Source organism: Taudactylus pleione, unplaced genomic scaffold, assembly GCF_031769625.1.
Source record: "Taudactylus pleione unplaced genomic scaffold, aTauple2 ptg000199l, whole genome shotgun sequence".
NCBI classification, from domain to species: Eukaryota; Metazoa; Chordata; class Amphibia; order Anura; family Myobatrachidae; genus Taudactylus; species Taudactylus pleione.
In genome coordinates, this window is record NW_028284601.1 from 8,380,856 (window position 1) to 8,452,944 (window position 72,089).

Here is a 72,089-nt window from a genome sequence, read left to right on the forward strand (position 1 = left end):
TTTTTTAACACCTAAAAATGACAAGTAATTATTAGGCCAATTAAGCTGAAATCTTCCAATTGCCTATATAGTCAATAGGGGGAAGAGGGTGTCCAAGGGGTTCTGCACTGTGTTCTGACATTTTTACCTTAAAATACAAATTTTCCCTTTTACAAATACCTTTTCACACCCTCAGGGGGGTGCGCACAAAAAGACGCGATTTTCTTCTGGAAAAAAAATGCGAGTTTGGAATTGGCTTATACCTACAATTCACAGTGCAAGTTCTCCATTAGAATTGCTTGCACAAGCCAACTTGCACCTAATTGGATTGGACCCTCCGAGTTATTCCAAATTTATAGCCTTGACTACAAACTGCACTTTGATGCATAGCGAGAGGACAAGTCTGACCCACCTCCCCAGGCAGATATCAATGGCCGTCTTTCAGTGTATAACCTGTATTACTGAGAATTCAGCTTCCCTAACATCATGTGGGCATGAGGAGGGAAAGGGAGTGGAAGGGTGACTGGAATACCAGTAACACATGTTTGCATGGATGTGTGATGTTGTAGCTGCAGCGTGTCCTCCCTGACACCTACCTGGCGATGCCCTTGGGTTAAACACCCAGCTGTGGCTCAGGATGTGTGGGGCAGCGTGGACAAACAAAAGGCCATGCAGCTGTGACTGAAGAGGAAACACAGGTTATATGGTTATGTCCTTGAAAAAATAGTATATATTTAATTATACTCTAGTTCAGAGTTTCCCTATCTCCGCCATTACAGTCCAGGTTTTAAGGATTATTATGCGTGAGCACAGGTGATTAATTAGTACCTAAGTCAATTTGATTTAACCATCTTGACTCAAGCATAGTCTATGGGGGGTATTCAATTTGGAGCGAAAAGTCGGTGCTGTACTTTTCGCTCCACATCGGAGGTTCTGCAGTAATAAAGTATCGGGCACGCGCTCGCTTTATCCCCGCATTCAATTAGAAAGCAGCGAAAACGGGACCCGGCAGAAAGGTATGTATCGGGAAAAATAGGGAATTTTCGGGAATTCATCCTAGGACCCCCCTAATGATGTCCTGACATGGGGAATCACTATGGGTACCCCGTTTTCCCTGCAGAAGGTAACTAGGTTTTTCTAAATAGCCACGGCAGGTGTTTTTTCCCGACTTTGAAGAAGTGATGAAGAATAGCACTTAGGTTTTTCTGGGGCAAAAAATAACTATGCCCATCAAATTTGGGGTACATGAAAATGGGTGCAAGCATATTTTTAAGTCCCTAAAGTGCATTTTGAAAATTCTTCAAAAATGCACCTGCCGCTACCACCTGCATTCTTTTAAACACCTGCAGCATACTTGGGAACCCCCCCCTCCCTGAATTAATTTTGTTATTTAAAAACTTGTTCCCCACATTTTTTTTTATTAACCCCAAAATTAAAATTATTTTTTTGGGGTGTCCCATATTTTTTTTTTTACTTTTTTGACTCAGTTCATTTTTAGGTGCTATTCCCAGGGGTGCAGGCTATTTTTTTTAAGCCTGCACCCCTAAACCCCAATTCTGCACTTTTTTTCGCCATGTAAAACATGGTGAAAACTTATCCCCGTTTTTTTTCAGACTTTTCACATCGGCGAAAAGTATTTGAAATTGAATACGGGGATAATTCAAACATGCGAAAATGACATCATTGGCGATAAATTGAATACCTCCCTATATCTCTAATACCTCAACTGTTCTCCATGCTGCAAGTTAAATACAGGTGCCACTGCATCCCTGGCACCATCTACCTTATTGGGTGGAAACAGGTTCGCTTGGCAAAGGAGCTGACACACACACTCACCTTAGGACAGTGACTGTAAAGGTGCGTACACACGTAACGATTTTTTTAACGGTTTAACTATAAGGACGTCGTTATCGTTCAAAAAATAATTCAGTTTCTGAGTTATAACGATGAACGAAAATCGTTCATGCGCGTTCCCATTTGTAATTCATCGTCCATTTCTGACTGACCAACTTAACGATTTTCATTAAAGGAAGGAGAATTTTTCGTTGATTGTTGAAAAAATAGTTAATTAAATCGTTCACTTTTTCAAAGGAAAAACTGAACGAAAATCGTTAACGAAAATCGTTCACTAACAAAATCGTTACTTGTGTATGCAGCTTTACTCTACGTCACTGCTCTCCCTCTGCACCTGGCTGTTCATTCAGCTCCTCATCACTTCGTCCATTACCGGAGCCTGTTACTGTGGTTGGAAAATGACCACACACAGGCCGATAATGGCCATCTTCTGACTCAATTTAGCAACATGTCGCATTTTGTTTGGATTACTATCAGGCCTAGTAGTCGTCTTCAGGCCACACACGCTGTGATTACCCAATGCTGCCTGCAAAGTGTGGACAGCTTAAGTGGAGAATCTGAGAGAGATCAGTGATCAGCTTGGAATAGACTACATTAGCTGTGGTAACATAACCTCCATCCGTGTGTATGTAACGCTGGACGGATGTGGAGTTGCTGCAGTCTCTATACTTTTATATTCAGCCATTTTAGTGTTTTTACTTTACTTTGGATGTGCTATTCTGATGCAAAGTAATATTTTTGTTTATGGCTTTTTTATGGTACTATTGCTATGTTTGACATGTAAATTAATTTTTGTTTTCTTTTTCTTTTTTTACTTTTTTTTTTTAAATATGTCTTGATCAAAAGCAATTGAGTTAGAATATCATAGAAAATAGACATATTGTGAATCCTTGAGATTCTTGGATATATTTACTAACAAGTGGGTTGTCAATGTTGTCAACCATGAGACTGGCTTAGCACTAATTTCTAATGCCATTTTATTATTATTATTATTATTATTATTATTATTACTATCCTTTATTTATATGGCGCCACAAGGGTTCCACAGCGCCTCACAAAGTACATAAACAAATGAGCAAATAAGAAAACAGTGAATTACGGTACAAAACAATGCAGAACAAGGACATGGTTTATAAACATTGCTGCAATAGCGATCATAACACTCAAAAAAGCAGCAGGGTGTCAACTACCAAGTGTTAGGTGCCCTTGTGGGGAAGAAGCACATGAGAGAAGAGGGCCCTGCTCGTGAGAGCTTACATTCTAAAGGGGATGGGCAGACAGACAGGGGTGACACAGATGGGGTAGACAGTGAGGACGGAGCATGGAGCAGCAGGTTAGGATGAGAGCTGGAAGGCTTTTAGTGAGTCTTGAGAGCCTGATTTAAGATTTGTAGAGAGGTGGAGAGTTCCAGAGGTATGGAGCAGCACGGGCAAAAGCTTGGAGGCAGGAATGGGTGGAAATAATCAGTTGGCAAGAGAGTATTGCAGGTCAGCACAGCAAGAGGCGTGGCAGGGACATGATACGGCATTGGGGGAGGAGCGGGGGTGTTATCGTGCGATTGCGTCATAGTGGACCCGCTGTTCACGTTAATCAGGAATCTGCGTTCAGTGCTGAATTAGACCCAGTGTTTTTTTCAATGCACTAACCCTATTTAAGTCCTACTGGGCTCTATAGCAACATTTTAAAGGACCCCTTTAATTAGACTCTCCCCTTTCAAATATCGCAGGTGCAGCAAGGAGGTGCCTGTTTCCTACAGACACCTTCTAGAGCATTAGCAGTTTAGATGGTCAGAATTGCACAGCTGCTTGTTTGCGGCTCTGCAATTCTGTCCATCTCTGAAGCAGGCCCTATGTTCAATGTTAAAAACATTGGTACGAACAATGTGGGTGATTCAGCTTCGGATGGAATTGGAAAGCTGCACGCATGCAATGCAGCTTTGCAATTCCGTCCTTGCTAATATGCAAATACAACAGGAGGTGTACTCCTGTTGCCCCATTATTTTTTTTACAATGCTCCAGCCCTATTTAAGTCCTACTGGGCTCTGTAGCAACATTTTAAAGGACCCCTTTAACTAGACCCTCCCCCTCAAAATAAAAGTTCCCTTAGTCAGCAAGCCTAGAAGTACAAACCACAAAGCATTTTTCTTTTTGTAATTTCATTTGAAGTTAAAAAAAATATGACTTTGAAACACATTATACTGCTCCTACGGTTATGCTTTTCCAGACTTTCTCAGTTTCCTACCATGCACTCCAACAAACCACCCCCACACTTCCAAAATAAGGGTGTTTATAAGTGCCCTGAATCCCCATACTTGCTGTTTAACATATTAAGACTATTGAGCAAAGCTGTTGTACTGCCTCTGTGCAAGGCTGTATGATTTGTAGGCTTTCCAAAGGCAGAATGTGCAAAGGCTTTATGATATATATATATATACAGTATAGAACATGCATATTCGTAACTACAATATGAAGATTTTCTGAAATACATAGTAGTCGTCGACTTTTTAATGGTCCTCTCTATTGGCAGAACCTATGGTACTGGTAGGTGTCAGTGATGAGAGATGAAGGTCAGTCCACACGATGAACAACTTAACCAGGTCTTTATTAACCAGGCAGAATAGGCAGCAGGATAGCACAGGGTTACTATTGGTATGTACAACAGGTACACAATACAGGTATACAATAGATGCAACAGGTTCAGCCAGTAGCGTTTAGATAACGCAGGTGGTGTGCGGGTAATGGGAAGCACACACCTGTACATGCACAAATAGGGGTGGAAGTGAAGTATGCTACCACTTACATTTAGTAGTGGTGACACAGTGGAACATGCAGGTTCTCTGCTGTGTTTAAGTCTATCTGCTAAGACTCTCAGGGGCACGTCTTTCCTCTATTTAGGACTGAGCTGGAGACACGTGGTAAAGGAGATCATGCACAGTAGCACACTAGGTTTGAAGGTCACACAGTGAAGCCCCCTCTGTCACTCTTGGGTCCCGGTAGCCAGGATAGAGGAGATAGTGCAGTGCGCTATCCTTTAACACTCTCCAGGAGAACCCAGAAGGGAGGTCCAGGTTGGAGGCAAGTTCACGTCATCATGGTCCAGTCCTCCACTGTACAATCCAATGCATATTGCTGCAAATTGCACCATCAAGCCCCATGGACCATGCACTTTACTGTGGAACTGTCTAGGATCTGGGTGACTGGTTAACTCCCTGGAAGTGCAGGAGAACTCCCTAAATTCTGGATTATCCTAGACAAGTATGGTGAAAAGCCAAACTGGGACCTCGCGCTCCTGTCAAAATTGTGCTCTTGCCTCTACATAACCCAGCAGTAAATCACACTGTGTGCAGTGCAAACCCGAAATGACAGGTAATCCGGGCACATTGTCATAGATTGCTGATTGGCTGAGAGCGGGCACTGCCATAGCAACCATTCTCCACTCTCCCTATTTGATACCCGCTGTTGACCATCGCTTCAAAACCGATGGTTAGTAAATTTACCCCTAACTATAATTAAAAATTGGTATAAAGTTGCAGATTAAGCACAACAATATGTGGCGCGAGGCATGGTGCGACTCACTAATATCTGACCTCCATCTTTTGCCTTTTTTCACAGGTTTTCCACTAGTTAATCTGAGTCGCACGCAGCAGCTGCACGTAATGTTAGTGCCAGGGTCCAGGATACCCCGTGCATTGTAGGCTTGTCGCATTAGTGATGCAAAAAAGATGCATATTTTGTGAAGTAGTCTATGGCAAGACGCATTGGCGCAGCTTAGTCACAAAGACCATGGTGTGCCAAATGGGGCTTTTTAGTGCAATTTGAAATTAGGTGTATAATTGTAGACAATACTGTCACTTATTGGGGTAGATGTACTAAGCCTTGGAGAGAGATAAAGTACCAACCAGTCAGCTCCTAACTGTAATTTTTCAAACACAGTCGGTAGCATGACAGGAGCTGATTGGTTGGTACTTTATTTTTCTCTACTTTATAACTCTCCAAGAATTAGTACATCTACCCATTGTGTGATTGGGATGTAGTTGGCATCCTGGCACACACAATGCCGACGGTCAGAATCCTGGCGCCAGAATACCAATGGCTGAGGGGGGTGGGGATACGCTGCGGGGAAAGGGGGGGTAGGGTCAGGCTGGGGGGTGGGTTTAGGCTGCAGGAGAGGTGGGTTAGGCTCAGTGGTATGTCATGACGTCTCTCCCATTACCCACTGCGGGAGCAGGAAGGCAGAGCTCATTAGTGAGCTCCAGCCTGGCTCCGGCAGTGGGTGCAGCAGCCAATGAGAGTCTGTCTGACTCTCATTGGCTGCAAAAGCAAACACACCGCTGCCTGTGTTTGTTACTGTGTAGTGCGGACCGCACTCACTGCGGTCCGCACTACACTAACTTTAACGAACCTGTACCACGGTCGACGGCGAGGGGGGCGCCCAGGGCACGAACCCCAGCCGACCCCCTCTGGTTACATTAGACTTACGTTAGACTAAAGCTGGCCACACATCTAAAGATTATCTGTCCAACCAGCCAACTAGTTGATTTGTTGGAATGAAAATCTGGTAAGGTATGAAAGCAAATGACAATCAGCAATTTGCTCCCAAACGTCGGAAAATGGACAAAAACTGTTCTTTGAACAAGTTGTTTAGATCAAACATTTAACAAACTTGTCTGACGACCATTTTCATCTGTTTTCTGGCATTTAGGAGCAAATTGCTGATCATCAGTTACTCCCATACGTTACCAGATTTTCATTTCAACCAATCAACAAGTTGGCTGGTTGGATGTAAGTTGGTCTAGTGTGTGGCCAGCTTTAGGCTGCAGGAAAGGTAGGGTTAGAATACATACCTGCATGCATTGGGATTTCCACAGTTGGGATTACACTGCCGAGATTCTGACCGCCGGAATTGTCAGCACCGGGATTTCATACCCAACCCTTGTGATACTCACCTGCTGTGGTGAGATTAAGAGTAGGCAGGAATGGTGGCCCTGCTATTACAGACTTCCTGGCTATGGGCCATATTTATTAATTGTCGAGTTTTAGACCCGATAATTCTAATTACTTATTGCGTCACTTAGAAATGATGTATCACAGGTATGTAGTGTTAAACACGTCCAGGGACAGAGGCTCCGATAGAACCCCACCCCTGTGATGTAGAAAAGTAAAGTGACCAATATTGCAATCACTTTACTTTCTGATTCGGGGGCCAGCCTCACTACTGTGCATTATCGGTCATCAGACCACACATGTGTGAGCGGCCATTGGCAGGGTGGATCCCAGTCTGCTGGATCTGCTCACTTCTTCGGTGAGGTCACAGGACTCGATGACGTGAATCATGGTGAACCACGTCATTGTGGCCCTTCCCCCTGTTGCCCGATGTTGCAGATCCCAGCGCTGAGCAGTGGTTTGCGGGGCCACAATGACGCGATTACCGTGGCATGCCCCCTGCAAATATGAGCAATTAAACAGTACAGCCAATGGTTACGTAGACCGAGCCAAGTCCTATTTAGCCTAGTAAGATTTATCACTGTATAGGATATGTCGAAACCACACGATTTCTGGCTTTCCACTTACAGATAATGATAAATGTATTTGTAACAAATGCTGAGAGCAGTCTGCAGAGATCGTCCTCAGAATTTGGAACAGACCTACATCAAGCTGATACTGATTTGGTCAAGGATCTGAAAACCGCACTGTATCCTGAAGCAGCAATGGAAAATCCACCTAACTCTAGTAATATGAATCAAAATAAAATCTAATCAAACACAAGTCTAATCTCTGATGTCTTCAAACCAAAAATATAATGTTCCCAGAAGAAGGAATGTTGTAGGACTGATATTCAGGATATATCATTTTCAAGTTGGCACAAACTCAAGCATGACTACATCTGGAAACAATAAACTTGGTCTAGTGACAAATAATGACAGTCACTTCTGCCCTTTTATTTCGCTCAGACCTGTGACATTAGCAGATATTGGGTCTGATTCCGCTTAAAAAGGAGTAGGATTGGCCATCGGCCATTGATGGTTTAGCAACCATCGATGCACAGAGGACGATGGTGAGTGGTTTCATCATCAAAGGCTAGCCACGGTGGTATAATATCGATGGCTGAACAAAAAAATGGAACACAGATGCGTTTTGCAAATGAGTGTGTACCGACTGCGCATGTGCAAAACGTAAACCATAGAAGGCTCACCAACAATGGCTTCTGTCTGATTTAAAACATACTATACATAAATGGGCAGTGAGGGGCATGATGGCAGGATTGCGCCATCGCGGCCCCAGCCCTGTGATACAGTGCCAAGATTGCTGTTCTTGAAAAGACCGTCCACTTCACTTGGGAAGTGGACAGTGCCCGGCAGATGCGGGCAGCTCTGGGAGACTTGAATACTCTTTTGGGTGGCCGGGATTGCCCCCGATATACAGAGAAGAGTAGGCAAGGCTGGTTTATAACAATCGTCGATGGTCAACTTTGAACAGCCTAGGTCTGATTCAGAGATGTACGCAAACCGATAGCAACAGCGTGAAAGGTTTTCCAAAATGGAGGTGCGTCTCCGTTTTGTGCGAGTGCCAGGGCCAGTGTCTGCGTCTTCCAACACAGATTTACTGGTCTCTGCAGAGTGATATCCATGGTCATCCTGAGTAACCTGAGGGTTACAGATGGGCGATGTTCACGCAGACTGATCTTTGGACGTAGCAGCGGATCCAGTAGGAGGCATCTATTGACACAAGACGCCTCCTGTAGCATTACAGCTGCGTACAAAGACACACCCCGCTGTGCTTACTATATCCATCTCTGAATCAGGCTCCATGTTACATAGCAAGGGGTGTAAATACATTTTATTATTCTGCTGCATGCAGGGTAAATACTGGCTGCTTTTGAATGTAGCTCACATAATACAGGACAGCTTTATTCTTACACTGTCATTTATATTTGAGTTTGGACACTCCCCTCCCAAATCCAAATCTCTGTAAATTTCAAATCTGCCCCTGTGGTGTCACATGGTTTTCCAAGGTGTAATGTTACTTGCTCCCAAATCCAAATCAGCCCCATTTTGTTCTGGTCATAAGACAGTGAACGCCATAAAATATATAATGCAGTTGGGGGCATGGAATGGAATATACAAAACTGAAATTAGGCCAGTCCGCATGCAGATTTTTTTTTAATCAGCTCTTAAGGTGCGTACACACTAGACAATATGCTCCCTGAGCGATATCGTGTAGTGTGTCCCCGGCAGGCTGTGCTCAATGTCGTTCATGACATTGAGCACAGCCGCTGAACGATATCATTAACGATATCGTTCAGCGCCGGGCTCTCTCCCCCATTCCCCAACATGCAGCAACCTGACAAGGTCGTCAGGTTGTGCTGCATGTTCAGGCGATGGACAATGTCGGAAACGACCAGCGGGAGTGCGCATCGCTGGTCGTTTCCGACATAACAGTGCACGATTTGTGCACGATTACTGAGCGACTGCACGATTAAGATGTCGTAATCGTGCAGTCGCTCAGTAATATCGCCCAGTGTGTACCCACCATTAAGGTGCGTACACACTAGACTATTTTTCAAACAATATTGCCAATAACTACACATCGTTACGACAATTTTGTTTAATCGTCTAGTATGTACGCACTAGATTGTTCGATGCGCACTCCCGTGGGTCGTTAACAATATCCCCAGTTGTCTGTATTTGCATCACAAACTGGGGATATCGTTAGCAATACCATGTGCATGGCCCCGCTGCCCCCCCCCCCCCTTGCCGTTGTCTGTCGTTGTACTTACCGGTACCGGCAACCCCGCCGGGTCCCGCTGCTGCCGATATCGCTGGGTACACGAATTTAGTGTGTACCCAGCGCTAAACCGGTATTAGTTACTAATGAGGACAGTGGATGTGCCTGTAGTAAGTGTTAACCAATAAGATAACTCCTACAGCTGCGACATGAAAGTGTTTTCAATGCAACCATTTGGGGCACAGTCGATCTTCATGTGAGGGGCCTGTGGTGTGTAATCTGTGTTCTCTAGGTGGTCTGTGACTGTCCAAAAGACTCCCATAAGAACAAAACTCATATGGATCCTGGTGGCATTTTTATTCAGACTTTGGATGAACAGCAGACTGAGCAGCGATGTAGCCAAGGTCATTAACCCAGGCAAGATGGAAACATCTAACAGGCAAATGACAAAATGAATCCTGAGAGTACAGCAAAGAGAAGGATAGTGCCAAAAGATCTGTATATACTTGTTTAGCTCCCTATTCCGAGCAGCCTGTGATTCCCCCTGCTGAGGATCATAAGCAGGGCGGTCGCCCCCATTTGATTAAATAGCATCATCCTTGCAGAAGAAATTAGGGTTGGGGAAGGTGGCGGCGACGACGGGTAAGAGCTATGCCTCTGTAGTGGGACTAATGGTAACTTTATAATGTGTTGTGAAGCCGGGAAATTTGACTAGCTGGAGTGGACAGGACACACCAGGACAGGATTCCGATGGTCAGAAAACAGACAGCAGCATCCCAACAGTGAGAATCCCGACGCCTGAATGTAAGTACCCTAACCCACCTTTCCCGCAGCCTAACCCTCCCCTCCCGCAGCCTAACCCTTACCCTGCCCTTAGTACCTAACCCTAATCCCTTCCTATAAACCTAACCCTCCCCCTAACCCTAATACTTACCGTATAGATGATGGCGGTTGGGATTCTGAAACCGGGACATCTGCTGTCAGGATTCTGGCACTGGTATTCTGAGCTCCGGCATCCCAACCGACGGGATGGTAACTCCATCCCCACCAGGACATATTAATTACTTTCCAATAAGTAGAAATTTCCAGACTGTGCTTAAATCTGTAACCATTTTTACAATTCTTTATCATTATCCAAACCTGCCTCCTTGTCTCTGGGCTGCAACAAATGAATACGATCTAGATCACAGGTGGGCAGAAAGCCCACCCCTAACCCCTAATGTAGATTCTAGTCCAGTGTTGCAATATACTCTCTGTTCCTCTGGAGAAACAGTAGTCTCTGGGGATTTGAAAAGTTTACACACTGTTCCCATCACTCTTACAGCCTGTGTTTTTCATGAGTATCATATGTCATTTCTGTAATTATTAAAGTCTTTAATCATCTGTTATGTGTGTTGAGCTGATGTGTACAGATGTGGAGACAAGGATCAGCAGCCAGAGACACAAGGGGGAGACGAGCGATCAGGGACACAGATATCTGATGAAAACAAGGCAGCCGGTGACACGGATCATGATTGGTGAGTTTTTCCATTATCGCCATATGTAAGAAATGCATTATAATATACTTACATTGTAATTAAAACTAAAAGTAATAATATATAACCGCAGTATCGTCACAAGGGGGGGTGCAAGCCACCGAGGGGTGACACCAAAGTGCCGACTCCCCCTCAGTGACAGGAGCCGGGTGCTGCACTATAGGGTTACATGCAGCGCTCTGCTCCTGACACAGTGAGGGAGCCAGCAGTGCAAATACAGTGGTCCCCAGGGGCAGTCCGCACCTCCGGGACCCCCGCAACGGAGACACTAAAACGCCAGCGAGACACTGTCCACGAGGCCACGCCCCCTTTTTACACTGCTGCGCGCACTACACTCCGCACCGGGTGTCACCAAGTGTAATTCTTACCATAAGGTTAAACCTGACATTTTTTTTTAAAATCAAGTTGCCCCAAGACGATAATTTTGCCATATGCCTAGCACCGCTCTAGGGACCGCACTGCGGCGCTCAACATTTAGGAGAGGTTTTTTTTTGCCAGTGTATAGGAACCTAATTAGGCTTTTGTTCAGCATACCAATTTACAATCCAATGGACAAACCAAAAGAGTTGATGAAGTATTCATGCCTAATCACAGTGACCGGGCGGCCCTGCTTCCCTAGGCCGACTTCACTCGCAATAACCACGTTCATGATGCCACTGATAAAGCTCCTTTATTCCTATTTATTGTACTCACCCTTGCTCTCTAACCATCCTCCTCTTCTAGAGCTCCACCAGTGGATCCCTATCTTAAATCATCTCAAAAACAGGTTATTGGCAGCTGTTCACAAGACTTTTTCCCCTAAAAAGGCTGCCAATAAACACTATAGGAAGTTATCTCTACTAAAACCTGGAGACTGGTTCCATCAAGAACCCTAGAACCTTAACCAATCAAGAGTCTTCCCTAAAATGTGCACCATATAATATTATCCTTCAAATAAAACCAGTTTCTTTCTTACTCAAGTTGTTTTTTCCCTACACATAAACCAAATGGTTTCCCCATTTCCTTGACAGCCATGGTTCCTTCCTTTAGCATCCTAGGAAGACTATTCTAGTGCAGGAATTTAGGATGATATATGTTTGACTCCAATGTTTCTCTTGGAAAATGTCTATCGAACCGTCTGCAAGGGTAGACGATGTACCTGAATCCGGGTATCTGATGTTCATGCTCCCCTTCTCATCAGGTAGCTTGGTGTACCCAGATATGTGATAGGAGAAAAGGAGAAGGGAACAATAGACACAATAAGGGGTGAGACACACAATTAAAATTGGCAACCAACAGGTGTCCCTGAACATGCACGATATATACTGCAAAGTACAGTACATGTAGTGCATTAGGTATAGCAGTGTACACTGTTTACCTTGGGTTGGTAAGGAATGCTGGCACTCGGGATCCCAGTGGTCAGAGTCATTCCGGCAGGGTTAGGATACCTACTCCTGTTGGTAGGTATCATAACCTCCCCATGTCCCTACCCCTAACCCTCCTTCCCCGCTTCCTGAACCTAACTACTACCCCAATACCTAAACCTAACCTCCCCCTCCCCGCACCTTACCTAACCCTCCCCCCTTAGTGCCTAACCCTCCCCCCAACCCCAGTACATACCTTTGGGATCCTGGCAGTCGGGATTCCGGCGTCAGCCTTCTGACCACCGTAATCCCTGCTGTCGGGATATTGACTGCATCCCGTTTACCTTAATAGGTGCGAGGCCATCTCTTTAGGTAAAAATAAGTTAGGTAGATCTTTATTTTAGAGATGAGTATGCACACCAGCATACTTGCAGTCCTATAGATCCTGGCTTCACCACACTCTACTCTCTGCTACACTGGGGTACTGGGGCATAGCACTGGAGAACAAGTGGAGTATGAGCTCGGGGCGCGAGATACACTGTAGGGTGCCAGCAGGATATCACTGAAGCAGTATTATACATACATCTGAGCACATCACATTTCCCATTAAAAATATGGGAAATGCGATTTTATTACTAAAAATGTGCGAATTGATAGGCTTGGAATCGTTTTTTACAAATACAATTGAAACTAAAATAATGTGAAAAGGATGTGACGACAAAAACATAGAATGATAAAAAGGGCTGTAATCAGGGAAAAGGGAAACATTCCCCCAAAGAAAACACAGTAGGTTATTTTAATTGTTCTCAAAGTAATGGTGCATACACACAGTCAGATTTAGTAGGACGATATAAACAATATCGTTATATCGTTACTATGGTCCATTTTTGGGTCCCTTTCACCCCCCAAACGACGGACAATGCGCGGGCACAGCTGGTCGATAACGATAATGACCATCGCCTGTGCATGCAGTCCAACCTGGTTGATATCGACCAGGTTACTATAGGGACCCGCGATCAACGATTAGTGGGTTGGTGCCGTGCTGGATGTTCGATATCGATCATCCAGCACATGCAGGACGATCAGACAACTATCTCTTTATCGTTGTCTGATCTGACCGTGTGTATGCACCATAACACCTCTGTAGCCCTTGATAACAACACTTTGAACACTTTGGATCCTATTTATCACAATCCGCATCTCGGATGGGGATAGGATGTGGTAAATTCACCCAATATCGCAATGTGATATTTATCAGGTATCACATACCGCATGCAGGGGCAGATCTTGCCAGAAAGCTCTGTCAATGCGAATCCTCTTCACACACCTTTCAGGGTATTCTTCTAAAAAAAATACCCTGACAGTGTTTCTGCGCTTTACAGCTGGCTCTCCACCCGCTACCGCTCCTTCCCTTCCACCCCCCACAACACCCCTACTGGTCCCCCACTCAGCTTACACTTACCTCTGTGCAGGTGATCGATGAGCTACTTGGTGACCTCGTCATCTGATGGCTGTGCCTCGGTTATCTAATCCCTGCAGTAAACTGAGGATGCTAGAAGGACTCCTCAGCACCTCAGTATACTGATCAGATGACCGAGGCACAGCGATTAGATAACCGGGTCACCAATCACCTGAACAGAGGTACTGTGAGTGTGTTTTGTTTTTGTTTTTTACATTGTGATCAGCACTACAGTCCATCAGATCTGCAGGCTGATCACAAAAATCCTACTAGGGGCTCTGCTTTCCCTGCCAGCAGGCAGGGAAGTCTGAGTTAGAGTAAGTGAGACGGAGATGGCGTTGTTATCGCAGAGGGCGCTTCTGGTACTTTTTAACAATTTCTTTTAGTAAATTTGAGCAGATCATATTTCCCATTACAAGTATGGAAAATGCGATCTGCTTACTAACAGAATGAGACTTTAAGGCATACTTGCTGACAATTGGCTCCCTCCTACCAGGAGGGAGCTGTATGCAAGCATATAGCAGGGGGCGTGGCCGAGCAATGGGTCTGTTTTGGGGGCGTGGCCACACGATGGCCACACGTCCCTCTCCTCACAATGCTGGAAATAAAGGCATTGTGAAGCAGGGGGCGGAGCCACGATGACATGATTCAGCGTGAATCGCGTCATCGTGCCCCCCGCTGCAGGTGTTTCTAGTAGGTAGTCGGGAGGGCAGGCGGCAGCCGGGAGGCTTGTCTGCCTTTTCGGGGGCTCGGGAGCGGCACCTGATATTCGGGAGGCTCCCGACCAAATCGGGAGGGTAGGCAAGCCTGCTTTAAGGCCTTGGAGTAGTTTTTTTTTTATTTTATTCAAAAGCCATTTGATATATGTAAGTACTAAAATAATGAGAAAAAGGTGTGAAAACACACATTTGCACATTATTTTACTAAAATTAATATTGAAAAATAGGGCCTATAACACAAATTAGTGTTCTCTAATTTTCAATCCCATAGTGCACCTCTCTAGCAACTCTCTAACAAAAATGTTACTAAAGTGAAACCACTGTAAGGCCTGCAGACCTGATCAGGCATAGAAACAAAAAAAAAACACTTGGTAAGTATAACAAGTCTTGATTCCTGGGCTAAACAGACGCGCAGAGATGGTCTGTCATATGGGCGTGTTATGAGAGTGCCGTGGACGAGCCGCTGAAGTTTTTTCGTACACAGACGCGTAATCGTTCACTTTGGAGGCCATACGGGAAAATCTGCGCCTGCCATAGAGCTGATGCAAGTTTCGATGGTGCGACCGATGGTGGAATCTAATGACGCACAAGGCGGTATTACAGCATCTACACACGCTCATAGCGGGTTTTTCAGTCCTTGCACAGTCATACGCACAGACGTACACCAGGAAAGTCGCAGACGGGCGACGGCCAAACGTCGCAGTCACATCTGCGTCATCGCTGAATCAGTCCCCTAGGTCTTTCTGATTCATACAATGTGTATCATCGAATTATCTTCTTGCTGTGCGTCCTCACATACGTTCCTGTCTCGTCCTGTCTTTATAGAGTGTCGCTAACATACTTTCTCCCTGGAGAATGCTTCCCTGCTCTGCAGAATGCAGTGGTTGTGTCAGACTGTATATTCATATTCTGCTGTGGCTGTTTTCTAATAGAACATTATCAGCTTTCAGCTTTTAGCCCTCACCACCACCCCCAGGAGTCAGCAGCAGTTCCTTAAACTACTCTCTGTGTGTCAAACTTAAAAGTACCATCATATCCTGGGTGGAGCCTCAAGTTACAGAAAAAGCATTAAAAAAAAACCCTTGCCAGTTACAGCACACACAGGAGGAAGGAGAGAGAGGGGGGACGGGAGAAGCATGTTCTAGCAAGCTGAGAGACAAGGCCATCAAATTGCAGAGAGTGGGAGCGAGTTATATACAAGGCAAGATATTCTACAAGTTGTCCAACAGGACGTCTAGCAGGACCTATCCCCCAACTGCTTCATGACCATAGGACATCTCAGCTTTTGTACTCTCCCCCTATGCTTAGTAAGTCGTGGTGCTGGTCACTATTACAAATATTTTGAAATGTCTTTGAAGAACATCATCTCATCATTGACTGTAAACTCCTTCACATGGAGGTGGTTTCATTGAGAGTTTTCCAAGCAATGATCTCAAGGCAATTGAATACATCTTAATTGAATTTGGCCTAAGAGGATCAGGTTGGAGTGTTGAGGACAGTTGTAAGGAAATCCTGAAAGCTTGAAGTCAACAAGTTCTTCTCTCTCTAGCTCTCTCTCTCCTGTATTGTGGAATTTACACCATGGGAATCCAATGGATGTGTATGATGCTCATCTTAGTGGACCTTCTCCATGTAGCCATGTCAATGTCTACATGCAAGGCAGTGGATATGGAACAGGTGAAGAAGCGGAGGATAGAGGCCATCAGAGGTCAAATTCTTAGTAAATTGAGGCTCACAGAACCTCCAGAAGTAGAAAGTGAGGAGTTGCCCATTCCTGAAGAAATCCTCTCCATTTACAACAGCACAGTGGACACCATTAAGGAAAAAATTGAGAAAGAAAAACCCATTGTGGAGGAATATTATTCCAAGCAGGTGGAAAGGATTGTGATGACCGCTGAAGGTAAGAGAGGTCTAACCGAAATCCTCTGATCAGCCTGGTGTATGCCATTAACTCACGTTTTACAGATTAGTGAAAATATATATAGATAGATATATAGTCGCTAGTGTGTATATATATATATATATATAGAGAGAGAGAGAGAGAGAGATATATTATTTCTTTAGAACACATTATTACAAAATTATACATAGTACAAAATGTAATATGGGAAGAGATGTACAAGAACACAAGGACATGCACTGAAACTGGAGGGAGGTGGGCTCAGAGGAAAAATTACTTTGCAGAAAGGGTAGTGGATAAGTGGAATAGCCTCCCATCAGATGTGGTTGGAACTAAAACGGTGGAACAATTTAAACACGCTTGGGATAGGCATAAGAGTATCCTTAAGAGAGACGTAAGGAGTAAATAGGGTTGAAGTTGCCTAAAGGATACATGAAAAGGGGCAGACTAGATGGGCAAAGTGGTTCCTATCTGCCGTCAAGGTCTATGTTTCTATGATATATATGCAGGGATTATCATTATAACTGAGAGTGAATGTTCTAGCTGATTATAACCAGATCTATTCCTGCTGCATCTGCCAGTTGCTCTGACATAGACCAGCACGTTCCTCTATCCTGCATGCGTCAGTCCTTGTGAGTGGTGCATTTCTTGATGAACCTCCTATGCTTGGCTGATATGTTATGTATACTAAGCCTGAAAATATATATCCATTTTAGTTTTCCATTTGTGAACAGACGTTAGAATACGAATCACTGAAGAAGAAAGAACAGAAGATTTGATTTTGTTTTTTGTTTTGGTGTTACCAGGAACATTACTTTCATCCCTTCTCACAAAGTACAGATTATATGAAAGGGTTAATGAAAGCATATTGTACATCACATTGCACAAAGTACAGATTACATGAAAGGGTTAATGAAAGCATATTGTACACCGCATTGCACAAAGTACAGATTACATGAAGGGGTTAATGGAAGCATATTGTACACCACATTGCACAAAGTACAGATTACATGAAAGGGTTAATGGAAGCATATTGTATAGCACATTGCACAAAGTACAGATTACATGAAAGGGTTAATGGAAGCATATTGTATATCACATTGCACAAAGTACAGATTACATGAAAGGGTTAATGGAAGCATATTGTACACCGCATTGCACAAAGTACAGATTACATGAAAGGGTTAATGGAAGCATATTGTATAGCACATTGCACAAAGTACAGATTACATGAAAGGGTTAATGGAAGCATATTGTACACCGCATTGCACAAAGTACAGATTACATGAAAGGGTTAATGGAAGCATATTGTATAGCACATTGCACAAAGTACAGATTACATGAAAGGGTTAATGGAAGCATATTGTATAGCACATTGCAACTCTTCCTGTATGTCCTGTTAGCGCTTCCTTATCCATCAGTCCTGCTCCCCTTCCTCTATATAAAGCCTGGCTATTATTCCTACATTGTCGCTGTCCACCCTGCCTTCTAATTCTCCTGGTTACTGTCTCTCTTCCCTCCTTCTGCTCTCTCTCTCTCACAGTTATTATTACTGCCCTCTCCTTATTCCCCCAGCACAGTCCCTGCCATCCCTCCTCATTACCTCACTGCACATCCTTCCCTAGTATCATTCTCTCTCTCACACAGTTATTATTACTGCCCTCTCCTTATTCTCCCAGCACAGTCCCTGCCATCCCTCCTCATTACCTCACTGCACATCCTTCCCTAGTATAATTATCTCTCTCTCACAGTTATTATTACTGCCCTCTCCTTATTCTCCCAGCACAGTCCCTGCCATCCCTCCTCATTACCTCCCTGCACATCCTTCCCTAGTATCATTCTCTCTCTCTCACAGTTATTATTACTGCCCTCTCCTTATTCCCCCAGCACAGTCCCTGCCATCTCTTCTCATTTCCTCACTGCACATCCTTCCCTAGTATCATTCTCTCTCTATCACAGTTATTATTACTGCCCTCTCCTTATTCTCCCAGCACAGTCCCTGCCATCCCTCCTCATTACCTCACTGCACATCCTTCCCTAGTATCACTCTCTCTCTCTCACAGTTATTATTACTGCCCTCTCCTTATTCTCCCAGCACAGTCCCTGCCATCCCTCCTCATTACCTCACTGCACATCCTTCCCTGGTATCATTCTCTCTCTCTCACAGTTATTATTACTGCTCTCTCCTTATTCTCCCAGCACAGTCCCTGCCATCCCTCCTCATTACCTCACTGCACATCCTTCCCTGGTATCATTCTCTCTCTCACACAGTTATTATTACTGCCCTCTCCTTATTCTCCCAGCACAGTCCCTGCCATCCCTCCTCATTACCTCACTGCACATCCTTCCCTAGTATAATTATCTCTCTCTCACAGTTATTATTACTGCCCTCTCCTTATTCTCCCAGCACAGTCCCTGCCATCTCTCCTCATTTCCTCACTGCACATCCTTCCCTAGTATCATTCTCTCTCTATCACAGTTATTATTACTGCCCTCTCCTTATTCCCCCAGCACAGTCCCTGCCATCTCTTCTCATTTCCTCACTGCACATCCTTCCCTAGTATCATTCTCTCTCTATCACAGTTATTATTACTGCCCTCTCCTTATTCTCCCAGCACAGTCCCTGCCATCCCTCCTCATTACCTCACTGCACATCCTTCCCTAGTATCACTCTCTCTCTCTCACAGTTATTATTACTGCCCTCTCCTTATTCTCCCAGCACAGTCCCTGCCATCCCTCCTCATTACCTCACTGCACATCCTTCCCTGGTATCATTCTCTCTCTCTCACAGTTATTATTACTGCTCTCTCCTTATTCTCCCAGCACAGTCCCTGCCATCCCTCCTCATTACCTCACTGCACATCCTTCCCTGGTATCATTCTCTCTCTCACACAGTTATTATTACTGCCCTCTCCTTATTCTCCCAGCACAGTCCCTGCCATCCCTCCTCATTACCTCACTGCACATCCTTCCCTGGTATCATTCTCTCTCTCACACAGTTATTATTACTGCCCTCTCCTTATTCTCCCAGCACAGTCCCTGCCATCCCTCCTCATTACCTCACTGCACATCCTTCCCTAGTATCATTCTCTCTCTCTCACAGTTATTATTACTGCCCTCTCCTTATTCCCCCAGCACAGTCCCTGCCATCCCTCCTCATTACCTCACTGCACATCCTTCCCTAGTATCATTCTCTCTCTCTCACAGTTATTATTACTGCTATCTCCTTATTCTCCCAGCACAGTCCCTGCCATCCCTCCTCATTACCTCACTGCACATCCTTCCCTAGTATCATTCTCTCTCTCTCACAGTTATTATTACTGCCCTCTCCTTATTCTCCCAGCACAGTCCCTGCCATCCCTCCTCATTACCTCACTGCACATCCTTCCCTAGTATCATTCTCTCTCTCTCACAGTTATTATTACTGCCCTCTCCTTATTCTCCCAGCACAGTCCCTGCCATCCCTCCTCATTACCTCACTGCACATCCTTCCCTAGTATCATTCTCTCTCTCTCACAGTTATTATTACTGCCCTCTCCTTATTCTCCCAGCACAGTCCCTGCCATCCCTCCTCATTACCTCACTGCACATCCTTCCCTAGTATCATTCTCTCTCTCTCACAGTTATTATTACTGCCCTCTCCTTATTCTCCCAGCACAGTCCCTGCCATCCCTCCTCATTACCTCACTGCACATCCTTCCCTAGTATCATTCTCTCTCTCTCTTTCTCCTTATTCTGTGTGTTGTTACAACCTCTCTATTTTCACACTCCCTCATTCTCTCACTGCCCCCGTTTGTTTACTTCTTGGTATCCTCATTCCCTCAGTCACTGCTCCCAGTACTCCCTGTTGCTGTCCACTTCTCTTTTCACTGTTGCTGTCACTCTTCTACTCCTTATTCTCATGCTGTCACTGCCTCCTCCTTCTATCCTCTCTGCCTGTGTTGTTGTCCCCCCACTCCTAACTTTCTTACTCTTGCTGGCCCCTCATTCTGTCTTGTCTTGATTTTTTTTCTTCATTCTTTATCACTGTACTACTATATTTATTCTTTGTTGTCCAGTGTTCTCATTCCTCCATATACAATGCTCCCTTTTGTCACCCCTGATCTATTCATGTCTCTTCTCATCATTATCTCTCTCTCTCCACACTAACTCACCCTCTCTGTCACTATGCTGTCTTCTAAAGGCTCATACACACTTAACGATAGGCTCCAAGAGCGAGATCGTTAAGTTTTTCCCCTACACGGCCGGGCTCAATGTTGTTAACGATATCGTTCAGTGACGGCACCCTCCCTCATTCACGAACTTGCAGAACCTGACTATATTGTCAAGTTGCTTTGCAAGTGTGATCTATGAAAGATATCATTAACGATCCACGGAGAGCACATCGTTAATATCTTGCATACACACTGGACAATATTGAATGCGATGAAGGATAACGATATCGTTCAATTTATCGTCTAGTGGTATCTGGCTTAAGTCTCTCTCAGCTGCTGTGCGACTTTGCCTGATTCTCTGTCTGTATCTGCCACCTCTCATCTAGTTCTTACTTTCTAGTCCTTTGCTGCTTCCTTTTCTTCTCACTCTATTTCTATCACTCAACCTCCTTTCCTCTCTCTCTCTCTCTCTCTCTCTGAACCTCCACTACTCACTCTCTCTATCTACTGTATCACTGAACCTTCTCATCTCACTCTCTCTCTCACAACCTCCTCTGCTTACACTCTCTCTCTCTGCTACCAAATCTCTTTTCCTCTCTCTCTCTTGATGAACCTCCTCTACTCACGCTCTCTCTCTCTGTCACTGAACCTCCTTTCTTCATTCTCTCTCTCTGCCAACATTCTCATCTCACTAACTCTCTGAACCTCCTCTAGTCTCTCTCTCACTCTTTGAACCTCCTCTAATCTCATTCTTAACCTCCTCTCTGTCTTTCTGAACCTCCTCTCCTCTCTCTCTCTCACTGCTACCAAATCTCCTTTCCTCTCTCACTCTATCTCTCTATGAACCTCCTCTACTCTCTCTCTCTCTCACTGAACCTCCTCTACTCACACTCTCTCTCTCTTCTACCAAGTCTCTTTTCCTCTCTCTCTCTGAGCCTCCTCTATACTCTCTCTCTCTCTCTCTCTCTCTCTCACTGAACCACCTCTACTCACGCTCTCTCTCTGTCACTGAACCTCCTTTCTTCATTCTCTCTGCCACCAAATCTCTTTTCTTCACTCTCTCTATTTCTCAATGAATCTCCTTTATTCTCTCTCTCTCTGTCACTGAACCTCCTCTACTCACACTCCTTCTGTCACTGAACCTCCTCTACTCACACTCTCTGTCACTGAACCTCCTCTACTCACCCTCCTTCTGTCATTGAACCTCCTCACCTCACCACGGGTATCAGAAGTGGACACAGGTATAGCATGGGGCACAAAGACGCAGTTGCACTGACACTGGCAGCCATGGTCACTCGGACATTCTGCGTCTGCCATAGGCGCAATGTTCAATGGTGCACTGCTACTGCTAATCCTGTCATGGCTGCGTCTTTGTACCCACGGTACTGAGAATTTATGCCAATGCTGCAGCTATAGTAATTTGCATCACTAATCTGGCTGCATCTCTAATCCGCTGTTTGCGCACAGAGACACACCACCGGTCACACATCACACTTCTGTGACCGCTGGAGTACAGAATCTGCTTTGGAAGTACACACACACACACACAAACACACACGCACACTGAGCCTCCTTTCCCCACTCTCTCACACTGAACCTCCTCTCCCCACTCTCTCTCTCTCACTGAACCTCCTCCCCCCCTCTCTCTCTCAATTAACCTCCTCTTCCCATACTCTCTCACTGAACCTCCTCTCCCCACTCACTCACTCTCTGAACCTCTCTCTCTCTCTCTCTCTCTCTCTCTCTCTCTCTCTCTCTCTCTCGTTGAACCTCCTCTCCTTTCTCACTATTAATTGAATCTCCTCCACTCACTCTCTGATACAGAACCGTCTCTCCTCTCTGTCTTGGTCACTGAACCTGCTCTCTACACTTAACCTCCTCACCGACCCTGCTGTCCTACCTCTCTCTCTACTATGCTGTCACTGACCCTGCTGTCCTCCCTCTCTCTCTCTCTACCGTGCTGTCACTGACCCTGCTGTCCTCCCTCTCTCTCTCTCTATCATGCTGTCACTGACCCTGCTGTCCTCCCTCTCTCTCTCTACCATGCTGTCACTGACTCTGCTGTCCTCCCTCTCTCTATCTCTACCGTGCTGTCACTGACCCTGCTGTCCTCCCTCTCTCTCTCTATCATGCTGTCACTGACCCTGCTGTCCTCCCTCTCTCTCTCTACCATGCTGTCACTGACCCTGCTGTCCTCCCTCTCTCTCTCTACCATGCTGTCACTGACCCTGCTGTCCTCCCTCTCTCCCTCTACCATGCTGTCACTGACCCTGCTGTCCTCTCTCTCTCTACCATGCTGTCACTGACCCTGCTGTCCTCCCTCTCTCTCTCTACTATGCTGTCACTGACCCTGCTGTCCTCCCTCTCTCTCCTTCTATCGTGCTGTCACTGACCCTGCTGTCCTGCCTCTCTCTCTCTCTACCATGCTGTCACTGACCCTGCTGTGCTCCCTCTCTCTCTACCATGCTGTCACTGACCCTGCTGTCCTCTCTCTCTCTCTACCATGCTGTCACTGACCCTGCTGTGCTCCCTCTCTCTCTACCATGCTGTCACTGACCCTGCTGTCCTCTCTCTCTCTACCATGCTGTCACTGACCCTGCTGCCATCCCTCTCTCTCTCTACTATGCTGTCACTGACCCTGCTGTGCTCCCCCTCTCTCTCAACCATGCTGTCACTGACCCTGCTGTCCTTCCTCTCTCTCTACCATGCTGTCACTGACCCTGCTGTCCTCCCTCTCTCTCTCTACCATGCTGTCAGTGACCCTGCTGTCCTCCCTCTCTCTCTCTACCATGCTGTCACTGACCTGCTGTCCCCTCTCTCTCTCTCTACCATGCTGTCAGTGACCCTGCTGTCCCCCCTCTCTCTCTCTCTACCATGCTGTCAGTGACCCTGCTGTCCTCCCTCTCTCTCTCTACCATGCTGTCACTGACCTGCTGTCCCCCCTCTCTCTCTACCATGCTGTCACTGAACTACCTCTCATCACTCTCTCTTCCTTTCTGTCACTGAGCCTCCTCCTCTTCTCATTCTTTATTGTGCTCTCTTTCCTCTCATTATTCTTTATATGTAGCCCTTTCCTTATCATTTCTGTCGCTGTACCATGTGTTTCATTCTGTCTCTGCCCATTCACTTTTTTTATAACTATTTACTCTCCTTTCTAGTTTTTTACCTATTCTGTCATTTTCTCCTCATCCTCTGTCTCATACCCTCTGACTTTCTCTCCCCGTCCTCTGTCTCTGATCCTCTCCTCATTCTGTTTCTGTCCCCCTCTCTCCTCATCCTCTGTCTCATACCCTTTCATCTCTCTCCCCATTCTCCATCCATCTCTCCTCATTCTCTGTCTCTGCCCCTCTCTGTGCTCTTTTCTCCTCATCCTCTCTGTGCCCATCTTTCCTCATCCTCTGACTCTGTTCTTTTCTCCTCGTCATCGATCTCTGCTCCTCTCTCCTGGCCCTGTGTCTCTGCCCCTCTCTCCTGGCCCTGTGTCTCTGCCCCTCTCTCCTGGCCCTGTGTCTCGGCTCCTCTCTCCTGGCCCTGTGTCTCTTCCCCTCTCCCCTGGCTCTGTGTCTCTGCCCCTCTCTCCTGGCCCTGTGTCTCTGCTCCTCTCTCCTGGCCCTGTGTCTCTGCCCCTCTCTCCTGGCCCTGTGTCTCTGCTCCTCTCTCCTGGCCCTGTGTCTCTGCCCCTCTCCCTTGGCCCTGTGTCTCTGCCCCTCATCCTCATTTCCTCATCCTCTCTCTGCCCTTTTTTCCTCATCCTCTCTCTGCCCTTTTTTCCTCATCCTCTCTTGGCCATCTTTCCTGATTCTGTCTCAAATCCTCTGATCCTCTCTCCCCGTCCTCTGTCTCTGACCCTCTCTCCTGGTGCTGTGTCTCTGCCCCTCTCTCCTGGCCCTGTGTCTCTGCTACTCTCCCCTGGTCCTGTGTCTCTGCCCCTCTCTCCTGGTCCTGTGTCTCTGCCCCTCTCTCCTGGCCCTGTGTCTCTGCTACTCTCTCCTTATCCTCTAGTCTCTGCCCTTTTTTCCTCATCCTCTCTGTGATTCTTCATTCTGTCTCTGTTCTTCTCTAATCATTATCTGCATTTGCCCCTTTCTCCTCATCCTCTCTCTGCCCTTTTTTCCTCATCCTCTCTTTGCCATCGTTCCTCATTCTCTGTCTCAAATCCTATGAACCTCTCTCCCTGTCCTCTGTCTCTGATCCTCTCTCCCCGTCCTCTGTCTCTGACGCTCTCTTCCCATCCTCTCTCTGATGCTCTCTACCTTAATCTGTCTCTGATCCTCTCTTCATTCTGTTTCTGACCCTCTCACCTCAGTCTCTTCTCTCTCCTCGTTCTCTGTCCCTCTCTACTCATCTTCTCTGTGTTCATCTATCTTCATTCTCTGTCTGCGCTCTTCTCCTTGCCATCTGCATTGCACCCTCACCTGGTCCCTGTGTCTCTGCCCCCTCTCCTCATCCTCTGTTTCTGCTCTTCTCTTCTCATCATCTGGATTTGCCCCTCCCCTCATCCTTGGTCTCTGTCCCTCTCTCCTCATCCTCTGTGTCTGCCCTTATTTCCTCATCTTCTCTGTGCCCATCTCTCCTCATCTTCAGTATTTGCCCCTCTCTCTCGCTCTCTGCCCCTCTCTCCTCATCCTCGCTCTCTGCCCCTCTCTCATCCTCGGTCTCTGCCCCTCTCTCCTCGTCCTCGCTCTCTGCCCCTCTCTCCTCATCCTCGCTCTCTGCCCCTCTCTCCTCGTCCTCGGTCTCTGCCCCTCTCTCCTCATCCTCGGTCTCTGCCCCTCTCTCCTCATCCTCGGTCTCTGCCCCTCTCTCCTCGTCCTCGGTCTCTGCCCCTCTCTCCTCATCCTCGCTCTCTGCCCCTCTCTCCTCGTCCTCGGTCTCTGCCCCTCTCTCCTCGTCCTCGGTCTCTGCCCCTCTCTCCTCATCCTCGGTCTCTGCCCCTCTCTCCTCGTCCTCGGTCTCTGCCCCTCTCTCCTCGTCCTCGGTCTCTGCCCCTCTCTCCTCGCCCTCTGCCCCTCTCTCCTCCTCCTGTGCATCTCTTTCCTCGTCTCGGTCTTTGCCCCTCTTTCCTTATCCTTTATTTGTTTCTGCCCCACCCCACCGCTTATTCTTGATCTCTAACCATTTGTTCATAGTATTTACTCATTCTCTGTGTCTCTCTACCGATTCCCTCATACAATCCACTTATCTTATCTTATGATGAGCTGCCAGGACAAATTTCCTCGTAAGCCAATGGCACAGGACCTGGAACTGCGTAGCTGGAGCTCCCACTATGACACAATGTTACATGTTACATCGTGAGTGAGGAGTATTACTAGCCCTCAGTCAGATCTATAATCTGAGTCATAGACAAACATCCAATACATTCTGTGATGTATTTTCTTACTCTTCACCTAAACAAGATCCAATTCTAGCTACACAGCGAAAGTAGCAGCAATTATTTTTAAAACTCACAGCAAAGATTTATAGGTAAAGCGCCTCGAAATAAAGGCAGCAAGATGGTTGTAATAAATGAAATGAGATTTACATGTACAGTAAGGGCCTGATTCAGAGATGTATGCAAACCCGATGGTTGGCATACATCTCCGGTGGTGGGGGGACTGCACATGCGCATGACCCTTTCTGCGCATGTGCGGAACAGGTCATGTGTCATCGCACACAGTGCCCTCTGAACGCAGCCCGATCGACAGGCTGCAGCCTTTTTTAGGTGGTGAGGGGGCGGCGCTGCCTGCATTTCCAGGAAACATGGGCGTGTGGTCTCAGTTTGTGGGAGTGCCGAGGTCAGATTTACTGACCTCGCAAGGGGGCAGGAGGTAGCCATTGTGAATTGGCATCGGATCTGAGATGCCGGGAAGAGGTGACGCCTCCTGCAGACTTTAGCATATTTATGCACAGTGTCTGTCTCTGAAACAGGCCCTAGATTCATAATAAATCAAAATACAGTCTGTTACTGGTAACTTCATCACTAATGAACTATCACTGAACAACTACAGAATTTTTCTTTAAGACAAATCCTAGATACATAAAATACACAAAAACTTGATATTCGCATAAACCTAACATAGGGCCTGATTAGGCAAGGATTGCAATTGCAGGGTTGCATGCAGGCATATACTGTAGTGTGTAGTGCACGCAGGCAGCTCTGCAATTACATCCTTGCTATTATGCAAATGCAGCAGGAGGTGTATGACGCCCACTGTATGACACCCCCTGCTGCATTTGCGATCCCAACACTGCGACAGAGGTGGCAGGCTGGGATCACCATTGCGACCATCGGTGGTCAATGGTCACGATGGTGGATGGCGCCGGGCTGCCTGCCAGCTGAGTAAGCCTTAGCTTACTTAGGCTGGCCAGCTTGCGAGCCTTGGGCTTGCGTTGATCCCGGAAAGCTGGGTGTACACGCCCCCGTTTCCAAGGAACAGCTGCCGCCCCCGCACCGCTCCTTAAATGGTTCTGCCTGTCAATCAGGTAGAGGTATTGAAGGGTCTGTGTGCGCAGGGGCGCCAAGAGGGGGGGGGAAGCGGGTACAAATTATCTGAGCCCGGGCTTGCTGGAGGGGCCCGGGTCCAGTACCGCTCCCCCCCTCTTTCATCACAGCAGCCCAGCACACGCTGCTGTGTGCTGGGCTGCACTGGGAGACTGCTCGCGGCTGCTATGAAGCAGCCACAGCAGTCTCCTATGCCTGTGGGGGGAGTGATCAAGATGATCGCGCCCCCTGGTTATGCGCTCAGAGCGCCCCCGTCGCCAGTTGGTTTTTTTTCTTGAAGGGGCGTGGCCAGGCTTAGTGCGATTAGGCCATACCCCCTTTACCCGGGCCCGCTGCAGCTCTCGGCGGGCATGTGTGCGCGACTACGCAGGACCCATTATGCACACTAGCAGAATGGTCCTTAGCAGGCGCAGATTCCCTATAATGAGGCCTATAATATGCATTCTGCTGGCACTCTTTAAATGTCCCACGTGATAAGCCAGAAACCAGCATCGCAACCCTAGTTAGTGGGATTTTTGTGCGCACCGCAGGAGGGTGCGAGCAGAAATCCTCTGGTCGGGGGTTACCAGAGCCGCTAATTGATTAGCTTCAGGAACTAATTCAGAGCGCTATTCCACATCACACTGAATTGAATGGCCCTTATGCCTGTTCCACAGCAATGGAAGCTTATGGGCATATAAATGGTTTTATTTCATCAATGTAGATTACAGAGTCAAGATGCTACTTCCCCTCCAATAGGTATGTATGTACAGTTCTCGCTTTAGCAGGACTCTCTAAGTGGAACCACAAGTCTCAGCCAGTCTGCTTGTTGCAGTCTCTCCCTCTCAGCTGCTTCTCTTTATCGACTTCACTCTGCTCAATGGTGTCATCCAGCTCTAGTCTCTCACCGGCTGCAACTGCTCTATATTTTAAAATAAACTTGATTTAAAATGACACTGGCCTCTATGCCCTTTTCCAAAATGGCCTAATTCAGTAAGATCTCGCTACCCACAAAATGGCTGTAAATGGCCTGAAATCAGTAGGTCCGCACTAACCACAAAATGGTTGTCATCAGAATCGCCTGTAAAGTAATGGTTTGTGACCATAGCATTTCATCTATGGGTGGGACAGGTCTTTAAGTGGTACCTCGCAACTGCAGCGTATCGCAATAAATTTACTAAAATATTAAAAAAAATCCACAATACTTTGGTTCCCCATGTGATGAAGAAATTGTACATTAATGTCAGTAGTATTAAATGACTGAATGCACCTCAGTTTAAGGTGGAATTAAAATGAAAGAAGGTAAAATCATACGCAGGTGACACAACATGAATTAACTTAAAGGTCATGTGATTTGTACATAGGTAACCCACCTTCCACCTGATTGCCTTTCTCAGTCTAAAAGGCCCCCATACATCAGTGACTGATAGTCGCAATGCAGTTGGATTTCACTGATTGCCTATCACGATCAAAGTATGAGCTGTGATTTGCAACATGTATAATTTCACCGATCCTCCGACAGATCGGTGAACATCCATGGCCGCCTGTTGGCATTTCCGACCGGTGGATCTGTATTTCCGATCCGATTATTAATCTTTATTAATATGGCACCACAAGGGTTCCGCATCGCCTTACAATGTACATAAACAAATTAGCACACAAGAAAACAGTTATTAACATTACAAACACATGATTAATACATTGCTGCATAACACTTAAATAAGCAGCATGGTGTCAACAACCAAGGCTTGGGTGCTGTTGTAAATTAAAGTATAATTAAGTGAAGGAGAAGCACATGAGGGAAGAGGGACCTGCTCGTGAGAGCTTACATTCTAAAGGGGAGGGGGCAGACAGACAGGGGTGACACAGATGGGCTGGATACAAGGGTTACAGTAATATAACATTTATGGAAAGGTTAGTTCAAACTTAAGAGGAAAAGAGACAGTCTGTCGTTAGATGTGTGGGGCCCTTTACTTTACACTGGCTGTCTAATTTTCTGTTTAAAGCATAATGCTCTGTAGTACATTACATAATTAAAGGCATGTCTACTCAATAAATTGAATGGAACCATCAGTTATCTTGCCTGCATGCTTGCAAGGTTTTATTGTAGTGGATAGAGATGGCTGGGGGTGTGAGTTCAGGCTGGTCTCACTTTAAACATAATTGATACATGCTGTCTAGCTAAATAGATGTTAACAAAAAACAAAACAAAAACAGTTTAGTCTTATTTTTCCACTAGAACGTTGTGGAAAAAATAACAGCTAAGAATTGCACATGGTGTTATTATGAGAAGCTAAAAATAGTGGCACTCCTGTTTTTTTAAAGACGGTTACAAGGTTCCAGTAGCAGATGTGACACCCCAGAGCATCACTTATCATGCATAAGCGTGGATGCTACCGAAATGAGTCAATGGGTGATGGGATTATCTTTAAAGACTACTGGTTCCAGCGCCGGGGCCTTCTATAATCTGTGGAACTTAATTTCGAGGAAAATCAGTCAACAGGCAGTTGTGTAGTGAAGTGCTTTCAATGGCTTACTCAAGGAGGTGGAGCTGGGAATAGTAAACTATTTATTTGACTGTCTGTCTGAGCCCCCATGCTCCTGTATTCCGTAGGGCTTCTAACTATGAGGCCATTGTTACAGAGACTTCCCAAACTGCCCTCACTATAAACAACCAGGAGCTAGCCGTCTGATCCACACCTAAGGCATGAGCCCATCTGGAGCACATCTGCAGAGCGGACCATTATACTGACGTTTTTGTCCATTCATTTTCAACCTCAACGTAGACCTGGAAAGATCACAGTGCGCCAAATGGAATGCTGCCTCCTGGGAGAACAGGTTCTCGGGAAAGCCCCAAATGTGTTGCTTACTGCAGAGTGCAGAGCATACAAATAATAACAATAACTCTAGATTACATGCATGAGAAATTGCAGGTACAATTATATTTTTTGTTATTTACACCTCAGGCGATTGCATTTGTGGTGGTTAAAGTCTCAAACCAGCCATCAGGGTCTGCAACTAATGCAGCCTCATGGACTGCAGCCTATTGCCTGTGCATATATGCCCACCAGACAAATATATAGGGGCACACTCACTTTCCACTTTTTGGAAGTAAGTCTATGCAGGGGTGGGATTGGGGACTGGCAGGGAAAAGTGAATACTTAACTCTTTCAACTTTTTTTAATTTTCAAGTCTTGCCTTCAATCACTTTTGGACCACCCCGTAATTACAAATTAGGGCCCGAATCTGTGTCTGCACCTCTTGCTGCAGTTACAAGTGCGATTTTAGGCAAATGCCCTTCCCTGGTGTACATCCGTGCGTCCAAATGTGCAAGGACCGAGACGCCCACCGCCAGCGCCTTTAGAAGCTGTAAAACCGCCTGGTGCATCGGTCGCTTCATTGAAGTTTGCACAAGCCCTATGGCAGGTGCAGATTATGCATCTGCGTCTCTGTACACAACCACACCCGCGGCACAAGCTGTGCATCGACATTGGTACTTGCAAGTTGCGACTCTGTACAAACAATATCAGGACGCACATCGCACCTCTGCATCCAACATTGCCGCTGCTTCCGACTCAGAATCAGGGCCTAAAGCCGGGTACACGTCAGAAAGATGTGTATCTCGGCCGACGACATAATCTGAACGATATAGTGCACGATCACGCAATTTATCGTTCATGGACGCATTCCGCTGTATGCTGTCGGCTGTTGGGTCGTCCAACACAGCAAATGGGATGACCCCAATGTCAGCAAGGTACACATCAGACGATGTGTATGATATGTTACTCCAATCCGCGGCATCAGATGACATATCGTCTGATGTGTAGCAATCCTAATTCTCTATTCTTCTGAAATACTGCTCGATAGAGCTTTATTTATGTCTTTACAGTCATGACAGCCCACAGCGGGAATTCCAGACCTGCCCAGTGCCTTCCATCAGCAAGATCCAAAAGTCAAAGTCTAACTGATGCACCAAATCATGTGCTTGGGTTTCCTGTTAAAGTTAATAATAATAAAATAATATTATTATTCTGAATGTAACATGTAAAATGGTGATAGCGATGAATTGATTGCAGTGGTACATGTACGGCCACAATAGTTCTTAAATAGGTGAATGGTTTCTTCAACCATTGTATATATAGGGAGAATTAAAAACATACCTCCCAACATCGGCCGAGGCCATTTTGTGATGGGAGGGAACATGGCTAGGGAACGCAGGTTAACAGGCATGACCACACAAGCACACACCCCAGCCACAACCTGCATTTACTTTTTAAAGTAGGGATGGCCATCGGTAGGTTGCCCATCAATTTTTGCCATTGATGGTACCATTGGTGGATGACACCCATGGTATAAAACCATCGGCTGTGAGCCATCGATGGTTTCATACACCAATGGCCTGTCTTAATACTGGCCGAGCAGCGGGCTAATCAGGGAGTGGGGGGCAGGGCCTCGTGGTTCGTGTCAGGGCGGCGGAGCTAAGGCCCTGATTCAGAGCCGCTCGCTATTTGCGAGCGCTCACTCTGAATCAGGGCAGGCCATTTTTTTTTTAATCCCGGCCTCCAGGTCGCTCGCTAAGCTGTGGGTGACCACCCACAGCTTTAGTGGGCGGCCTGGCGATTATCGCGACCATCGGGCTTGCAACGAGACCCTTGTGGTAGGGTCTCGTCCATTGCAAGCCCCAGTGAACTTCCTGCTCTAATAGCGCAGGAAGTTCACTACTGACATCATGTGCGGCAGGCATTCCTAAGGGAACGCCTCAGTTTGTGCAGCTACTGCCCCGACCCTCCTACAAAACGGGGCGAGCTGTCGATCAACATCGACAGCCGCCCCGTCTTGTAGCGAGCCCCGGAGCGAGTGATTTCTTGCTCGCTCCGGGGCTCGCATGCGCACTGCCCGGCCATCAACCAGCTTGCGAGCGCTGTGCGCTCGCGAGCGGGTCTGAATCAGGCCCTAAGCTCTGTGTCCCGGCACATGGAGGGGAAAAAAAAACATTGTTTGGCTCTGTACCATCGATGGTGGTGCCCGACGATGGCGAGACAGGCTCTCTACTAGGAGACAAAACTTGTCACCACTGAATACTGCAGATCGTCTTTTGAATTGCTGGACATGTAATGCAGAGCGTTGGACAACCACATTAATCCAGAAGCTCTGTCTCATGCTAAGTGACAGTAGTGGGTTCCCCGGCTTATCCAGTGTAAAAGGCCACAGCAATGGCTCCAGTCACAGCCAGAGCGGTGAACTAACAACATCTGAGATAAAATCAGCAGCCGGCAGCAGTAATAGTTGTTGCTGCACCATTGCACACAGCATCTACATACTGAAACTGGCTTAGTACTTGAATTGTAAAACATGATGAATTTCAGATGTCTTTAATCAGGCGCAGTAAATGGAAGTTGCCTGTAATATAGTAGGAGCCCACTGAAGCAAAAATGTGGCAAATACCATGTAGTCATGTTATTCCGAACACTTTTAGAACCAGTCACATGTCCACAATCAGCGTGTCGGTATCTTGCACGGCGACAAATAACCGCAGCAAAGTGTTGTCTCCAGTTTCTGGTCCTCCCTCTTCACTTTTAGAAAATAACATTGAAAATTGTATCCAGCCTATTGTGAGATTTCATTGCACCATTGTCTGTAGCTAAAAAAAAAAAAAAAAAATTACAAAAAGGACTACCAGCGTTCAGGGCCACATGTACATCTGGATGTAGTATTTTTTTACGTTTAAAGTACGCAATTCTGAACTGTGCACACATCTATATGCAAATCGGGTTGCATTTTATCCTAATATAATGACTCTTTATACTAAATGAGCCGGGCAGAGGAGGGAAGGACGGGGAGTGTAGGTAGAGTACTGCAGGGGCATAATTGCGACTTTATTAGAGGTGGGCACATAACAAGATAGGCTCAGATGATGATAACGATGATCAGGATTGATTTTCCACTTATACCCCTTTTCCACCTAAATTCCGGGTCTGACCTGGAGTTGGAACAAAGGGCCTAATTCAGACCCGCTCGCAAGCGGGTCGATGGTGCCCTAATGCGCATGCGCACGACGGAGGGAGCTCCGTCGTGCGCATGCATGAGACCTGCATAGCGACAGCCGAGCTGTCGCTCCGGGTCTCGCACCAAAGGGGGCGTGCTGTCGATGGTGACTGACAGCATGCCCCCTTTGGTGGGCGTGCCTGCCAGACGGAGGCGTTCCCATGGGAACGCCTACCGTCTGGGTCCGGCCCCACTGACATCACTAGTGATGTCAGTGGGAGTGATTTTGGCTCTGATAGAGCCAAAATCACTCCAGGGCTTGCGGCAATGAGACCCTACCGCAGGGTCTCGTCGCAAGCCCGATGGTCGCGATGGTCTTGACCATCGCGACCATCATCGTGGACGCTCGCTATAGCTGTGGGTGGTAACCCACAGCTATGCGAGCGTCCATGAGGCCGCTCCAAAATTAGGTAGGAGGGCCCTGACTCAGAGCGAGCGCTCTGGTCACAGCGTCCGGCTCTGAATCAGGCCCAAAGTTTCTATCCGGATCAGACCCGGAATTTTGCCGGCGCCGACTCGGGACATTCCCCAGTCGACGCCGCTCACACTGGGGCCGGCTTTCCCTGCGTGAAAGTGCCACTGAAGCCAGACCAATCGGCCGGTTAGCAGCGCACTCCAGGTCAGCGTGACCCAGAGTGCGCTGTTCTCACAGCAGGGTTTCACGGGCTATGCACGTGTTAAACCCTGCTATTTACCTGTGTCACTCGACCCGGCGATCCAACCCTCTCCCCTTTTACACCAGGTAGCTGCCCGGGTTAACCCTTCAAAAACCTGGGTTTTAGCTCCGGTGTAAAAGGGGTATAAGAAAAAAATGGGAGATCAGATCACTAAAGTGATGGAAGCACCTCAGCCCATAAAGTGGTCTGGTTGCCGTAAATGTGGGGGGCATGGCAGGCTGGGCTGGTCACGCCATAACAGGGAAGCCCGCAGCACCAGTCTGCTTAGCACGGTGCTGCATTCCCTAGTGCCATTTGGTGTTGGGGTAATAAGTTGGTACTATTGCTTTCTGCAAACCCTGGCAGCAATATACTGCTTGTGTGTGCTGGCATATGTAGAACTACAAGACCCAGCATAACAATGGCTCTCACTGGGATCTGTGGCGCCCCATGGAAAAATACTGTTACAAATAAAAATACTGTTACAAATAAAACAACGGTAGAAAAGAAAATCCTTATTATTATTCTACATTAAAACACCATTAATCATCATCTAGTCTACAGGGGCGAATCTAGACTGTTAAAGGGAGAGATATTTAATTGTTAATTCTGATTCATCCTCTTTCCTGTACTGGCACCTCCCCTTTCTGGTACCAACTCCTCCCCTTCACAGGGTTTTTTTGTGTGGCCACATTGATTATTATAATTGATATATGTTTATGTATTCACTATGTGTGGACAGGGACTCGCTTGCTCTTTATCGGCAGAGGTTGCTGCAGAGAGCTGCATACTTACCGACTTTTAGGCTGCCCTCTCCGGGAGGGGGCAGCCAGGTCGGCTCTTTACTCATAGCAGGTGGGCGGTGCGGGGAGGCCGTGACAGCCCAATCGTGTCATTGTGGCCCCGCCCCCTGCTGTACAGAGACGATAATATAGGCACTGTAAAGCGGGGGGCGGGGCTACGGTGACGAGACTCATCGCCCACCCCAGACTGCCCACTTTTGTACAGTAAGTGGACGGTTGGGTGGGGAGTTCGGGAGACAACAGGGGGTGCGGGCCGGCTTCGGCCGATTCCGGGAGACTTGCCTAGCTTTCTGGGTGGTCGGAAGCGACACATGATTTTCGGGAGGCTCCCAACCATTTCGGGAGAGTAGGTAAGCATGGAGAGCTGGTCCGGTCAGGTGTAGGAGAAAGATGATCAAGGACGGACTGTGCTGGGGGGGCGATCGCTTTAATCGCCTCCCCCTGGATCCGCCACTGCTAGTTGATGACATACTTGCCTAGGGCCTCCTCCAGAAGAGTATTCAAGTCTCCTTCCTTGAGTACTCATGAATTACACAGGTTCTGTGGCTGGCTGACTTCAAGCCTGGATTTCACCTGGTTTTAATCAGCCACAAAAACTGTGTAATCCAAGAGTGTCTCGGTTTAAAGGGATAGTATGGTAAGCCTACCTTTAACGCATTATGCTGAGCTGCACAACTCTGGTACGTGTGGCATGTGTTTTTCACCTGTACACCTTGGACACAAATGTATCTAACTGTACAAGAGGCATGTTTTTATTCCATGTATACCATGTAAATACTACAGCACTGTTCTTTGCTTGGGGTATCATTTTTAGGCATAGTTATTGCAATACTGCATACTTGCTTAAGGTGCCTACACACTTGGCGATTTTTTACACGATTTGCCCGATTCCAACGAATCGTGACGACAAATCTTATAAAATATGCCCAAATCGTGAGTTTCCACTCACGACCACGATGCCAATGCTTGTACCCGCTGGTCGTACACCGCATCTTCAGATCTGCCGTGCTGTAGGGCAGCTTTGCCAATCTCAATCACGCTGCACTGGAATAGTTAGGAGGCACGATAGATCGTTTGTCACATTGCACAGTTTTTTAACACCAAATCGTGCCCACGACTGCCGGGGAGCTGCTGGGGAGAGTTCAAGGGGAAATCAGACACAACGTCGGATCGTGAGCACAACGCCAAGTGTGTAGGCACCTTTACTCTCCCGGAATGTCTGGGAGTTCTCCCTGACTCCCAGGAGATTGGCCCACACTCCTAGATCTCACCCACTTCCACAGTGAAGGTGGGTGGCAAAGGGCATGATGATGGATTTTGCAGTGAACCCTATTAATAAAGCCCCATCCCCTGAAACATATATGGCTGTGAATCACAGCATTTGGCAGCCAATGGCATTGAGTGATTAAAGCCCCCTGGACCCCCCTTCTAGGCAGGGGCGTATTAAGAGAGGAGGGGGCCCGTGTTCAGTCTCCGTCCGGGGGCCCCTCCCCTCACACTGAGCGCAGCAGTAGACTCTGGGCACTAGTCTGTGCACAGAATCTACTGCGCATGTGCAAGTCACCGATTTTTACAGTGCTGATAGCGCCGTCGTGGGACACCGGAGAGGTAAGTATTAAAAATATGACTGCAGGGTGTGTGGTGTGGGCCCTTCTTAACCCAGGGGCCCGTGTGCCCCCGGCACACCCTGCACCCATTATAGATACACCCCTGTCTCTAGGCTCTCCCAGAGTTGAGCAGCAATAAGATGATAAGTGGGCAGTTCTGGAGTATTATCATAGATCTTGGCCGCATGTCCGATATATCTACAGATCTGCCCTGTTGTTATAGTTTCCTCAGTGAAATTAATAAAGTAATCACTTCCCAAACTGAAGAAATAAAATGTTCATACTGTAGATGGATGCAGGTATAGAGCATAATAGTGGGCTTGTGCCAGGTGCATACCGCTGATGCTACCAGCTATGGGGGAGATGGTATGTGTGAGCACTGGATCCCCAGGGGGCAGCCAGCCTGTATTTATATTATAACCTGCACGTGTCACTGCTTCCACTGAAACGCAGGATTTCTAGAGGAGGCTTCCATATGCTTCATTTCAGAGTGTGGCCAGCCCATGGAGGGGCATTATCAGCACGTAACAAGCTATATATTGGTCTGGTGCACTACTGAAATGTTCACTTCCACACAGCAGACTTAGGAAAAACTAAGACAGTTCCATCCCTTATACTGCATGTTGTGGCCTCAGCTCTAGTAAAATTGTATTATACAATAAAACTATTGTGTTCAGGATTTGAGCCTCTGACCAGGAGGGGTAGTTTCTGGGCAACTGTTACCCCCCCCTTCCCCACACAGACACCCTGCGCTTGACTATGCCACTGATACCCTTGTAGTAAATAAAGTAAGTGTCACAGCAATAACCTAATAGCATCCTAGCTGGTCAATAATTAAATACATTTATTAGGAAATGTTAAATTATATGTAACACAAAAATTATTCAGTTGTAACCAGAGAATTATGGAGCTCTTAACCTTTCACTCTGCTTTACCAAGTGTAGGAAACCCGGCCTCTCTGTGCCCACACGTGAATGGACAGGATGGAAGTGAGCACAGATCTGCTGAGCCAGTGAAAGTTTGCAGCTGTACTGAAGCTATTGTTCATAAAATATTGTTCTTTTGAAATGGATAAAGGAGGTCATTCATGGGAGGGAGTTGGACTTTGTTATGTACAGTAAGCAGGCACCTGGAAGATAGATAAGCAGACATGCCTTGGGGCTTCTCTTAATTTATTCAGTGTGCCCATCAAGTTATGGACAATTAGATATAAAACAGTCTTCAATTGATGAACACATCGGCCCAAAAAGAACGCCAGTCCCAATCTATAGTCAATTTAGAGATAAGTGGTTCAGCTTTGGAAGGGTCTTACCATTGAGGGCCTGATTCAGAGATGGACTCTAATGCGATCATAGCTGCAAAAATATGCTAATGGTTCAAAAGATCACTCTAGCATAAGGACGCCCACTGCTGCATTCTTACCTGCGCACGACGTCGCTTACCTGCGTAGATAACGGTAACATTGATGCACATCGAGCAGCCATCTTGCCCTTGCGGTGGGTCTGTCCTGCCGCAGACTCGGCAGCTCTCTTGACATGCAAAGGGCTCTCATGATGCGTAGGAGATCGCAAGTGCTAATATATGCACGCCCGTGTAACGGCGTTTTTTAAACACGCCTGCGTTTTTATGAGCACCCCTCTGTTACCATCCTAAACGCTGTCCACCTGTCACTTACTTTGCAATGCATTGGACAGCTCACAGTAAGGCCATCATCTTTTTATTTTTCAGATTTCAGGACTGGGGTCATGGACAAAACATCATGTTTTTTACCATTATGATAAAGTCAAATAATGGATTTATGGCATCATATTTGCAGATATGCCCCTTTACATGCCATATGCTACACGTACACTTTTAATTGCCATCAGAGCCCCCATATGCCATCACACACCTCAACATGCACCTTTTATGCCATCAGAGGCTCCACAAGCCCCTTTACATGACATCAAACCCATCCACATACCCCTTTATATGCTGCAGTCCCCCACTCCACATCCTTACATGCCGTCAGAGAGACAACACATCTCATAAGACTTTGTTTAAAAAAAAAATAGTCCCCTGATAACTGCAGGATTTCCATAATAAGTCCTTAGGTCTCCAATATCTGCTGCAGTCCTTATATTTTCAGTCACCAGTGCAGTCCCCATTGAATTATATGTGGACTGAAAAATTGACGAATGTATTGAGTTCTGAAGAGCTTAGCTTTTCTGAGCTTGTTATCTCATAATTGTAAAATAACATTTATTGAAGTATAAACTCCCCAAACCATTGGTCACCAATCAATGAAAAAAAAAAAAGATTCTTCCAATATTTCAAAAAGATCTTCTTGTAATTAATTTGTAAATTCTGGAAATCAGCAAGACAAATTTGTAGTTCAAAGGAAAATTGTCTTGTAATCCATTTGAAATGTCATTAATTTGTCACCCAATGAGAATTCTTCTGCGGCCGATGTTGAATACAACATCGGCCGCAGAAGAGTGAGACTTATCCGTATAGCAGGTACACATGAGTAAGTTTCAGGGAGATGTAGTTCATATCCCGGCTGTTGGGATGACGGCGCTGTAATCCCGATACCAGTCAAAGGGGTCTATGTACTAAGCAGTGATAAGTGACAGAGTGAAAAATGATAAGTCTGTGATAAGGTGCCAGCCAATCAGCTCCCAACTGTCATTTTTCAAACACAGCCTGTGAGATGACAGTTGGGAGCTGATGGCTGGCACCTTATCACTTTCTTATCACTTTTCACTCTGTCTCCTAACACTGCTTAGTAAATAGACCCCAAAATCTTGTGCCAGCATCCCAACCGCCGGTATTCAGTTGGTAAGTATTGGGGATGGGGGTTAGGTATTAGGGGGTGGGTTAGGCTTCGGGGGGTTAGGTTTAAGCTGCGAGGAAAGGATAGGTTTAGGCTGTGGGGGGGGTGAGGGTTAGGTTTAGGGGTAGGATACTTAGCTGCAGGTGTTAGTATCCTAACCCTGTGGGGATTCCAACGTCGGGATTCTGACTGCTGGAATTCTGGGCCTGATTCAGACCCGGTCGCAAGCGCTGAGCACTCGCAACTGGGTAGATGGTGGCCCAGAGCGCATGCGCACGACGGAGCCGGCTCCGTCGTGCGCATGCGCGAGACCCGGATAGCGACGGGCAATCCGTCACTCCGGGTCTCACACCATCGGGGGCGTGCTGTCGATGTTGAGTGACAGCACGCCCCCTTTGGTGGGCGGGCCGGGGAGGTGGCTGCCCAGACGGAGGCGTTCCCATGAGAACGCCTACCGTCTGGGGGCAGCTCCACTGACATCACAAGTGATGTCAGTGGGAGAGCTTTCGGCTCTGTTTGAGCCGAAAGCTCTCTGGGGCCTGCGGCCACGAGACCCTACCACAAGGGTCTCGTCGCAAGCCTGATGGTCGCGATGGTCTTGACCATCGTGACCATCATCATAGCCGCTTGCATTAGCTGTGGGTGGGAACCCACAGCAATGCGAGCGGCCAGGAGGCCGCTCCTTCAAAAAAAAAAAGACGCCCAGAGTGAGCGCTTTGTCAGAGCGTCCGGCTCTGAATCAGGGCCTCTGTGTGCTGGCATCCTGTACCCAACCCGTTTCAGGGGCATATTAGTCAAGCTGAATAGGTCCTTTATACATACAGAAACAGTCGTTTCTGCATGTTTTTAGTGGCCATACAGAACAGGAGATATCACTGCACAGCACGGCCCGATGTGGCTAGCCTTCTCCATACTTAGTATGGGGACCTACATTCTTCAAACTCCAAAAAAAATTGAGTTTTTCAGAGTTTTATTGTGGAAACTGACGCCACCTACAGATGGCGTTAGTTCCGGAGCCGTGCTCCTTCTTATTGGAAGGAGGTTCCTGTTGTGAAGAGGGATCTGCTTGGATCCCTGCCCCTCCTATGGCAGTGCAGTGCACATTCATGAACTCAGGGCCTGATTCAGACCCGGTCGCAAAGGGTCGATGGTGGCCAGAGTGCATGCGCACGACGGAGCCGGCTCCATCGTGCGCTTGCATGAGACCCGGATAGTGACGGGCAATCCGTCGCTCTGGGTCTCGCGCCAAAGGGGGCGTGCTGTTGATGTTGAGTGACAGCACGCCCCCTTTGGTGGGCGGGCCGGGGGGTGGCTGCCCAGACGGAGAACGCCTACCGTCTGGGGGCGGACCCACAGCTATGCAAGCGGCCAAGAGGCCGTTCTAAAAAAAGAAGCACTCTGTAAGAGCGTCCGGCTCTGAATCAGGGCCTCAGCTCACACATAACACTCTTGCTGCTACTAAGTAACAGTGAAAGTTATCTGATAGGGTTTGCGGGAACAACTGCTTTTTCTAAGCTGCTGTACCCGCACTGGAGCAATACTGGATTGCTCTGGTAGTTTGGTATTCACCACCGCAACTTGTGACAAGTTGGATACCAAAGTAAGGGGGAAGGATTAGGCACAATGATGAATATGTCTTTCAGTGTCTAATAGATGTGTCTAACCAATAACTAAACTACATACTTCATTTAATTTGCAAATAAAGATCCTACAAGTCTTTAACAGTTGAATATATAAAAAAATAAGGGGTCTATTTACTAAGCAGTGTTAGGAGACAGAGTGAAAAGTGATAAGAAAGTGATAAGGTGCCAGCCAATCAGCTCCCAACTGCCATCTCACAGGCTGTGTTTGAAAAATGACAGTTGGGAGCTGACTGGCTGGCACCTTATCACTTTCTTATCACTTTTCACTCTGTCTCCTAACACTGCTTAGTAAATAGACCCCTAAGTTCCTAAAGCAGCAGTTCCTAAACTGGGTGCCCTGGCACCCTGAGGTTCCGCAGTGCACTTGCAGGGGTGGTCCAGGACCAAATCAAATGATGGGATAGGCAAACTAGTGCTGGCAACTGCCAATCGTAATATATGTGGGTAAGCAGAAGCACAGCCCTGCCACCACCACATAACTGAACCTAAGGATGACAGGTAAGCACCAGGTTACTTAATGTAACATTTTTTTCTGAATTTCTCAATAATAAACATTTTGCCTGAAAGCATACTTACTGACTTTCTGGCTGGGGGCAGCCAGGTCGGCGTAGCATGGGGTGTGGCGGTGGCATAAGTGGGCGGTGCGGGGACCGTGGTGTTGCGATCGCGTCATTGTGGCCCATCCCCCACTTTACAATGCTGATATTACCAGCATTGTAAGGCAGGGGGAGGGACCACCCCCTCCCCTGCCTGGAACGCCCACTTTCGCTCAATGAGTGGGTGCAACCGGGGGGTGGGGCAGGGTTGGGTGCGGAAGGGCAGTGAGTGGCCTTCTCTTGCGCCCGTTTTTAGGGAGGCTCCCTGCCGAACCGGGAGAGAAGTCAACCATGGCCTGAGGGTGTTGTGAAAAACATGTTGATACTCTTTGGTGCCGTGATTCAAAAGTTTGGGAACCAGTGCCATAAGGTATATTTTATCTCTCAAGTGCTGAAATTTGTGTCAGATATTTTAAAGGCACCAATATAATTTAATGTGATTTTGCAGTGTTTACTTTTCCTTTCATTCAATTTTTCTCCATTGTGTAAAGCAGGGCAGTACCACCATTTTGAAAACAAGAATATTGAGCTACATTTTCTGATTGGGATAAAATATATAAAAGCTGAATGACAGTGCCAGTGACACGTATTATATCACAACATGTATAAACTAGTTCCAAGGCGTTATTCTATGTAATATTATCTTTTCCTGTTTTACTGGGGGAAATATCCACCGATATGGGGGAGGGGTTGCAATATGTGTAGTGGTCTGTAATGGTGCTGTAACAAATTATCTATTGCTTCACTGAGGAAATCAAAAGTATTCCCACCACTGAGTGATGAATCACTAATTGTCAACAAGTTAGCTTACAGTACTTTCTATGGACAACAGATGCTGAAATAATGCCTATAGTTTAATAAAGGCACTGCTCTCCCTTATAATATCATAATAAAGAAGGAGCATAACATATCGGGTGTGATACAAAAGGTCAACCATAAATTGGTCGACGCCAAAAGGTCTACGTGGAAATAAAGTGGACATGTCAAAGGTTAGACCTAGAAGGTCAACATGTTCAAAAGGTCAACAGGTTCAAAAGGTAGACATGGATGTTTCTAACCCTAATCTTCGCCCTAACCCTAACTGTTCCTCCTAGTTCCTAACCCTAACCATCCCTTCTAGTGCCTAACCTTAACCCTCCGGTAAGTGCCTAAAGCTGGGTACACTGACAGATATATTGGCTGATCAATTGATAGTTCAATATATCTGGTGCCCGTCAGCCAGCGTGTACCAGCGATATGTCTGTGAATGATGTCGTTCACGGACATATCGCGTCGGCTGCGCTGCACAGCCGATGGACAGATATATCTGTTCATCAGCAAGTGTGTATGGGCGATCGCCCGTACACATGCAGCAGGGAGGGGGACAGACGTGCCCCCCAGCCAACGGTACCTGCGGCTGTCTGGAAGATGATGGTCGTTCAATGTATATGAACCACCATCATTTACAGATATATCTGCAGATCACTCGATCTGCAGATATATCTGCTAGGTGTGTACCCACCTTAACTCTAAACCTAACCATAACCCTAAGAAAAAAAAGAAAAACATGTGTCAACCATTTATGTGTCGACATTTTGAACCTGTCGACCTTTTGTATGTGTGGACTTTCTGTACTGTTGACCTTTTTGTCATGTCGACCTTCTTCCATGTCGACCAAATCATGTTCAACCTTTTGCATGGAACCCAAAATATCAAAGCTCTATAACGTTAATTATACCGTTTATTCACGTGTAGTCATTGTTGATTTTCAAATTGCAGATTTTCCAGAGAAAACGAACGACAAGGAATATTTTTTTCTATTCCACACGTCGCGTGTGAGGGAGATTGTGGTCAATGAAGATTTCCTGCACCAAGCCGAGCTGCGCATTTTCCGCAGAGCGTCCAACGTGCCAAAGGACATAGAGATCAGAGTGGAGCTCTACAGGGTGAGATAGTAGTGATAGATGTATGATTATCGGTTCCTCACCTATAAATATGCCTAATATTATTATTATTATTGTTATGTTTTATTTATATGGACCTACAAGGTCTGCACAGGGATTAACAATTCATTGTACACCAATACACAGGATAAAATAGGCAGGGCTGCTATCAGGAATTATGGGTCCCAGCACAAGTGAATCATGCAGCCCCCAGCCCGTCTAAGACAGTGCGAGCACCTTGTTCGGCGAGCCACCTGAGTGAGTGAGGGCCCGGTCAATGTGCCCCCTGTGCCTCCCCTTAATACGCCTCCTTCAACACCAACGAGGAGAGGGTGGTCTACAGTGTTACAGGCGGTAGACAGGTAAAAAAGGATGAGTAGAGAGAAATGACCCGTGGATTTAGCAGTGAGGAGATCCTTAGTGAGGGCAGTTTCTCTAACCAGACTGAAGTGGCTCCAGGTGAACAAGGGAGAAAAGGAAAGTACTAGTGGGGCAGTTATAGAAAGGCCGCTTAAGGATTTTGGAGGCAAAAGGCAGGAGAGCGATAGGGCAGTAGTTAGAGAGAAGGTTTTTTTTGAGCATGGGTGAGACAAGAGAGAGGAAACGGATGTAGGGATACGGTATGGGTTAAGTGGGCATGTGGAGGGAGAAGTGGATAACAGAAGGGCACAGACTTCACCCCTAGGGGTCTATTTACTAAGCAGTGTTAGGAGACAGAGTGAAAAGTGATAAGGTGCCAGCCAATCAGCTCCCAACTGTCATCTCCCAGGCTGTGTTTGAAAAATGACAGTTGGGAGCTGATTGGCTGGCACCTTATCACTTTTCACTCTGTCTCCTAACACTGCTTGGTAAATAGACCCCCTAGTAGCTGGGCACAGGCAGTGAGACAAGAGACGACATCCTGGCAGATTACATTTGTAAAGATGAATATATTTATCTAGATGACCAGCAGTATTAGCATGCTACATAGCACAGCTAGGAGCCTAACAGCACAAGTGAAATCTTCCTGTAGTATGTATATACTTATGTATGTATGTACATATATATATATATTATATATATATATATACACGTATGTAAAAAGGTGCTGAGAGAGGTGGAGCAGGTATCAGGTATTCAGGTACTGTGGTCAAGCCCACTCATCTACAGCAGCGCTCCACACAACCAACCAATCACAAGAGGAGAGAGTGCAGTGTGTTATACTCAACATTCTCTCCTTCTGCTGCAGGTTCTGGCTGTGCAGGTCATTTTACACATGTGCCCTGTAGTAGAGTTGGAAGTGACATGGTAGGGATGGCCATCACAATCCTGGCATTAAATAGAAAAGCACTTCCATCAAATAGGGAACATTGATGGTTGTCAGCCATCAGCATGTGAAGCAATATTGGCAAATGAGTCCCATATTGATGTAGGTATTATCCCAAAATGAACAGTATACCTAGAACGGTTCTACCAAAGTAAACTTCCTGTGAAATGTACAGTAACACATCCAGCAACTCGGTTCAGTTTCAAACAGTGGATTCTTAGTGGCCTAAACAGAGTAGTCACATCTCTCATTCCTCACGCAGGAAGATGGGAACAGTTCCTCACGATACCTGGACAGTATGTTTGTGTGGCCGAGAAGGCCGCAGGAGTGGCTGTCATTCGATGTGACGAGTTCTGTGAAAAGGTGGCTGACCCTCGCAGGTAAGGGATTACTGGTAACTGTAAGACTTGTGAATGGAAGGAGATAGTAAATGTACAGGTAATATCAGTCCTAGGCCACTGGCATCTCTGTCTCATAAAAGAAAGTCAGGATGCAGCATGGACTATTACACATACCTGAGGCCTTAAGCCGGATACACACCAGACCAGAGTTTTTCAACCACTATGCTGTGGCGCACTAGAGTGCCGTCAGCGGTTGTCAAGTGTGCCGCAAGGTCAGTGCAGTCAGAGCTGACTTTACTTGTACTGCTGGCCCGGGCAGTGCTGGGCTCTTCAGGGAGGCTCAGGTGCGCCCGTGCCGTGACCTGTGAAGACGCGGCGTGACATAAGTCATACATGCCGCATTGCATGCTTGCCTGCACGCTGCTCCCAGCTCTGCACTGTGGGCCTGATTCAGAGCCGGACGCTCTGACCAGAACGCTCGATCTGAATCAGGGCCCTCCTGCATGAAAATGGAGCGGCCTCCTGGCTGCTCGCATAGCTGTGGGTGACCACCCACAGCATATGCGAGCGGCCAAAAAGATGGTCGCGATGGTCTTGACCATCGCATTTGCGACGGAGACCCTGCGGTAGGGTCTCCCTGCCACAAGCCCTGGAGTGATGTTGGCTCTATCAGAGCCAAAATCACTCCCACTGACATCACTAGTGATGTCAGTGGGGCCGGCTTCAGACGGTAGGCACGCCCCCGGCACGCCCACCAAAGGGGGCGTGCTGTCAACCAACATCGACAGCACGCCCCCTTTGGTGCAAGACCCGGAGCGACAGCTTGGCTGTCGCAGTCCGGGTCTCGCGCATGCGCACGATGGAGCTCCCTCCGTCATGCGCATGCGCAGTGGGGAACATCGACCCACTTGCGAGCGTACTGCCGCTCGCGAGTGGGTCTGAATGACCCCCTGTGTGCTCAGTCACTGAGTGTGATGAGGGACAGGACTGGGATGACCGTGAACCTTCTCAGCTGGTTATTTTATTTTTTCTGTGGGGGCAATTGGGATTTATTTTTTTCTGTGGAGAGCCATGTAATTGTTTTTTTTCTGTGGGGGGCAATGTGTGTGTTTGTTTTCTTTCTGTGGGGACCATTTTATTTTTTTATGAGGGACTGATGTTGTGCCTTAGAAATGTTTAAATCTTGTTCGGTGTGCCCCAAGTTGGAAAAAGTAAAAAAAAAAAAAAAAAAAATCACTGCACTAGACAATATTGTCCACATCACGCAGTGTGTACTCGCTATGTCACTGACAATGCACGCTCGTGCATGCAGGTCCGACGGCACCCCAGCTGGGATCCGCCGCTCACGATATCATCTGGGCACACTTTGTTAAGTGTGTACCCAGCATTAGGCTTTTCTAGTGCCTTTAGAAGGAAGGGCCTGATTCAGAACTGTACGCCATGACGATGTTTTTGCAGCCGAGCGATTATTGGTCACGCAGAGCATATGTCAAGGTACATTACCGTAGTCACTTTAAGTATTTATTTGCAGTGTAATTGTCAGGGAGCGTTTGGGGGGTGGTAACAAGGAGTGTTGACCATTTTGGGGCGTGTCACATCCCACGCCTGCGTTCCCATACGCAGTGAGCATGGCTCCAGCGTCTCATTTCCCGTTCCCATTCTGCGTCACTATAGAGTAACTACTGCTAACATTGAATGATCTGCGAGTGATGCTGTGTCTTTGTACGCAGATGCATGGATTTCCAAAGACGCAGGTTGGGTGCCTCAATACATCTCCCGGCAGCTTCCACATTTCATTATTTTTCACACAGCAGCTGCGTACCGGATCGCAGCTGCTGGGGCACTGGCGTACAACTCTGAATTAGGCTCGTTATCGTCATAATGTAGTAAATAAAGGGGTCTATTCATGAATGAGTGAAAAGAGTGAAGAAGTCTGCCAGTGGAGAAGTTGCCCATGGCAACCAATCAGCTCCTACCTATTATTTTACAGAATATACTTGATAAATGAAACCGCAAAGCTGATTGGTTGCCATGGGCAACGTCTCCACTGGCACACTCCTCCACTCTTTTCACTGCTTCATGAATAGACCCCATGGGGTAAATTTACTAAAATGGGAGTTCTATTTAAGAAGTGATGATGCCCATAGAACCAACCAGATTCTACTTGTCATTTATCTAGCACCTCCTAGAAGATAATACCTGGAATCTGATTGGTTGCTATGGGTAACATCACTTCTTAAATAGAACTCCCATCTTAGTAAATTTACCCCCATGTGTGTTACAAGTAGTTGCTGACTATGCTCTGTCTGTTCACAGATGAGAAAAAAGCCTTCAAGCTGCAATTACCCTGTTCTTGTGAGAGCAGCAGCCAGACCATTGATCCCCAGCTGCATATAGCCGGTAAGACTGGAAAGAATGGGCAGATAAGCAAATGCCACTTTATTTTCCAACTGTATCTGAAGTACAAAGGGAATTGAATTGTACAAGTAAAATAAAAAACAGACAAAGCAGAAAATTGCACCTGACAGTGAAAATCACATATGGGACATGCTCCTATTATAAGGCACGAGTCCTCCGGAGGCTTTTTTGCAGTGAATGGAATTCCACGGTGCAGGTGAAACCTTTTACAATACTTAAGTGACGTTACACATTGTGAATGTCTGTCCAGGTAGGAGAGGCGGGTGCATGATGCTAAGCCCGTGATGACGTGATTTAGAGTGAATCGCAACATCTTGCTCCACCCACTTGAATTGGGTGGGGCAAAGGACGTGTTGACATGAGAGTGGCCCAATATCCCAAAAAGAACTCCCCATATCACTTAAGAAAAAATATATAAAAATATACAGTGACATTAGTTTATTTATCACAATCCGCAACTCAGATGCAGATGCGATGAGATCAATTCACCAGCATTCGCTATGCGATATTAGGGAACATCGCAAGGATGTATCAAATATCGCATGCAGGGACAGAACTTGTGAGAAAGCTCTGTCCCTGCGAATCCTCTCCAAACACTTCTCAAGGTATTTTTTAAAAAATACCCTGAAAGTGGTTGTGCGCATGGACCGCTGCGGCCCCCTCCTTCCTTCCTCCCTCCCCCCTGCAACCTTCCCCCCCTTTAAGTTGACACTTACCTGCATGGTGATCCAGTGAGCCCCTCTTAGGGATGGCCACCATCCATCAATAGTTAACACAATCATTGATAGCCGATGGTTTTTCCATTGATGGCAGAGATCCAATGGTTCTCTGCCATCAATGGCAGACTAGGACCCGAATGTTCCCACACCCATGGCACAGAACTTATCCCCCCCGGCAGCCCACCAAGCCCCTCCCCCAATTCCGATTGCATTGTGGGCCACCATGCCTCCCAGCCAGTGCTTAAATTGGTCCCAGAGAAGTGGTGGAATTCACCCCCCTCCCCCCTTGGTGCTTTTTTTGGTAAAAAGGGCATGGCCACACAGTAGTATTCCCAATTAAAATTACGCCACACAGTAGCACAATCTTTGAATAAAGTTTTTTTATTTATTGACATAAATTCAGAGTTACAATATTGTAAAACTCTTTTTGTATTATACATTGTTATTGCATAGAGTTTATATTGAGGAAACAGTAGACTTTATTGTAATCCGTTGCAACATAATTAAACAACTCCATCTAATTCCTGGAGTAATAGTGTCTTATTTGACAATTATAATTTACCATCAACGTATTTATAAACACATAACCATAAATCATTAGAAAAATATATCTATAACTATTTAAGTCATTTATATTTTATTTTTCTTTGTATTAGAAAGGTGACAGTAGCACAATCTTATCCACATTACACTGCACATAGTGCCGCTGATTCACATTCCACCACATAATAGTGTCCCTTATTCATGTCATGACACACAGTAGTGCCTTTTACATTATGCCCCTCAGTAGTAGTGCCCCTAATACACATAATGCCCACAGTAGTAGTGCCCCTAATACACATAATGCCCACAATAGTAGTGCCCCTTATGCAATGCCCACTGCAGTGGTGCCCCTTATGTAGTACCCCCGAGCTCACAGTAGTGGTGCCACTTATGCAGTGCCCCAGGAGTGGTGCCCCTTATGCAGTGCCCCCAGGAGTGGTGCCCCTTATGCAGTGCCCTCAGTAGTAGTGCCCCCAGTAATAATGCCCCCAGTAGTAATGCAAATAGTAATGCCCCCTGTAGTAGTGCCCCCAACAGTAATGCCCCCAATAGTAAAGCTCCCAGTAGTAGTGCCGCTTACACGCAAAAACCCCCCACAATACTTACCTTAAGCCCCGCTCCTGCGTCTGCGGCCATCCGACAGGATGCTCCTCGGAAGTAGAGCAAATTGCGGGAGTCAGAAGCCGGAGCTCAGGAGTCAACACCAGCCTCCAGCTGCCGTTATCGGGAAAGAGCCGGGGGCCCACTGGTAACAAAATCTCAGTGGGCGCCCGGCAAATGGAGCCTCCCTGTGGCGCTGGGCTGCGGTAGGCTGGAGGAGGCGGAACTGGTTCCATCTCCAAATAAAGTGACGGAACGCAGTTGCGTCCCACTTTAACCCCTGCTCCCAGCAGCAGTGGCCATCAAGGTTTTGTGCCATCGATGGTAATCACAGATGGAACTATCAATGATGACCATCGATTAACTGCTCATACTTGCCTACTTTTGAAAATCCTGACACTTGTCAGAATCCCAACGACGGCATCCCTACCGCTAGAATCCTGAAGGTAAGTAGCGGGGTTAGGGGAAGGGTTAGTGTTAGGGTTTGTGAGGAAAATAAAAATATTTTTTTCTAATACTCACAATTTATGGATATCTTTTCCATTGGGGATTGTCACTGTCAGCATTTGTAGTGACAGCGCACCAGAGGTATGGTCAGGGGGTCACTTCCCATGTACTGTGCACAGAATGACACCGCGCCCATATCCCCTAAGTAAACCCAGTGACTGTCTGCTGTCTCTTCTGTATATGGGAATAGGCAACATGAATGCAATTGTGCAGGGAAATGGGAGAGATCCCGCTGGAGCACCCAGCAACTTGCGGGTACAGAAATTACATACACTGTACTGGTTCTTGGCTGGGCCCCAGCGGCCCCCTGTATCAATCAGCAGGAGGCCGACTGTGCATCTAGCTGGGCCTAGTCTTATGTGGAGTCCTGAGGCTGTAGTCCCATGCTCTCTATTGTTAATTTGGCCCTGGGCCCATCAAACTTTAGCATCTGCCACCCATTAACCTCTCCTAGCTCAGGGGTGGCCCGCTACTACTGCTGTCTATCGGGAGCGGGGGCTAATGGGCGGAGGGACCTGATGGTTATTTCACCAGAATCTAGGTGCAAAAAGTCCAACAATGTTCCTATGTCCTCATGCTGCTTTCTTCCGTCAGTGGCTTCCCTATGCTCTCTGCCCTCTGACGTCATCTCTCCGTCTCTATCTCCTTCCTTAGACTGCAGCGCCTGATTCTCTGCACCGCACATGATGTTTTCATATCTCCCATTCTCCAGGTTGCTCAGAGTGTTTTTGAATTACAGGGTTTTTGCCCAAACGGGGAGACATGGGAGAGCTCAGCAAAGATCCTAGATACTTTCCCTACCTCCTAATTACATACACCCCAAAGGGGCGCATGGAGGAGAACAGCAACAAGCGCACCAAGCGAGGGGTGGACGAAGAATACTGCCGCACGTCAGTATATATTGTGCATTGCCAATGGAATGTCCAGCTTGCATGCAATAACTTCCCGTTATTAACAATATCATTAAATACATCTGATGAAAATCTCACTCTCTCTATTACAGGAACACTGGAAAAAACTGCTGTGTTAAACCATTGTACATTAATTTCCGTAAGGATCTGGGCTGGAAATGGATTCACGAACCTAAGGGATATGAAGCCAATTATTGTTTAGGAAACTGTCCGTATATCTGGAGCATGGACAAACAGTACAGCAAGGTAATGTCGAAGCACGTGTGGGGGGGGGGGGGGCACTCGGCTTCCCATATCCAAACGCTGCTGTTTCCCTGCTCATATGTAGTCTTGACAGGTGACGCTAGAGCAGCAAAGTGACAAGGCTTCATGTATAGGACAGGAGTGTGCGCAGTGCAGGGCGAGATGGCACATGTGTGGCATGAAAACCCAAGCAGATGTCATTTCAGGACCTGTAAGACCACTGGCATCCACAAAATTAGCTGCCTGGTGGTATGGCACAGACCAGCTTAATAAGGTGGGCATGAGCCAGTGATCACTAAGAGGAGAGGCAGGGCCACTCGACTCTCCTCAAATTTAGATGCAGTTTTGCACTAAACTTTCCTGCTTCCCTGCAAGGACTGAGGAGCAGGCGCCCTGTTTGAATGTCGATAATCAGAATGTCGATAGCCTCGCTAAAGGGTAAACCCAATTAGTTCGCCCCCACACGCGAAGGGTGGGTAAGTGCCATTGCATCAATGCCATAGGAACATGCCCCCCTCACAGCCCTCTATCACCCCAGATTTGTGGAATTTTGTACCCAGCCCTTTAGGGCTGCGAACAAAAGTCTGCCAATCCGGCGGTACAGTAATTTATGACATATAGCCTCACTTCCTCGCAGGGGAGAGAACATTGCTGCTAATTGATTGAGCCATAGTATCCTTTTGGGCAAATAAAAGGTTTTCCTGCATGAAGTGCAAAATTTGACTTTAATAGGCTCCACAACATCTGTGGGGTATACTTACGAAAGTGCAGGTTTTTAGAAGTGGAGTTGTTGCCCATAGCAACCAATCCGATTCTACTTATCAATGATCATTCTAGCACCTTGTAGATGATAATAGCTGGAATCTGTTTGGTTGCTATGGGCAACATCTCTTCTATAAACCTGCACATTAGTAAAATACTCCTGTATTTCTCACAACAGGGCAACACAGACAGAGGGCCAGATTCAGAGCCGGACGCTCTGACCAGAGCGCTCGCTCCGAATCAGGGCCCTCCTACCTCAAGTTGGAGCGGCCCCTTGGACGCTCGCATAGCTGTGGGTTACCACCCACAGCTTATGCGAGCGTCCATGAAGATGGTCGCGATGGTCAAGACCATCGCGACCATCGGGCTTGCGACGAGACCCTGCGGTAGGGTCTCGTTGCCGCAAGCCCTGGAGTGATTTTGGCTCTATCAGAGCCAAAATCACTCAGTGGGGCCGGACCCAGACGGTAGGCGTTCCCATGGGAACGCCTCCGTCTGGCAGCCACGCCCCCAGCACACCCACCAAAGGGGGCGTGCTGTCAATCAACATCGACAGCACGCCCCCTTTGGTGCGAGACCCCCGAGCGACGGCTACCCCGTCGCTCGCCGGGTCTCGCGCATGCGCACGGCGGAGCTCCCTCCGTCGTGCGCATGCGCCTTTGGGTACCATCGACCTGCTTGCGAGCGTCCTGCGCTCGCGAGCGGGTCTGAATGAGACCCAGAATCTTTCCCTCTCCACTCAGGAGTACTCAGATATAAAGCACATAAATTAAACACGCCCCTCCCAGTGCAGGAAACATGAGACAGGCCAGCTGTGTCATACGTTACTATTCTGCCTCTTTTAGGTCTTGTCCCTCTACAATAAGAACAATCCGGGAGCCTCAATTTCTCCGTGCTGTGTACCAGATGTCTTGGACCCTCTCCCCATTATATACTACGTTGGTCGAACACCGAAAGTGGAGAAACTGTCAAACATGGTGGTCCGATCTTGTCAGTGCAGCTGAGACCTATTTGTGGAGGTCATAAGCTATGGAAACAACATGGTACTGGACACCACAAACTTTAGACAGAGTGACCTTTGGTCAGCCTTTGTTCTCACACCCTTTATTTGAACCATCCATGTTTAAAGTCTTAGGTCCGCGGAAACTTTCCTCTTTTGTACATTCAGAACTGGGGTCACAAGTCAGCAGATCTGCGGAGACTATTCCTGAAATGTACACAGTGCTCTGTAACAACTGCTGCAATTCCCCTCTACCTTCCCACCGATGAGAGAAAGCCGTACACTCCGAGAACAGACACGTTTGAACTCTCTGTGTGATCAAACTATGAAGTATATTTGGTTACAGCATTTAAAAAAAAAACATCATACAGAAGACCATTGGACAATACAGAATTGTAGGTTGTGATACACGATTACCAATTGTCACCGTGCAACAGCAGATAACTCCCATTAGGAGACAGTGATGTTGGTACATTCTGCCTGATTCATTACAGATCGCAACTGCAACAGCATACGCAGATCGATCGATGGTGCGTACTGCGCATGCATCCCAGTACGCGTGCGTGAGTTAGCATTGCCATCGCTCAGCAATCACTTATGTACAAAAAAGCCATTGCAGAGTTAGTGATGGGCGTCAGCGTTTGGGGGTGGTGATAGGGGAGTGGTCGGAGAAACGCAGGCATGCCAGTCCGCTTGAACGTCGTTACATGGGCGTGCATAAATTAGCAGCTTGTGTACTCACTGCGTGCGACGAGGTTAGCAATTTCTGAGTAAGGTCAGACCTGTAATTGTGCGTGAGGGACCGATGTTACGTGATGTTCCCGATGTATACGCAGTACTGCGAGGTCTTACGGATGTGCGAAAGCGGTAGTGGGCGTCTCTATGCTGGCTTTGGGCATCTCGTACTGGCATTGCTATTGCAGTCAGCATATTTTGCTGCAGACCTGCGTGCGTGATCGCAGATGTGATCGCAATAGCGTTCCGTAGTGAATCTGGCCCATTGTCATGGTTCTGGTCTCATGTTAAAGCAATAACTTATTTGATGCAATTAAGTATACGGAATGGTATAGGCTCAATAGGTTACAGTGATGATATTTTGGATGTCCGGAATACAGAGGGAAATGTTGTCGGACTGGATCCCTCTCCTGTGGAGCCCAAAACTGGATCTCCTAACTGCTCCAACTAAAGATTTAAATCCTCCTTCTTTCCTCTGTGACCAACTGGAGCAACTCACGATTTAGTTACAGTGGGGGAGACTTATCAAACCTTGGAGAGAGATAAGGTGGAGAAGTTTCCCAAAGCCACCCAATCAGCTTTCGTCATTTATCTAGCTCAGGGGTCTATTTACTAAGCTTGGATGAAGATAATGTACCAGCCAATCAGCTCCTAACTGACATGTCACAGGCTGTGTTTGAAAAATGACAGGAGCTGGTTGGATGGAGATCCAAGGCTTAGGAAATAGAACTCCTCAGTCTTTGAAATGACAGAAGCTGATTGGTTGCCTTGGGCAACTTCCCCTCTTTATCTCTTTCCAAGGCTCAATACATCTCCCCAAGTGTGAGTTCTGGTGAGTGGTACATGTTAGCCAAATGACAACATAGGGTACATATAACACTGTTCTTTCATTCTTTATTCAACTCTAGACTAAAGGAACATTTCTACACGTGGCACATGTCTTCTACTTTTACATGCAGTGGGGTGTGACTTACTTGTTTCCCCTGTGCTGCCCTACCAGTCATTTTCATTAGATAATATTGTGGCTGGGGCAAGTGGAATGAAGCAATCTGTCCTCATCGTGTCAGACACCCAGGGGTATATTTACTAAAGTGAGAGTTTTTAGAAGTGGAGTTGTTGCCCATAGCAACCAATCAGATTCTACTTAACATTTAACCAACATCTTCTAGAAGATAATAGCTACAGTCTGATTGGTTGCTATGGGCAACATCTCCACTTCTAAAAACTCTCGCTTTAGTAAATATACCCCTATGACTTTAGCAATTCCCTTCCCAAGTCCCCAAATCTGTCACTGAAATTTAGGGCTTTTAATACAACTAGAATCTCCCTAAACTGGCTGAATTTACATACTGCACTTTAATATTCACAGCACCTCTAACATGAGAGGTGCTGGGACCAAAAAGTGCATGGGCGGTCATTGTTACATAGAGGAGCAGGGCTGGCTTGAGGCACGTTCTATCTGCACCAGGACCGCAACCTGACCGGCTCCAGGAGAACCCCGTCTTCCACCCAGATTCTGGTGTTATTGGTATATAAGTTAAGGGGGAGGTAGGGGGTGGAGGTGGAGGGCAGTGGGAGTGTAGCACAGAATGGGTCTGGGTGCCGAGAAACCTAGCGCCAGCCCTGGATGGGAGCCTATGAATGGTAGACAAGGGTGGCTGATCCCTGATAGTAACTGCTGGCTCCGCTATGTGCATATGCGGGGCGCCGACTGTGCATGCACATAGCATATCCATCGATGGCTCACCGTCAGTGGTTCATTGCCGATGGTGAAAAAACAGTCGGCAAGTGTGTCATAGCATGGAAACTATTGCGTATCTATTTGCAAATGTTTCACAATTACTTTCCATATTGATCCAACTTGTATTTTAGATTATGCAGCTCTTGAAGCCTAAATGAATGGTCACAGCTGCCCATGTAAAAATGGTTGATGGGCTATAAAGTTTATTGGTTCATCATTCATTTCAATGACATCTGCATCAATAAGGAGCATGTATGCATAGTTACTGCTTTTAAATTCTGTTCCTGCTCCCCCAGAAACTCCACAGTGTGGGACATGAGTGAGTCATCTCTTATAAAGCTATTTGTTTCACTAGGCAGAGTTGTTTATTATGAATGCCCTTGGATACGACACAAAACTTGTCCATGGATACAACTATCCAATACAGGCAACCTAAATAAACATTTCTACCTGGTAATATAAATACCCAGCTAAAATTAGGAAACTAATAAGAAAAAAGAAGTTACGAATTAGCAAAACTAGGAGCATATAAAGTTAAAAGGTCATAGTAGAACCCCTTAAAAATGGCAAAACTTGTAGGGCTATGAATCTCCCAAGAATCACGTAAATGGTGGCAGTGGTGGTGGGTGGGGGATATGCAGGTTTTTATTGAGTGATGGGTGGAAAGGAAATGGTATCTACTCAGGGAAAAGAACAAAAGAACGCAATACATTTAGTGGAGGACAACTGTCAGGGTGGACTGCAAGCACTTTGCAATTGATCAGAAGGCAAATAATTTCTCTTTCTAAAAAAAAAATGTTTTTTTGTATGTGTTTTATATAGATTCTTTTCTTATTTAAAAAAAAAAAAAAGATTTAAAAGTAAAAAAATAAAAGAGGTACTTAGAAATGAAGGCTGATTAATATATGTATGTAGATCAGCTTTTTATTACTTTATTTTATTTATTTTTTTACACCACGTACACGCGGCACAGAATACAAGGGCACATATCGACGGGCGTTTGAAACACATATGATATGTGGCAGAGCCGTAACTAGACTTTTTGGTGCCCTGTGCTAGAAAGAGCATTGGCGCCCCCTTCATTTTTCAAAGGGACATAATGCACCCAAAAAAGGGTCATGGCTTCATGGGGAAGGGCCAGGGAAGAGACAGGGGAGGCCAGGAGATGCTGGGGATGAAATAAGAGAGAGCTACACGCAAGAATGATAATAAACAAAAATTTGACATGCCCAAACAGCGCCCCCTGACCTGTGGTGCTCTGTGCAATGGCACCGGCCGCACTACCCTAGCCAGGGGCGCCGAGAGGGGGGGGGGGAGCGGGTACAGACGCCGCCCCCCCCTCCGTCACAGCAGTCTCCTATGCCTGTGCGGGGGGGTGATCACACTGATCGCGCCCCCCCTGGCTTTGCGCCAATCTTTTTTATATTATTTTTTTTCCGGAAAGGGGACGTGGCCACGCCTCCCGAGATTGGGCCACGCCCCCTATTACCGGGGCCCGTCTTGGCTCTTGGCGGCCCTGACCCTAGCTACGGCCCTGATATGTGGTGTTAATGGCGTTTTTATAGATGATTGTATCATACTGTACTTGCTACTCTCCCAGCGTGTACAGGAGACTCTCGAAGTTTGTGGGGATCTCCCAGACATCCCCCCCCCAAAAAAAAGTAGATCACCCAGTTCCTGCTCACTGCACTGGGGGGCTTGGTGGCGCAATTCACAGTGAATCGCGTCATTGTGTCCACCCCCCTGCCCCCGCTCAATGGCACAATTGGTGGCAATGAGCAGTAGGATGTGAAGCCAGGATGGATTCACATTATCAAGCCCCCCCGCATCGCTGACCCAGAATATCGGCAAGTATGTCTTGTATGGTAGCGCTAAGAGGAATAATTTCTGTTATCAGATACATTTATATGCATAATACAAACGCCTCTCGCTCGCTCCGAGCGATGTTCGCACATCTGCGCATGCGTATGGGTCGTAATGCGCATGCGCCAACCAGTCATTGCGGTCGGAAATCGTGCGCTCGCAAAACAGCGAGGGCCTGCTAATTCGAGTGACAGAATGAGGCGTTTGTGGGTGGTAACAGGGGAAGGTGCTTGAAAACGGGGGAGTGGAGATCCGAACGCAGGCGTGCCAAACGGTCAAAACGGGCGTTTAATGGGTGTGCATAATTAACAAAGCAGCATCATCGACCACGTCACTTGGTTGTCTTTTAGCCTGAACTGCTCACATGATTGCGGTAGGAAAATGCTACCACAAGAATAGCGAGCAGTTCAGACGCCTTTCGATGTACTCGATTAATCTAATAAATAGCGGAGATGACGTATGATGCGAGCGGCCATGGGGCGTCTTTACAAAATAGTGAGCGCATGTTTCGTTCGCTCGCTCAGCCATAGAGGCGTCAACAGACCGAAAAGAGCAAGCGCTCAATTTAAATAGCCGGCCCCTTTTTCTGAACGACCGTTCGCAAATAGCGTCCGGCTCTGAATCAGGGCCTCTGTTCCAACTCCGGGTCAGACCCGGAATTTAGGTGGAAAAGGGGTATTAGTGTACCTTGAGGTTTGAGGTTGGGAAACACTGATATAGAGTGAGACTAGATCCTGAGAATTACACCTATTAGAAGCGAGAAGTGGTGCTGGGCTTCTTAGGCAGGAAATGTAATTCTCACTATGGGGAGAATTCAATTAGGTGAGCGTTTTCAGAAGGCGATAAACTCGCATACTTCGCCTTCATGCGCGCACCTGAGATACGCACAATTCAATTAGAATTGCGAATTCTCACTACTCGCAGTGAGAGTGCACAAATTTTGTCCAAAAAATGTGAACAGGGAAAATAGCATAAAAAAGTGAGGAGACCTTCCTGGATCCCCAAAAAGTGAAAACTTCATTAGCAGGACCATGTAGAAGACTGTTAGCGGCCATAAAGAAAGTACTGTACGCTTTTAAAAGGTGTCAAATGGCAAAATTTGTGCATTTTTTAATTAAAAAAAAAGTAAAATAAATGTAAAAAGCTGTAGAATTTCGTTTATAAACAGAAAATGCATAAAAAAAAGCAGAAAAAATATGCTTTTGGGTAATTTGAGGCAACTTTATAAAATGTAACAAATGATAGAAAGCAATTATTTTTTGTTGAAATAAATACTTTCATTAAATTTGGGGTGCATTATTTAGCTTATAAAGAATATGTTGGGATTATTTGAGGCCATTCATTTTTTTTTTTACCCCAAAAATGACATGTAATTATCGGCCCAATTAAGCTAATTGAAAAATTCCAAATGCCAAATTAGTCAATAGGGGGGAAGTATGAGGGGTTCCGCGAATTTGCAGTGATTTCACCTTGCGGGAACAAACTCGCACCTACTGTAATTGAATTCCCCCCTAACTGCTCTTATTCCCTGGACTTTATAAGTGATGATATATTGAAGAGGAGCATTTAGTGAAGTGGGTTAGAGGGTGATGCTGAGAAACTTTGTATTGTACCACAGTAAGCATGGCAATGAGGGCACCAAAATATTCTCTATATAGTACATGCACTTGTCACTTGGATAACCCAAAAGTATAAATTGTCAGTATTAGGGATGTTAGGGACCCACCTTATGAGGTTCACCGTTACATGGTAGGTGGCCCAACATATACTAAGACCCTTACCTAGAAAACTGATTATAAGTATTTTGATCATCAGAATTCTTAGTGCTTAGACTCAGTGTGCATCTGCAATTTCCTCCCTTTTATTTCTGCTGTAGAATTACAGGTATCCGACATGGTAGCACCTCACACTATGTTTAAGATTAGGATGTGCAGCCCCCCCCGCCCCCTGAAACCCAAAAGTATGTGAGTCTGCTACAGATATCACTTCGCTGTGACAAGTATTCACACAACCCAGTGCCTGCACACACACACAATTACACCATGTATACACACAACTCAGTGCCAGCACACACACTACTAAACCATGTATACAAACAACCCAGTGCCTGCACACACACTACTAAACCATGTATACACACAACCCACTGCCTGCACACACACAAATACACCATGTATACACACAACCGAGTGCCAGAAAACACACTACTATACTATGTATACACACAACCCAGTGCCAGAAAACACACTACTATACTATGTATACACACAACCCAGTGCCAGAAAACACACTACTATACTATGTATACACACAACCCAGTGCCTGCACACACACACTACTAAACCATGTATACACACAACCCAGTCCCTGCACACACACACTACTAAACCATGTATACACACAACTCAGTGCTTGCACACACAACTACACCATGTAAACAGTCACACAACCCAGTGCCAGCACACACACTACTAAACTATGTATACACACAAACCAGTGCCAGCGCACACACTACTACACCATAACATGTATACACACAACCCGGTACGAGCGCAGACACTACTACACCATGACATGTATACACACACAGTGCCGGCAACAGAAATCTGGGGGGCCGGTGCACCTATTTTTTTTTTTTTTTTTTTTTAGGAAACCCCGTCCCGGGGTCTCTGGTAAAGTACATATCAGTCATTTATGGGGAACCTCTGAAAGTATTGTTCGTCCCTCTCCCTGGGTAGATGGTGACTGCAGATGGTATTCACGTTAGAGATCACATCTTCCAGAAGATGCCTGCTTGTGTAGGAATATAACCATTGTCATATAGCAGTGTCCCTCCAGCCCCCAGTGTATCTCTCTAGCCACCAGTGTGTCTTTACAGCCCCCACAGTGTCTCTCTGCAGACTCATCTTTTCCTCCAGTCCCCCCAATGTCTCTCTGCAGCCTCCAGTGTTTCCAACTCCCATTGTGTCTTTCTCCAGCCCCCAGTGTCTCTCTACAGCCACTAGTGTTTCTCCAGTCCACCCAATGTCTCTCTAAAACTCCCATTGTGTCTTTCTCCAGCCCCCCAGTGTATCTCCAGCCCCCAGAGTATCTCTCTCCAACTCCCACAGTGACTTTCTCCAGACCCCAGTCTCCAGCCCCCACAGCATCTCTTCTCTAGACCAGTGTTTTTCCAGCCCAGTCTCTCTCTAGCCTCTAGTGTCTTTTTCCAGCCCCCACAGTCTCTCTCTTCAGCCCCCATAGTGTCTCTTACAGTCCCCACAGTCGCCCTCCAGCCCAGGTCCAGTATAGACACTACCACGCTCTGACATATATCCACAGCCCAGGTCCAGTACAGACACTACTACACTGTGCTATGTATACACGCATCCCAGGTACAGTACAGACACTACTACACTGTGATATGTATACACACATCCCAGGTACAGTACAGACACTACTACACTGTGATATGTATACACACATCCCAGGTACAGTACAGACACTACTACACTGTGCTATGTATACACGCATCCCAGGTACAGTACAGACACTACTACACTGTGATATGTATACACACAGCCCAGGTCCAGAACAGACACTACTACACTGTGATATGTATACACACATCCCAGGTCAAGTACAGTCACCAATCATAAAAATATTATAGAAAATCCTCAGGTGCTACAGAAGGAATCAACCTTTAAGTATAATTTTTTATATAAGAAAATTATACCCAGCTGCTGCAATGATTGGTTGCCAGAATAGGCACTACTACACCATGACATGGCATTCTGACCGTCGGAATCCCCGCGATTGGGATATTGACCACATCCCATTGGCCTCGCCTCTTCCCCATGTATCTGTGTTTCCCTGCAGTATATTAACTTCCTATCTACGTCGCGAATTCAGGAGCCTCCCAGCATTTGCGAGAGAGTAGGTAAAGTATGATGCATATAAAAGGGATCAGGTCCAATACAGACACTTCAGGACTATGGTGCATATAAATAAGCATCACTGTTGTTTCCATGGCACCAATGACATGCCTCAAGCCAATGTGAGCCCTCGCGCAAGTTTTCCACAGTAGTGTCCTTATTGTATCGTTCTCTAAGTTACAGTAAAATCAAATTGTTTGCACTATGGCATATCAGAAGTTGTGCTACCAGTTCCTATATGTAATACTATCTGTACATTGATGCATTATACTTCACATATGATTATTATTTTATTTCAAAATAGCAGTTATCCCCTCGAGCTAGTTTTCCTTGTGGACTTTTGATATTCTCTCTACCAGTTCTTTCAAGTCATGTTATAGTAGCCTTTATATAAGTTATAACCATGCGCTTCCTGCTGGTGACATCATCACTGAGAAAGTCCCAGGTACAGGGTGACTCCACAAAGGAGAAAACACAGGAAACTATTTGATAGCTTTGATGAAAGCTACAGTAATTGTCTGGGACATACTGAGTTATGTATCCATCTTGTTGTCTCACATATTGAGCGCATTCTCTCGCTCTACAAGTGGCTCCATTTACATTGGAAAGAGCTATAATTTGCAGGGTAAGAGGAGTATAATTTCCTTCGGGACTGGGACAATTGTGTTTCATAAGATGATCACCGATGCAATGGGCAAGGCTACTCCCTGTACATCTCACCATTGTGGAGGTGTCACTGGGGATTGTCTTGTACAGAAAGATTAGTTGCGTATCAGAATTTGCCACAAGTCTCAAGTGTGCTGCCGCAACAATATAATTGTACTTATGAAGACCCTACGGGAGTTGCGACCTCTGCATACTTGTATTAATAGCCGCTTGCTGCAAACGCATTTAGGGTGACATTGCCAGGGGTGCAGGCCACTGAGGACCAATTCGGAGGCAATGTTGTTCCTGAGCATTTTCGCGTATGCCCGAAAGACCTGTTTGTTCTTTTTGCTCCTTTACATAAATGTAGAACTTGGCCTGTCCCTGGCGTATCTCTGGTTCAAGTGCAGATACTAGTGAATGAAAATGGATATAGCAGTTAGCATAAAAACCAATGGGCGACACGGTTTTCACCTGTAGACTCCTGTATGTGCTGAACAGAATCTCACTATAGCGTAAGGCAGTACATCAGCTTCTGCGGCTGCCCACAGCTACACTCACTTTGTGTGCGACTCAGAGGGTTCCGCATCTGCCTGCAGCTACATTCACTTTGTGTGCGACTCAGAGGGTTCGGCAGCTGCACGCAGCTACACTGACTTTGTGTGCGACTCAGAGGCTTCCGCGGCTGCCCACAGCTACACTCACTTTGTGTGCGACTCAGAGGCTTCCGCGGCTGCCCACAGCTGCACTCACTTTGTGTGCGACTCAGAGGCTTCCGCGGCTGCCCACAGCTACACTCACTTTGTGTGCAACTCATAGATGGTTCCGCGTCTGCCCACAGCTACACTCTCTTTGTGTGCGAGTCAGAGGGTTCCGCGGCTGCCTGAAGCTACACTCACTTTGTGTGCGACTCATAGATGGTTCCGCGGCTGCCCGCAGCTACACTCACTTTTGTGTGCGACTCAGAGGCTTCCGTGGCTGAACGAAGCTACACTGACTTTGTGTGCCACTCATAGAGGCTTCCGCGGCTTCCCACAGCTACACTCACTTTGTGTGCGAGTCAGAGGGTTCCACGGCTGCCCACAGCTACACTCACTTTGTGTGCGACTCAGTCATCCTCTTTGTTTATCAATAAATCTGACTATATACTACTTGCTTGGGTCCATTTACAGAGCAAATTACAAATGGGGTCTGTGGTCTTTAGTCACATACAAAACAAAGCAGTGATGCTCTGTGTCAGCTCTGTGAGGCTCCTCCACCTTCCTTAACATATATTCAGTGTTCAAAGCCATGGCTTATCAGCCAACATACCTTAAGGCGGGTTTAGATTTCAAAAGCTCATAACAGCAGGTTTATTGCAAGGCACATAGGATGTTCCCCTCTATCCAGAGAAGGTCACAAGAAGCCATGGAGCCCAGGAACCCTCTTTCCTCATACTTGCCTACTTCTGAAAAAAAATTTCAGGGAGATTGTAAGAGCAGCACCTATGAGCGCGGTGGTAAAGTGGGCGTGTACTGCTACATCTGAGAGGCGTGTCATAAACCTGACTTACATCCAAATGTAAACGAGTCTCAAAGCAGTTAGTAAGATCTACTTGTTGATGAAAACACACTGATCCTTTTCAGGGCTTGCTCATATATTGTGTTTTACACATGCTCGCCTACTGTACCGGAATAGCCATGAGGCTCCTGAGAATCGGGTGGAGCTCCAGGCCACGTGGAAAAGTACGCAAGAGTACTGCGCCTTCTCCACCACTCGCACACCCTCTACCCGCTCGCACACCCACGCGTCCGCCCATTTAGAGAGCACAAGTTGGTGGTCATTGGAGGGGATGACTCGATTCGTAGTGAAGCGAGTCAACGTAGCTCCGCCCCCCCCCCCCCGGATTCAATGGCTGGTTTTCTCCACACAATCACATGATCGTGCCGCAATGTCCCCAGCACCGCCCACTTTTCCCAGGCACCACACCCCCTCTCTGCTGTCCTGGCAGCCACCTCCCAAAGGAGTATGGTAAGTATGGTTTTACAAGAGGTTCCATGAGAAACCTTATATGAAAATGCGTGTAGCAATAGGGAACATAGGCCCTGATTCAGAGCCGGACGCTCTGACCAGAGCGCTCGCTCTGAATCAGGGCCCACCTCCATTAATATGGAGCGTCCTCCTGGACGCTCGTATAGCTGTGGGTCCCCATCGCGACCATCGAAACTGCGAGCAAAAGCCTGCGGTTGAGTTTTTCAACCGCAAGGCCAGGAGTGATTTTGGCTCTATCAGAGCCAAAATCACTCCCACTGACACCACTAGTGATGTCAGTGGGGCCGGCTTCAGACGGTAGGCGTTCCCTTGGGAACGCCTCCGTCTGGCAGGCACGCCCCCGACACGCCCACCAAAGGGGGTGTGCTGTCAGTCAACATCAACAGCACGCCCCCTTTGATGAGACACTCCGAGCGAAGGAAAGTCCTTCGCTCGTCGGGTCTTGCGCATGCGCACGACGGAGCTCCCTCTGCCGTGCGCATGCGCAGTGCGGACCATCGACCCACTTGCGAGCGGACAGCCGCTCGCGAGTGGGTCTGAATGAGGGCCATTGTGCTTTATAACCAATGCAGGGAAATGGCACAGATTATACCATTTGAATGTATATATCTCAGATTTAGTGAAGCATAGAACACCTACATAATGGGTGTAAGGTGCCATCAGGGAGATTGCTAGGGTTAAATTTACTAAGATTCGTGTCTGGTCGAGAATGATCCCAACCTGGTTCGCGTGAACATGCTTGAGTTTGTCCAGAGCAAACTGGCATATTTACTAAGAATCGTGTTTCACAAATAAAGGGGTCTCCCCACACCAGGATACCCCAGGCGCAGGCTGAAGCCCAAGTGTATTCTCGGCACCCATGGCTGGTGGGTGCAGAGTTGATGGGTTTAATGAGTATTGTAAAAGTAATACTGTGTTTTAGAGGGGGGGGGGGGGGGGTAGTGGTGCTAGCAATGCCTCCCCTGTATGCCGGTACTTGTGGAATTAAGGGCCCGCTGGTGGTGCTATTTCTCCTGGAAAAGACACATTTAACAAAAAGAGGGACACACACACACACGGTTTTATTATACATACACTCACTCACACTACATACTTACCTTGTCCCTAGTGCCATTCTGTCCCCTTGTCCAGTAGAATCCATGATCAGTGCCTGTAAATAAAAAAAAAAAAAAAAAGATCCCTACTCACCCACCCCTTGGTTCAGGTCCTCATTGTTCCATGTAGGCATCCTTGGCCTGGTTATATATTAAAAAAAAAATGCCAATGCAGAGTCCACCAGACAGAGTACTGTCCTCAAAGGATGGTACTTCCCGAATGCTAGTTCAGCTACTGCATCTCCCACAGCAATGGTGGGAACCGTGGGGTTATTAAAGTTCATTCCCACCATTGAAGTCAATGGGGGAATCGCTCATTGGCTGAGAGGTGGAGACTCGCCTCTCTCAGCCAATGAGTCTTCAGCCAATGCACTTTTATGCAAAATGCGGCGGCTGAACCGGCATTCGGGAATTACCATCCTTAGACATCCTAACGCCGAATATACAGACATTTGGGTGGGAATTTAAGATATCTATGTTGGTTACATGATGTCAAATCCATCGATTTGCTTTGGTTTGTTTTTTTTGTATTTATATGTTTTTTTTTTTTTTTTAAAAAGCTCAATAAAAATGTACTCAGTTTAAAAAAAAAAAAAAAAAAAAGAATGGGGGGCTATTTATCAATGCCAGTGCACAAAAAAAGAAGAGCAATAAAACAAGGGGGGAAATGTAATCGGTTTTAAGATTACGGAGTGGGGGTGATTTCGGCAGGTTTTCCGCCAAATTTATTAATCAATTAAAAGGCAAAACAAGCCTTACAGCATAACTGATTGGCGCTTTAAATTGTGCATCAAACTGGTCGAAATCACGCTGGTTCCGTAATCTCTGAACCTGCTACATGACCCCCAAAGATCTGCCCTAATTCCCTGCAGGGTGACAGACAGAATGCAATTGTAAGACATTGTGATTTACAGATTTCTATGCATCTGTCATTGCTACCTTATGACTCATTTGCATCAAGCTTTCCCAGATTATATATTGTGTGTAGGACAATCCATACATGATGAACAAGAATTGCCAGCTATTCATTTTCCAGGGTCCTGGATTGCTCACATTCCCTGGGTGAACAGTACAAAGCGAGTCAGCCCTGATCTCATTCCAACACGACGCTGTACCCTGCATAGCTGACAGATATCGCTCTTCAAAGGACAATAAAGCAGCTGCATCTGCTAAATATAACCCCAGGAGGGATATGATGGTCTTTATCTGCCCCCACATGAAGGAGCATCCCACCCACTCCCTTATCGCCCTGCTCCATGGACTCCCTGAAGACAGGATTTCATCTGCTGATCTATCCCTCACATTGTAATCACCCCACAGCTGACACTCTGTTAGTGCAGCGCAGGAAATGGTGCTGTTCTGCTAAATGCTGATACTCTGACTGCAGACCACATACTGCTCCGCTCTCCTTTTTATGTGTGTCACCCTTCAGTGGGAGGGACAATGGGGGAAAATGTATTCAACTTTCTTAAGAGTGAAGAAAGGGACACGTAAAGAAGTTCTCTATAGCAGCCAATCAGCTTCAACTGATAATTTTATACAACGTACTTGATAAATGCAAGCTAGAAGCTGGTTGGTTGCTTTGGGAAACTTCTCCACTTGACCTGTTCTTCACTCTTTTAAAGGTATAATACATTTCACCCATAATCACACTACCAAATATTTTTTAGGAAAGCCTGTTCTCACTACACCTGCCAGCCACCAGCTCCACCCTGTTCACCGCTTCCAATACGGCCACCAGTGAAAGCGGAAAACCAAATGTGCGATTTGTGCCAATTCACAGCAGGAGGTGGTGGTAGGGGTCAAGATGACACGATCCATCATCAAGCCCATGGACTTTGCTGTGGATCAGGGAGGCTGGTCTACTCTCCCAGGAGCATGGGAGACCTCCAGGAAATGTGGGAGCCTTCTAGACCAGTGATTCCCAACCTCGGTCCTCAAGGCACACTAACAGTCCTGGTTTTGGTGATTTTCAGGCTTAAGCACCGATGGTTAAATCAAAATAATTGAAGTACTAATTAAGTCACCTGTGCTCAAGTATGGCTAGCCTTAAAACCTGAACTGTTAGTGTGCCTTGAGGACCGTGGTTGGAACCCCTGTTCTAGACATTCCAGGACAGCAGGCAAATATTTAGGGATCAAGTTCAGAACATGTGTCCCCACCTCCCGCCGCAGCTGTAGAGAAGACATGGATGTAGAGGACCCGGACCACAGTCATGCTCCTATGGTAATTTTCACAGTTGGCGGCACCTCCCACACAGTACCCGCCGCCACTGGAGAGGCGGCGCTGCTGGCAATTAGCATTACCTTGGAAGTATATCTGCAGTCTAGTGCCCTCTGCAGACATGCCTCCTCTCCAGCAGTGGTGGTGGGGACTGCGCGGGAGGTGTACCCGATGCCAATCTGACAGCTACGGAGTCTCCTGCACAGTCCTCACCTCCACCACCGCTGGAGAGTAGACATGTTTGCAGAGGACCCGGACCGCGTACATGCTCCCATGGTAATGCTAACGGCCGCCTCTGCTTCTCCAGTGGCGGCGGGGGACTGTGCCAGCTGTTAGCATTCCCATGAGAGCATGTTTGCTGTCCGGGTCCTCTGCAGGCATATCTACTCTCCAGCGGCGGCAGAGAGGACTGTGTGGGAAGCTCCATTTAGCTCAGCAGCTGTCAGATTGGCACAACAGCAGCAGGCATGTATCCCAACTGTGCAGGAGGTGGGAGCTGCACTGGCTGTGCGGGAGGTGGGGGCTCCATGTTCTAAACTTGTACCGATATTTAGATAAATGCTTAGGTTGTCTTTCTCGTTTTACTTGAGAACTGTATTTGTCTTCAAAATGTACACATGCTCTGCCTAAAATATAGCACCTCAGCATATTTCATTGTGGCGTGCAGGCCCCTCTCTACACACCCATCCCTATAGACACTAGTACAGTGTGTAGAGAGATGCTGGATTGGGAGAGGTCAGGCCCTTTGGGTCTACAGAGAAGAAACAGCTGTTTTTAGCTACAATAACAGAAACATCACATGGTGAACTTCCTGCCGCTGGCTACAGAGAGGAGGAGGAGGTACTGCTAACCCTGTGTCTCTCAATCCACCCAGCTCCTGAGCAGTAGATACACATGTGTAGTAGTGTCTGCACTGGCCCACGCTGTGTATACATGTCATGGTGTAGTAGTCTCTGCACTGCACCCTGGCTGTTTAGACGTCATGGTGTAGTGGTGTCTATTCTGGATCTGGGCTGCATATTTGCATGTTATGGCCAGCGGATGCCGAGACGTGGCGAGCAGGTACTAATTACCTGGGCCCCGGCTTGTTGGCGGGGCCCGGTGGGGATTCTCCACCGCCCCCTGTCCCTCTTATCTGTCGGCAGCCTCTTTCCCCAGCCCAGCAAACGCTGCTGTGTGCTGGCCTGCAGTGGGGCCAGGGAGGCTGCTGACACTGAGTAGCAGCAGCAGTCTCCTCTGCCTCTGCTGGGGTGGGGGGGGAGCGATCACACTGATTGTGCCCTCCCTCTGGATTCGACCCTGGCTAAGGAGCTCACAGTGCCGCTGCAAATGCTTTTTGTCCATTTTTATTTCCCAAAGGGGGGGGGGAATAAAAATTAGGCAATGTCCCCAACACATACTTGGGCCTAGCCCAGCTCTCTACAGACCTTGTCATAGTGTAGTGGTGTCTGTACTGAATCTGGGTTATATGTATATATGTTATGGTATATTAGTGTCTGTACTGGACCTAGACTGCTTGTAGACGTGTCATGGTGTCTGTACTGGACCTGGGCTGTATGTATACATATGTGGAGAAGAGCCCTAGACCGCACACCCTGAATATATATAATGGGAGGTGCTACCTGTTGAAACGATTGTTGCAGATACAAAAAGAAAAAGTACAAGTGCACAACTCCAACATTACTAATTATATATAATACATTTTGCAATAACATTTTGCAATAAATAGAGGTTTTAGCATAATCATGGCCAAAGTTATGGGCCTACCCACCGCATGCAGGTAACCTCTTAGGGTAGGTCCCTAACATACTGGGGATGAAATCCAGACTGCGGGACACCCCCAAACCAGCCCAACTGAGCCACCCCAGGGCATCACTCTAATGAGAAAAGGTGAAGTGTAGAAAAGTGTTATATAGATAGGAGCAGCTACTGCTGCATATATTAGAAGGTGAAAAATAAAGATGTGAAAAGAATACATATAAAATACACAAACAATAGAGGTGCTAAACATGCAAAAAAGGAAACGTGTTATAAAGTGATGCCCTGAAGCAGCCCAACCAAAGCAATCCAGGGGTCACATGCCCCAAAAATCAACCCTTGTGTGTATACATGTCATGGGTAGTAGTGTCTGTACTGGGTCTGGGCTGTGTGTATACATGTCATGGTGTAGTAGTGTCTGTACTGGACCTGGGTTGTGTGTATACATGTCATGGTGAAGGTGTGCTGTACTGGACGTGGGCTGTGTATATACATGTCATGGTGTAGTAGTGTCTGTGCTGAGCCTGGGCTGGGTGTATACGTGTCATGGATAGTAGTGTCTGTACTGGTCCTGGGCTGTGTATACGTGTCATGGTTTAGTAGTGTCTGTACTGGTCCTGGGCTGTGTATACGTGTCATGGTTTAGTAGTGTCTGTACTGTACCTGGGCTGTGTATACGTGTCATGGTGTAGTAGTGTCTGTACTGGGCCTGGCTGTGTATACATGTCATGGTGTAGCAGTGTCTGTACTGGGCCTGGCTGTGTATACATGTCATGGTGTAGTAGTGTCTGTACTGGGCCTGGCTGTGTATACGTGTCATGGTGTAGTAGTGTCTGTACTGGGCCTGGCTGTGTATACGTGTCATGGTGTAGTAGTGTCTGTACTGGGCCTGGCTATATGTACATGTCATGCTGTAGTAAGGTCTGTACTGGATCTAGTTTGTTTGTATACATGTCATGGTGTTGGTGTGTTGTACTGGACCTAGGCTGGGTGTATACATGTCATGGTGTAGTAAGGTCTGTACTGGATCTGGGTTGTGTTTATACATGTCATGGTGTGTAGATGTGTTGTACTGGACCTAGGCTGGGTGTATACATGTCATGGTGCACTTGTGTCTGTACAGTACCTGGGCTGTGTTTATACATGTCTGTACTGGATCTGGGTTGTGTGTACACATGTCATGGTGTAGGTGTGCTGTACTGGACCTGGGCTGACTGCATACATGTCATGGTGTAGTAGTGTCTGTACTGTACCTGGGCTGTGTGTATGCATCAAAAAAGATAGGGGGGAGGAGCAGGTGCACACTATAAGCACTAAGAATACTAATTATCAAAATATCTATAATAGACTGCAATAATTAACATGGTTTTAAATGTAAGGTTTCTTAGTACATGTTTGGCCAAAGATGTTTGCCCACTTGCCACGTCATGGCAAACACAAATTAATTAGTGTGTCAGTATTAGAGATGTTAGGGACCCACCTATATAAGGTTTGCCGTGACGTGGCAGGTGGGCAAACATCTTTGGACAAACATGTACTAAGAAACCTTACATTTAAAACCATGTTAATTATTGCAGTCTATTATAGATATTTTGATAATTCGTATTCTTAGTGCTTAGTGTGCACCTGCTCCTCCCCCCTTTCTTTTTTGCTGTAGAACTACAGGTCTCAGCATGGTAGCACCTATTATCATGTTAATATTAGGATGTGCAGCCCAGCCCCTTCCTTTTCCTGTGTGTGTGTATTTAAGGTACATTCTGAAGGTGAGACCCCTTCTTTGGGCAAAAGCTGGCCACACATCTAAAGATTATCTGTCCAACCAGCCAACTAGTTGATTGGTTGGAATGAAAGCAAATGACAATCAGCAATTTGCTCCCAAACACCGGAAAATGGACAAAAACTGTTGTTTGAACAAATTGTTTAGATCAAACATTTACAAACTTGTCTGACGACCATTTTCATCTGTTTTCTGGCATTTAAGAGCAAATTGCTGATCATCGTTTACTCCCATACGTTACCAGATTTTCATTCCAACCAATCAAGTAGTTGGCTGGTTGGACAGATAATCTTTAGACTCTTCCTACCTGCCCCCAGGTGATTTTAATTGGTATGGGTCCTTGCATTGCAGTGCACACATCTAATGGGCCCTATGATAGGTAAGTCCTAGATAAATTAATTAGTGTGTCAGTATTAGAGATGTTAGGGACCCACCTATATAAGGTTTGCCGTGACGTGGCAGGTGGGCAAACATCTTTGGCCAAACATGTACTAAGAAACCTTACATTTAAAACCATGTTAATTATTGCAGTCTATTATAGATATTTTGATAATTCGTATTCTTAGTGCTTATAGTGTGCACCTGCTCCTCCCCCCTTTCTTTTTTGATGTAGAACTACAGGTCTCAGCATGGTAGCACCTATTATCATGTTAATATTAGGATGTGCAGCCCAGCCCCTTCCTTTTCCTGTGTGTATACATGTCAGGGTGTAGTAGTGTCTGTACTGTACCTGGGCTGTGTTTATACTTGTCTGTACTGGATCTGGGTTGTGTGTATACATGTCATGGTGTAGTAGTGTCTGTACTGGGCCTGAGCTGTATGTATACATGTCATGGTGTAGTAGTGTCTGTACTGGACCTGGTCTGGGTGTATACATGTCATGGTGTAGTTGTGTCTGTACTGTACCTGGGCTGTGTATATGTCAGGGTGTAGTAGTGTCTGTACTGTACCTGGGCTGTGTGTATACAGGTCACAGTGTAGTAGTGTCTGTACTGTACCTGGGCTGTGTGTATACATGTCATGGTGTAGTAGTGTCTGTACTGGGTCTGGGCTGTGTTTATACATGTCTGTACTGGATCTGGGTTGTGTGTATACATGTCACGGTGTAGTTGTGTCTGTACTGGGTCTGGGCTGTGTGTATACATGTCACGGTGTAGTAGTGTCTGTACTGTACCAGGGCTGTGTGTATACATGTCAGGGTGTAGTAGTGTCTGTACTGGATCTGGTCTGTGTGTATACATGTCATGGTGTAGTAGAGTCTGTACTGGGTCTGGGCTGTGTGTATACATGTCATGGTGTAGTAGAGTCTGTACTGGGTCTGGGCTGTGTGTATACATGTCATGGTGTAGTAGAGTCTGTATTGGGTCTGGGCTGTGTGTATACATGTCACGGTGTAGTAGTGTCTGTACTGTACCAGGGCTGTGTGTATACATGTCAGGGTGTTGTAGTGTCTGTACTGGATCTGGTCTGTGTGTATACATGTCATGGTGTAGTAGAGTCTGTACTGGATCTGGTCTGTGTGTATACATGTCATGGTGTAGTAGAGTCTGTACTGGATCTGGTCTGTGTGTATACATGTCATGGTGTAGTAGAGTCTGTACTGGGTCTGGGCTGTGTGTATACATGTCATGGTGTAGTAGAGTCGTTACTGGACCTGCGTTATATGTATACATGTTATTATGTAGTTGTGTCTGTACTGGAACTGGTCTGCGTGAATAGATGTCATGGTGTAGTAGTGTCAGTA

General features: G+C 46.7%; 1 protein-coding gene across 1 annotated transcript; it reads left to right on the plus strand.

Annotated features, from left to right (window-relative positions):
* Positions 1-15,720: 15,720 nt before the first annotated feature.
* Positions 15,721-58,188, plus strand: TGFB1 (transforming growth factor beta 1). The gene is made up of 7 exons (XM_088477097.1): positions 15,721-16,513; positions 43,051-43,217; positions 44,783-44,900; positions 47,178-47,261; positions 50,388-50,538; positions 50,652-50,805; positions 52,410-58,188. Exons 1-7 carry the CDS (start codon positions 16,195-16,197, stop codon positions 52,566-52,568), a joined length of 1,152 nt encoding a protein of 383 aa, XP_088333223.1. The 5' UTR covers positions 15,721-16,194; the 3' UTR covers positions 52,569-58,188.
* The last annotated feature ends 13,901 nt before the right edge of the window (positions 58,189-72,089 follow it).

What these genes read in the sequence shown, in the direction of transcription:
- TGFB1 (XM_088477097.1), top strand. Translation starts at nt 16,195, where the DNA reads ATGGGAATCCAATGGATGTGTATGATGCTCATCTTAGTGGACCTTCTC. An exon ending in GATTGTGATGACCGCTGAAG is followed by an intron (nt 16,514 to 43,050) that starts GTAAGAGAGGTC and finishes TTCAAATTGCAG; the next exon opens with ATTTTCCAGAGAAAACGAAC. An exon ending in TCAGAGTGGAGCTCTACAGG is followed by an intron (nt 43,218 to 44,782) that starts GTGAGATAGTAG and finishes TTCCTCACGCAG; the next exon opens with GAAGATGGGAACAGTTCCTC.